The sequence below is a fragment of the Rhyacophila brunnea genome, unplaced genomic scaffold (genome assembly GCF_057557595.1).
Source record: "Rhyacophila brunnea isolate RB1 unplaced genomic scaffold, BYU_Rbru_1.0 scaffold_6, whole genome shotgun sequence".
NCBI lineage: Eukaryota > Metazoa > Arthropoda > Insecta > Trichoptera > Rhyacophilidae > Rhyacophila > Rhyacophila brunnea.
Window position 1 is genome coordinate 37,460,998 of NW_028233276.1, and position 72,089 is coordinate 37,533,086.

Here is a 72,089-nt window from a genome sequence, read left to right on the forward strand (position 1 = left end):
TTAGGTAAGGTTAGGTTTTCTTTCTTGAAAGTACATTATTGTCTGTAATGCTCCACGAACAATGCGTAATTTTTTCATCTCGGTGCTATAGAGAAGACCGTATAGTATCTTCCTGATAAGAAAGCTCACGGCGAACTGTGCTACGGTGAAATGAAATACGTATAATTTACATTTAACCGGTTTCCCCACCCTCTTTTTCTATTCAGGTATATTGAAGAGAAGCGCGCAAGGTAGCCGGTTGTCTTCCACTTTGGAAGGTTGGAGTGACACCACTTTCAAGTCTACGGTGACATGTAGATTATTGTACGCGTACAGTTTATAGTACATTGATATAAACGCCTTGCATCTGTATTACATAGAAAACACAAAATTAATGGGAACTGGCTTACCCTACTAAGTGTGATATAACAGACTAAATATCTCGCGTGTGAAAAAATATGGGATAAACTTAGACACGTGTTAAAGAATATCCTATTTTCAATAATTAATAATATGTATTTTAGTTTGTCACGTTAACATAACGTGCTTTCGATCTTTGGGAACAGTCTACGCGGTTTTTTAGTTGGGTTTTATGGCGCCTAGGCCAAAAACTACTCTGCTTCAGAACTTTGGTCCATGGCGAGGTCTATTAAATTTATATTTATTAATCTGTTTTGTGGTATTACACTACCAAGTAGTTAAAATAAAATGTTAAAATATACTGCCATTTTCTTTTTTTATTAATCCATAACGCAGAGAATATTATTTTTTCATAGTGCCAGGTTTGATTCCTAGTTCTTTAAAAATTACATGTTATTTTTTAACGTGTGTTTGAAGTTCGAGTATGGGTATAATAGGTTAAGCAAGCGGATAACATAAATTTCTCGTCAAAACAAAAAAATATAGATATGATATAGTCTCGACCTCGATAATAGGTAAATTTCAATAAAAGTTCTTTGGACTGTCTATACTCTATATAGAAATTTTGATATGTGAACATAATAAGGTAATTCTCACATATTATACGTATGTATAGTTAAATCATTCTACAGTGGCACCATGGATATGGAAAAAGCGACTTGCAGTTGTAGTGGTATTGTTTGTTAACATTAAGTCAGGCATTGCAGCAAACAATTCCAATACATACGCGAAACGCCTATGGTGCCACTGTAGAATGATTTACCTATACCTATCAGGCATTGAATAAAGTCAAAAAAATAGCAACCATTATAAAAGATTTTTTAATTAAAAATCGCTCAATGTATAATAATATTAATGTAAGGATAAAATGTGATTTAATGAATTTGAAATAAAGTGCATATGTAGGTATATTTTTGATTTTTTTATTTTGGGGCATTTGATAGAGAGTGCAATTGAGAGCTGCGCGCGCACACCGTTACGAAAGTGCGCGACAGTATGCAGTTAGCTGCGAATCAGTCAGCTGTATACAAACGCAAGTTTGATAGTGGAATTGTTCCGTTGCCTAGGCAACGAATTTATTATTGTCGGCCATTTGCAATTCCTTACGTGAAAAAACGATTAAACGTCAGAGTGACAGTTGTTACTTAAAAATAAAAACAACGAGAAATAATTATATAAGTTAAAGTGTATAGAAATAAATGAACGGCGCTCCAATAAGCGGCCCTTTTTCTTGAGTGTGTAATTTAACAAGATAATTAAAAGCTAGTCGAAGAATTTCGGTTATCACAAGCTTTGTTACGTCAAAGAAGTATAACTTCTAACGCGAGTACATATAAGTACACACATCGATTTTTTTTGCTAATTACTGAAGTTTTATTACGAATATCTTTAAACGAAAGAAGACCACAGTTAGAATTAAAAAATACTATTTACTTTATGGTATCTACGTATATACCAAACTCTTTGGTCTGATAGCATCACCGGTTATTTGCTTTAAAAGCCGCAAAGAGATTCCATTGCTTTTGACATTTTTAACATCTGAAATAAAATCTAGAGTGAAATAAAAATACGGCTAGTACCGGAAAATAGCTTTCATTCAGGTTACATAATAGTAAAATAAAAACGAGTTTTCCTCTCTATACCAAAGGAAGCCCGCATGTATGTACTTTTAACTGGTAACATCTGCTGCTTTTGACGTACCTACTTCATGCTCGAGCGTAAAGCTTTCGAAAATATGATTTCATGCCAAGATAGGGCGCCAAGAACTCAATTGATTTTAACTGCAATAGTAAATTTAGATTATTAGAAAAGTCAAGGGAAATCTTGATAATATATCGTTACATCAATACTACAACTAGATAACTTGATTTTTCACTATTTTTGAGATAGCTATTGAATATGATTCTACATTTCTTTCTCTTTAAAATGATACAACTAGGTAAGTCAGACATTAATGGGAACTGTATTAATTTTTTGTTTGAAAATATTAGATAACTTTAAAACCATAAATGCATTAAATAAATATAATAGTATATACAATATTTTTTCATATAATTGAACATTATTTAATTGTTTCCTTTTAGACATGCATAATTTTACATTTTTATTTTAAATAATAATTTTAGGCTAGATTTATGTTAATCAAGTAAAGTTTAAATTTTATCTACCCAAAAATGACCAAATCAGAGTGTTATCTAGTTGTAGTATTGAGGTGACGATATTATATTAATGTTAAGAAAAATGATATTCAACATTTTTCATTATAAAACGATTTAAACGACGTATTCCAAAGTGTTAACGATGTGAAGACAGAATACGTACTCTTTTAAAAAATATATAAAACAAAATCCACCTTTAATTACCCTCTCGCAAGTGGTATATATGAAAATCCGAAGCAATATGGTTGAGAATAGTTTAAAAAAATAGTAATAGAAATATTATTTAAAAAAAACCACTAATATTATTATGTGTCATCACTGTCGTCTTCAATATTAATTGAATAGGAAAGATATATATTGTTATTTTTACTGTGTACCAGCGGTGAAGGGTGGAGGTCGGCTGTTAAGATCTGACATAAATATTGCACAATAAACGTTGTCAGTCATACGTATTTGTGTTTATTGAGCTAAGCCTACAATTATTTACAGATGGAGTTGGTTAATTTAAAAAAAACAATTAAACCCTGCCTAAATCAAACCATAATAGTTTTAATATGCTTTGGGTGATCCAAAAATTAATTTGTGCATACTTTTTTATTCATACTTATTTGTTTTCGTTGTATTCAGAATACATATAACACATGTTGTCGGTCACTTTTTTTTTAAATTCATTCACCAAGTCATAATATATAAAAATATTATTGCATCTATAAAATATCCATTATGTATGATTTAATGTCATAATTATAGATATTTTATGGATTGACGAGTATTTTTTGAGTATTATCTATTATGGTTTGGTTTTCGCAGGGTTTAATTGCATTTTAAAAACTTACCATCACCATCTGTAAATAATAATTGTAGTCATAGTTCAATGAAACACATACGTATGACTAACAAAGTTTGCAGTCTACCTCCACCCTTCGCCACTGCTATGTACAATGCGTCACCATTCAGGCAAAAGTCACCAACCCTGAAAATGGCAGTTTTGAGTTGAGTATGTCACCTGAAGCGTAAAATTATGTTCTTTAAGATGCAAAACTCACCACGGTACATTAGTTAGTAAAATTTTGCTTAAATCCGAATTATTTGTTTTTCACTAAATGACTTTCGATAAAATCTTAACAAGAAAAAGTCATTATAGGTGAATAGACATTATTTACTATGTAAAAAAAATTAATCCTTCGTTATAAATATACAAGCAAAAGTCACTATACTATGGATGGTGAGTTTTACTGATCCTTTTTTTGGCCAACATTGTTCAGATTATTAACAAGCAAAAGTCACCAAACCATAATTGAGCTACCTTGCCTCCTTCAAAACCTTCCAGATGTTTTAATTAGCATCAAAAAGTAAAATTACTTTAAAGAAATTATTAAGAAGACATGAGAAAATAATTTAATGTAGATAAAACCTTAAAAACATTAAAATCTGATTTTTCTAGCATTTTCAAACTTTCAAATTGCGATATCTCAAAACTATGTTTTTAGGGTTGGTGACTTTTGCCTGAACGGTGACGAATAGTAGTTAGATCCTATGTTTTTTTATTGTTTATCATGGGAGGGGGGCTCAAAATCAGTTAGTGCTTCGGGTCTCAAAGTCTCAAAACCCGCCACTGCAAACATGATATAATACTGTTGACGCCAGTATTGAGATATGGATTAGAATGTCGGTGTATTAATAACGAATATCAAAATATGTTTTAATATTTGAAAAAATCTGAATGGATATTTGGAGCTAAAAATGAAGATGGAGTTTGTCGCATATATCACAACCACGAAGATGATAAAGAGCGCGGATGGCTTGGTTCATAATGCGCGAGTTATCAGCATCTCGGATTGGATGAAGATAGCAATAGTCCAAGGTCTACCCTGGCATGTTAAACTGCGGATGATGTATTTATATATTGATCTGATGAAGAACAAATATACCAAGTAGTCCAAGTACAGAATGTATATTTATAGCATGGCTGTGCACATATATGATTGAATTATGTATTGATTAAATGATGCACTCGAATCACATCAGATTAAGGCAATTTCCGGAGAGAGGTTTATACCGTGATAATGTTAATTAAGTAATTAATTGTTTACATACGATACCTACAGCTGTATCAAAGAGATAAGAAGATAACAGATTGTCATAATAATATTAGGTTACATCGCATTTTATTTTAACCTGAAAAATACTACTGAAAAAGATTTTTTAAATAGATACCTACCTACTTAATATACATAAGAAACATATTTAAATCCATTGTGTTATTAACATAATATCAATCCTATCAAGCACCGTTAGCGCGTGTCCGGAAACTTGAACGTATGCAGTTCATCGTATCACACTGCACCGTGAAATGTTGTATTGAAAATATATGACAGTATATTAAAGACCGTCCAACCTCTTCGGGTCGTATAAAATACAGTTCTTGTCGGTTTACTCTTTACAGGAAGCCAGCAGCAAACAAAATTTGAAAATAGCAGATATACTGGATTATTTGTTAGGTTAGGTTGATTAGCATCACAGAACAGATAATAAATAGAATACCGATAGGCAATATTCAATACGCCGGATGGTGAAGCAGGCTTTTGAATGTGTGAGTGTCCTACGAAAATGAAGCACGCATTATGCACGTGCAATAGTGTGTGTAATACACTAACATTAAATGAGCGTACATGCATAAGCCGAGAGCAGTTTTTAGTATTCGACGTAAAACGTATTCTTAACACGTGTGTAAGTTTAACCCGGATTTTTCCTTACTCGAGTCGGTTACCTGCTTCGCCTTACCCGTTGTGTATTTCAGTTCCCATTATTTCTGAGTTCCCTGGTTAGCATTCTTGAATTCATGGAATTCAATTGAATTAATATTCATGTTGAATCTAATACAATTGGAGACCGTATAGTATACGGTCATCGCTTTCCGATAAGAAAGCTCACGGTGAAATGTTTCACGTACAATTTACATGTAACCTCGTTAGCGAGGGGTGCAACACTAGTGAATGGGCTTCCCAAAGCATTATATATATTTAGTTTATAAACTTAAGTTTTATAAGTATGGCTGCTATATTTTGTCACCGTTCTGTTCTGTTATATCATGTTCTGTTTTTAAATTATCAAATTTCATCATGACGCTTAGAGAAATGCGGTTTTTAATGAAAATATTATTTGATAGTTTGTGTAATTATAAACTACATACAAAATTACTTGCGATTACTTTTTATGAAATAATAATCATTGAATGAATACTATGCTAATTCTATGCAACACGCCGGGTTAATGCAAATACAGATGAATATTAATGAGAGCATATTGCAGTAGCTATGCTAATACGTTTGATTGCAGATTATGCAATAGTGAGTGAACAATGTCTTTAAAAAATATTCAAAATTTTCTAATTTAAAGTAATTATTTACACAAATTTGTTCTTGTAGTTATTCACTATTTTAGCTATATTTTAATTTGGTATTACAACCAACTACTAAATTTAGTATTTTATATGGATGCATATTTGATTAATATTGATTTGGATTTGTATTTAATATTAATATTGATTGATGATTAATAACAGGACTATTTTTATGATTGATTAAACCGATAGCCAACATTATAACGCAATTTTATAAGAATTTTCTTCTTAGTTAAAATTGTTGTAATTAACTGAGATGCCCGTAGCCTAATTGGAAAAGCATACTGGCGCGAATCCAGAAGATACAGGTTCAAGTCCTGTCGGGCGTCGTATTTTTTCTACAAAATATTTTTTTCTAATGTGTATATGCTTGAGATGTTTTCAAATTATGTATATTTAATAATAGTTTGATAGATGTCTAGAGTGCTGTATTAGCATATCGCCACGTTCAATAATGTTGACAGGTGGTACTGATATCTGGTAATTCTAGTTATAAATATAGAACTGATACAGATTTGACTTTCTGTGAAAATAAATTATTCGTAAATATTGAATTACGTAGGTATTGGGAGAAGAGTGTAGGATTAAAAAAAAAATTAAATACTCGCTGTTTATAGAAGTCTATAAATGGTATATTTATTATGTGATATTGATATTAGCTTACTGAATAAATTTATCGCAATTTTATATACAGATTTTTTGTTATAAATTAGAATGTTATTTAGATATCTGTATTACACGAGAATCGATGTCAGAATAAGGGCCTTGAATTCGTGTGTCTTAATAAAAGTCACTTGACTTTGTCTCAGCGATATATCCATAGCATGCCAGAACGCATCCCTTAGTGTTTCAATTCCAGCCAAATTCGCCTAACTTTTATTCTATTTAACCGAATACTAACAATTTGTATGTATTAGAGAAGTGCTCCGCGACATGCAAGTCTGCGATTACTCATAGAAAACTCACCAAAAGCACGCATATCTTTTTACTACACTATGAATAGACCAAAACCGACGATCGACCGATGCAGGATTCGATTTATTTTTGATATCTTGACCTTTCCAACAATACATTTTTGATTAAGTGATTGTCTTATTTTAATGGTAATCGTTTCTTCGTAATTTGTAGCTATTTTAAGCAACTGAATGTAAATAATCATCTCTTTAAAAAAATCGGTGCGTGTACTTATGTACGTGCGTTAGAATTTATACATACTTCTTTGGCGCAACGAAACAAAAACAAAACTTGTGATAACCTAGATTCTTCGACTAGCTCTTAACTATCTTGTTAAATTACACACTCAAGAAAGCGCCGTTGTTTTATTTATGTACACTTTTACTTATAATACTAAATTGCACAATTATTTCTCGTTGTTTTTATTTTTAAAGTAACAACTGTCACTTTGACGTTTAATCGTTTGTTTAAGTAAGGAATTGGAAATGGCTGACAAAAATAAATTCGTTGCGTAGGCGACGGAAAAATTCTACTATCAAACTTACGTTTGTATACAGCTGACTGATTCGCAGCTAATTTCATACTGTCGCGCACTTTCGTAACGGTGTGCGCGCGCAGCTCTCAATTTCACTCTCTACTAAACGCCCCAAAAGAAGTATAACTTCAAAAATCAACCCACATCAAGAAAATAACCAAATTTTAGTTGTTTTAAAACATTCGGAGTGTTGTAACTGTCAGGGTATTAATTCAGGGCAGTTCGACCCGGTATAAGGCTGAAGTCACACACGCTGCAGGACTCGATAAAATCCATGGTCTGAATTTTACCATACTCGCAAAGTTGCGACCTTTGGAGGGTCATGGGATGCTGAATTTAAGCCCACGTTTATGAGTAACAATCTGAGTTATCAAGCGTCATTAACAAAAATATACGATATAAAGTAAGCCCTTAGGTTTTCACCCGGGGCTCTGGGATTGATTTTTGATAAGTTTAGCACTAGTGTATGTAACTACACTAATGTCATTGGATCTCATTGCCTGTTATTGTAGTATAAAAAATAATATATGCATATTACATATATATATTATTTAAATAAGTGTAGGAGTGTTTTAAAAAAGAAGTAGGAAACTAAAAAATAATGCAGGCATGAGATCACCAAAATATTATGTATACTACATAAAATTAATTCTTTACTTAAAATAAGGCAAAATATGCTATAATTATTTCACATAATTTCAGTTCTATCCACTTAGTTGCATCCACTTCAATAGTACATTTTCAGTCGATACAAAATATATAAATACATAAAAAATACAACTAGGTATATATTGATAATTTTTAAAATTAAACTTATTTATTGAAGATATTATGAACACTAGCTAAATAAATAAAATTACAAAATTCTCTGTTCAAAAATAAATCAATTACATTTATATAAAATAAATTGGTAAAATTATGATACAAAAAAGCAATAATATGTTGAATTTATAAAAATTCTCGTATAATATTCTAGAAATTTTACGTTACTGTGGTTTTGAAAGACTCTAGATTTAACTTAATACTCAAGATGCGTAATTTGCAAGCTAGATTTATATTGAAAAATTCTAGATCTGGAAAAAGCAGTAAGTTGGCAAGGCTGGTGTAAAAAATGCATTAATGGCTTGACAGTGAATAAAAACAAGAATTCTCAAAATGAGACACCTTAACTTAGGTCTGAGATTGCCAATGGTTAATTGTTATGTTCTCTTAATCCTTTTTTATGGTATATGATGTTATTTCATAAAGAATTGAGACATTTTAACATATGGCTGTATAGACGCATTCTCGAAATTTCTTGGACTGGCCGGGTTCTCAATCGAATGGGAAAGGATCGAAAACTTCTGCGTGGTATCAGAACCAGAAAACTACAGTAAGCACCTGGGCTACATTATGAAGGGCCAAAAGTAGAACATTTTCCGACGTTTCATCCAAGGAAAGATCAATGGTAAGCGTATCAACGGACGTTGTCACATTGCATGGTTTAAGAACCACTATGATCGGTACGAGTGCAGCTCTGCGTAGCAAATAATAACGCCTTGATGATGGCCAACTTCCGTTAGGGGATGGCACAATAAGTAAAAAATGGATTAGTCTTTGGTGGCGCTTTTTAGCAGTGGACTGTAATTTGAGGATGCCGGTTGGTGGATTACGGTTCTCGGGGGGAGGAGGGTTAACCAGGATGCCAGACACTGACATTTTTATGTCGATAGGACTGGCGCGCTGTAGTCGGTTCGGTGTTCATGTACTCACGCACTGGTAAATGGACGGTTTGGAATGTCACTTTCATTGATTCACTTGGTTTTTGACGATGGATGATGATGACAAGTTCAGGGTGGATGATAGACGCGACGTTCGCTCAAACCGTATCAAGTTTGACGCAACGAAGGTCAAATATATGTGCTTTGTCTGAGTCACTATGTTGTTAACAACGGCTTAGCTGTAACAAGCCTACGCGCGACAGTTGTCTTGATGTTACCACCTGTAACGTGGAAAGGGTACAAATAACCCTATATGTACAGCGGTCGACGAACAATTCATAAGTGCCAGTTAACGACGGCTAAGCTTTAACAAGCCTGCACGCGTCCGCTTTGTTGATGTCACTTGAGATAACTAAATGTTATTCGCAATCACGGTCAACTCATGACCCGTAACTGGTGGTCGCCCTAGTCTTGCGACAATAATAAATAAGAATTTGAGATAGGTGGGGAAATAAATAATGAGGGTCAATACAATTGACCCGACCAGTCTTGATATATACACAATAAAAATCCAACCCCCAATTAAGTACACATGTCTGTTTAATGTTATCAATATGCAAATCTCTTTGATGGTGTGTCAGGTTAACTCTGGTATTAGCCTTCACAGTCAGAAAAAGGACTGATCGCTGATAGGCCAAGTGAAACAGGATTGATTAAATGGCCGACTGGCCGATTAATTGGACTGACAGGCCTGTGTGAAAATCGACGGCGACCCTTCTCCGACTCTCCCAGCAACTAGATAAATTGGTTTACGTACAACTTCACCAGCGACTGAAACACTACGCTTCTGTATTAATGTTATCAATATACTTCCCTGGAATACAGCGACGTGACAGAATATTTACATACAAATAAAATGTTTTTCTTTTTAATATATACACTAGTTTGCTTGCTCAAATGGCTGCGATGTTCATTTCGAGCTGTCTTTACGTATTTTGACAAGTCTGTCATTCATTCATCGCGCTTAGAGACAGAATATTCAATCCGGGGATTAGTATTCACACGTTTAATCCTTTGAAGTAAAATTATGTGAATATTTTCACTTATAGCAACATGCTTTTATTATAATAGAGCAGCTAGGTAATAAGATGGGTTACTTAGATTCTTTCCTTCCCCACAATTCAAATAAATCCCAAATACATAATAATCCTTTTAGAAAAATAGTTATTATCATGATAGAAGCCAATATTGTATATAATATCAAAAAAATCGAGTGTATGTATGTGTGACAAACATAAATTATTATTTCCTATATACCAGCTGTAAATTGAATATATATATATATATATTTTAATACGATTGGCATTATTATTGGAAATAAAATACTATATATACTATAAAATAATATATAGATAAGGATTGGTACTTACTCGATGTTTGAAATAGCGCAATCAATAGTATACGCACTTGGTAATCGAAAGGTCTGTAGATTGATTCTGCCTGATGCCTTTGATTGTTAATTAGTTTTTAGAGTTACTCATGACGGTTTTTCACCACAGATTAGCGGGGTTTACCTACCCGGAAATTTTAGTTTACCTACTACGCGTAAAAAGTTACCTACACCGATATGTAAAATATTAAAAGATGCATATAATTTAGCCGTTAATCTGAGAAAATTGGTTATAATAATACGAGAATCTAGAACACTGGTTCTTAACCTGGGTTTAATCGAACCCCAGGGGTTCGGTAAGTCAGTCTCAGGGGTTCGGCGGAGGTCAAGACACACACCCGACTCATATGACTCGTGATGACACGCCCCGCTTGGGCGAAGTAAGCAATTGCCACGCACTTAGATGAGCTTGCAAAGTCTCTCGACGGATACTTCCCTACAAGAGAGTCATATCCAGCATGGGTGTGACAGCCGTTCACGTTTAGTGTCATTAAGCAATCCCTTTAGAGGATGCTGGACATAAAAACGAAGAAAAGGAACAGACTTTGTTGCGAAAATGACATGAGAGTGGCACTTGCCAAGGTGAAGCCGCGTATTTCTGAACTGGTCTCTGAAAGGCAACAGCAGAAGTCACACTGATTTGCAGTACATATTCATTATTATGTTTTTATTTTTGTGTGAAAATCATGTTTTAATGGTTTTGTTCATTGAACACAGTGATGTTGATGCACGGTTTATTTTGTGCACCAGTAAAATATATAGCTATGTTTTGAATTAAAAAAAAATCATATTTTATTTTCCCAATTAAGAAGGGTTCGGTGAATGCGCATATAAAACTGGTGGGGGTCAGTACCTCCAACAAAGTTAACAACCACTGATCTAGAAGGAATTCTATATTCACAAATTCTTTTCTTGTATGCGATCAGAGACTTTTAGTTTTTATTCTAATCTGTATTTACATGCAATGTCATTTATAAACCTTGTAAAATATTTATATTATTCACTGTTTTTGTGTTGGGTGAGTTTGTGTTTATCAAAAACAGAATTTGCTGTATATGGTAAAAGTATTTCGAAAAATATTTAGCATGCATTCTGAAATATTATAATATGCTTTTTTTACATTCAGAAATAAATAAATAAGTAAACTGTACCAAATACGCCGAAGCAAACTGTCAATTGTACTAATTGTAAAAAAATATGGATAATATTTTATTTTAAATTATTCCAACGTACTCCACTGCTTTTCATGCTTCCCAATATTTATGGATTGAGGAGGTGAACTGTGCGCAAATTTTCTTGTCAAAACCATAGACCAACTTAATGATAGAATGGCAATTATTATTGGATATATCAAATTGTGCAGTATTTCCAAAGTATTGATTGTGGTAATTGGTGATTCTGTACTTATATTAATGTACTTTATGCTTTTTATGATATGTAGATATTTTACTAATACATATGAGTACCTTGGTTTCAAAGTGGGACATACGCCACCTCCCACTAAATTCATGTTTTAATTGATTATGGTAGTGAAAGTGATGCTCTTTTCAAAAAATCTATTAAAAGTATCAAAAACTTTAGTTTTCATAGAGATTTTTGAGTTTAAAGTTGGTATGTTATATGAAAAACGGTCACTTTTCACACTTGTTTGTCAGTCTCCTGTAAAATTTTGTAAATGGCTTATGTCCCACTTTGATACCAAGATACTCATATACTTATTTAATATACATAATTTTGAAAAACACTTTCTGAGAAAATATATTATAACCAATAGAAAAAATCTTTTTTGAAAAAAGTAAGCCGTCCCGGCAGGGAATCGAACCCTGCATCTCCAGGGTTTACGTCCCGTCCGCGCATTACCTCTATGCTACGCAGTGACATACTAATTGCGACAAATTTTAACTATTGGCCACTTTTAATACCCACTCATCGGCGCCCTTCTAAATCAAGCTACTTTGGTAATCGGATGGGAAGAAGGATAGAATGGTACATTCATAAATCTTGTGAATTATTCGTTGAATAAAAGAAAAAGTTAATTATAAATTATTAGCAAGTTCAAGTAAGTTACATCATAAAAAAATATTGGAGAAATCCACGACGTCGATTAGTAATCGAAGTAATAGGTATCTACTTTGATTTAATAAACAAAAATCGAGTGCCAAAGGTAAGGATTAAACACATTATTATTGATAAGTACCTATCCCAAATATTTAAACATATTATATTATATGTTTACATCTCATCTTAGCGTCAACTTATAATGAAGTCCAAGGTTCGAATCCTGGGCTTGGCAAATACACATATTGTTTTTCAATTTGTGTTTGGAATCATAGTATGGACGTAATAGATTGAGCAAGTGGCTAACATCCATTTCCCGTAAAAAAAACTGGTAGTACAAACCTCCACAATGTGAAGGTCCATATTATGATCCTCTAACGATCAACCAAGAAAGGTCTATTAACTCATCAGTTATTCGTAAAAAAAGATAGTTGAGTAGTATTTTCCCCTGCCCTGTTAAATGAAAGGCCAAGTGAGTGACAAATTATTGGTCATATGTCGAAGACGTTGAAAATAGTATATACATTTGTAGATATTTGTAGCAAAATCTGACAAAATCCTCAAGAATTTCCACATTATTTTAGAATATTCACTCAGTCAATTTTAAAAATTAATAAATCTGTAGATATCGTCAATATAAAATCTAAGACATCAAATTGTGAATCGGCATTGATATAAAAATAGAAAAAAAAAGTTTTTTACTTCATAATATAGTGTTATACTATCACTTCTTGTATCTTGTATGTCGGGAAAACAACTGTGGGTTGAAAGCTTAAGAGCATACATCAGTGAAACGGCAAATAATTTTCAACAATAGGTGGGACGTAATTTCGCACTCGTTGCCAATCGGAGAGCGATAGTCGAGCTGGGAGTACGTCAATTTGTTTTGTGATGGCGTCGGAGGAATATATTCTCAAATCGTGTAAAGATGATTAAAAAGTGTTACGCATTTACACGAAAAAGAGAACATGTCAATGAATATATTATTATTACTAATATAACAATAAACATAACATTAAATGAACACATGTTGAATTTTATGACAAATTATGTTTTTTTCGTCACGCGTCGTTTGCACAATCTGCGCGTCGCGTAGTCACGATTTTTTTAGACCATGCCTCAGTTGAAGTATAGCCTTAATATTTATTTATAAAAAAGATGAATAGTCTGTATGATATAATATAATGCATTGATAATTATTATTGGCTTCAGAAGCTTCATGAAGAAAATACACACATAGCCATTCTTTACTGTTGCTACTCTATGGTAAGAATATAAATTTCTCACAGCGTCTCACTCAAACATGTACAGCTGTAATAGCTTTTGTAAATGCAATAGATCTCAATATTTCGGAATGAATAAACCGGTAAGACGTGAAATTAATTTACTCACCAATAATACATTATATTTTGGAGGGAAACAAACCAAGCACTTACGTTAGTATGCTTTAATGATCAGTATTTTCAGAATAGTATAATATAAATAATTATAATATGTACTCAAATGGTTTTCAAACTTTTCCGTAATATTATGGTCGCCTTATCCAAGAAAAATTTTCTCGAAAAAAATAAACTATCAGAAAAACATAAATGTTATACTATCGATAAATCGTCATCAGTCTGAATCTATTCACTGCTGGATGAAGGCCTCTACAAGCTGAATCCACTTCTCTCGGTCCTGTGCGTTGCGTTGCCACATACTTCCGCAGAACTTTATCATTTCATCGATCCAGTGGCCTCTAGGTCTACCTTGTGGACCTTTTGTACCTCATGGATACCACTGGATGACTAAATTTGTCCAACTATTGTTCTTTCTTCGAGCTATGTGCCCAGCCCATTTCCATTTGAGGTTTTTAGCAAACTCTATTACATAGCAAACCCTTATCTGTTCCCTTATCCACTCATTCCTCTTTTTGTCCTTTCGCGTTATGCCCAGCATGCACCTCTTCATACCACGTTGTGCTACTCTATGTTTCTGGATCTCTCTTTCACTTAGGGTCCATGTTTCACACGCATATGTGATTACGGGAAGCACACACTGGTTGAACACTTTGCACTTTAGGCACAGCGGGAGGTGACTTAAATACTAAGTATCGATAAATAATAATAGAAAATACGTGTTATCGAGTAAGCATAATTTGCCACATAATCATTAAATGAAATTGCGTCATTTGTTTATTATCTTTTTTCTTCGTCTTTCAGTGCCCTATCGACGTAGTCTGCCGCTGCTCTAAGCAAATATGGAATGCTGAGCATAAAGTTATTCTCCATGAACAAATTAGTTTTATCATAATTTATTAGAATTATAAAAGAAAAGGAGAACATCTTATTAAGTTTTGTTTTATACGTAAATCGATAATTTGGGGATGACACTTAATTTTATTATACATTGTAATTATATTGCGAAAAGAACGCTTTAATTAGGCGTTTTTTTGAAAATACATAAAATTTTTAATTACAAAACAAAATCAAAAAATACGACACCCAGCGGGATTCGAGCCCGTGCCCCCTGGAATTCGCGCCCATGTACTCTGACCGCTAAGTTACATGTGTTCTTTGTCATTATGACGACATTAATTAGCGGTTTTTACAATTTTCACTGAAGCGCTTTCTAAATTACATAATTGTTTTTTTGGCAATCGGTTTTTGTATTTCAAACCAATTGATTTCTCATCGGTGTTCAAAAAGTGCATGTTCAATAAAGAATGTTACATTCTTAAATCATGTGAACTATTCGTTTATTTTTTATAATACTAAAATATTTTGCGGGTTTCTCGATGGAGTTTAAATTTAAAAAGAGGCTGCTCTCCCTAGTTTGATAATCACTGACTTTATACTGTTGTAAAATATAATTATACCAAGTAGTCGCTATCGCAATTAATATGTTTATTCATGGACTGTAATTATGCGTAAAATAAGAAAATCATTCTTATATTGGGTGGTTTATACTGTAAAATGTGTGTTAAATACGTTTACATTGCATTAACATGTTTCTAAATAATAATAATAATAATATGAAACAATTCAAGGAATGTGGCGCTCTTCGTATAAGTATGCTGCCATCGTGAGTGATGTACATCTGCATATTGCTTTCACAGTATGGAATTTATTATTCCTTTGCCTTAGGGTAAAATAATGTGTATATATTATCAAAGTTATTATTATTTGAAAAATAACCCTTTGAGGGAGATGCTGTAATGAAAAAATGAAATGAAAATGGAAGAAAAATTGCTGACTTTCTTATTAAGTTAGCTGATTCACTGTTGAAGTTGTATATTATATAATATAGTATATTTATTATATTGTAAATGTGTTATTATAAATTACCCTCTGTAATTCCTGCGAAGTAGAAGAAATCGCTATATTATATTGTTATAAATATCAGGCATGTCTAACTTTAAGTCCCTACACCTACACTCTCCAATTATCATTCTTCAACTTGAATATCATATTTGCTTGTCGACGTTGAAAATTTAATGAAAATTCATGTCTTTCGCCCTCACAAAGAAATACTTAAGTTCCCATTCGTCGTGAGAATGCATAGTCGTCTTATTATCTTAAACTAAACTAAACATGCAAAAAGCATACTGCGTGACGGCAAGGGGAACTACGTCTCAGTGTAAAGCGTAGAGATTTACATCTTCCATGTTTCTCGGTAGGCCATGGGTGATACGAATTAAATAATACGGAGAGTCCACGCGAGTTTTTTCGTGGTTAATTTAAAAACAACTTTAACGTAAGCGTAATAATAGTTAGTACTTCTCTTTTAAAATCTCAATTAAATAATATTATATTAAAACTGAATTTACACGCTTTTCACGACACAATGCAAATGGCGCGATCGATGGGTTGAACATGACTGTTTTAATATATTATCCTATACTTATATCTCTATATATATAAAAATCTCGTGTCACGATGTTTGTGGTCGAACTCCTCCGAAACGGCTCTACCGATTTTTATGAATTTTTTTATGTATAATTGTTAGGTATGAGAATAGGTCAACAAGTATATTTCATACCGCTAGGTGATTCGGGTATCTCTATCCAGAAAAAAAATTCTTTAAGGCTCGACCGATTTTTATGATTTTTTTATGTATATTTGTTAGGTATGAGAATAGGTCAACAAGTATATTTCATACCGCTAGGTGATTCGCGTATCTCTATCCAGAAAAAAATTTCTTTTATTTTTTTGACAATTTTTTTTTTGTATTTTTTTTTTATTTGGCATCAAAAAATACTTATAACCCAAAATTTTCACCTTGCTACCTCCACTCTCCCATTTTTTCATCGCGATTTTAGTATTTTTGTATGAACACATGAACCGTCGTTCGTATTTCAAACAGAACGAAATTATTTATGTTGTTGAATGACAGATGGCGGTACGTCCGAGAAGAATTCACGAGAAGCGTCACGTTATTTTGACAATTCATTCGGCATATCACAAGGCAGTGTGTGCAAAATGTTGTACGATTTATTTTAATTTATCTATTTGTGTGTGTGTGTTGTGTTACAGTGTACAATGCCAGCAAGACGTAAGGGAGCCTATTTGAGCCGTCAAACGAATAAAGCAACAAACATGCGAAACATTAGAGCAGAAATCACAGACGAACAAATCCAACAAGATAACGAAAATGTGCGTGTGAGCATGTCGCGATTGCGTGAATCTCAATCACAAGAGGCACAAGCTGAACAAAATCAACAACAACAATTGGAACGGAGACAAGCGCGCCGGTTTGCAGTTAACACGCGCAGAGCAAGTGACCGACAACGCCAACAAGTACATCGAGCATTATCCGCTTCGTTCCTTTGTCTTGCATTCGAATACGAGCCAGATATTGAATATTCCGCTCATCCGAAAGTGCTGATTGGTGCTATGGACAAAGAATGTCCCCATTGTCATGCGCTAAAATTCAAACATGAGTCAGCCGGTATGTGTTGCGCATCAGGAAAAGTGCAACTACCAGAAATTGAGACACCACCAGAACCATTGAACGGCTTGCTCATCGGCACGGATCCAGATTCAAACCTGTTCCTGAAATCCATTCGCACATTCAATTCATGCTTCCAAATGACTTCGTTTGGAGCTACAGAAATAGTTCACAATACTGCGGCAAATGGTCAACAATTCCATTCAACGTTCAAAATCAAAGGCCAAGTGTACCACAAAGTAGGCTCATTGCTGCCAATGCCAAACGAACCACATAAATTTTTACAAATTTACTTCATGGGCGGTGAGGACATCAATCGCGTAGATGCACGTTGCGGCTACAATAGCCTCAATTCGCCTAATGCTAGGCGCATCGTCGGCGAACTGGACACCCTATTGAATGAGCACAACGAATTATTGAAATTCTTCAAATCATACATGCACGAATTGCAAAGTGACAACCACGCTATTGTCATCAATCCTGATAAAACACCAGCTGGAGAGCACGTGCGTCGATTCAATGCGCCTGTTGTTGACGAAGTTGCTGGAATCATGGTTGGCGACCGCACATTGCCGCGAGAAATCGTGATTCGAAGAAGAAACAATAATCTGGAGTTCATCGCTGACACACACCGTTCATACGACGCTCTCCAATATCCGCTAATTTTCTGGAAGGGACAAGACGGATATTGCATAAACATTAAACAACGAGATCCCGCCACAGGTAATTCATTCATTATAAACATCATTATTCATTTTGAATTAATATTTATGAATGAATTAATATTTTTGAATATGTTGTTACATGAGCCGAAACAAACAAGAAAGTGAGCTCGATGGATTTTTATGCGTATCGTATGATGATTCGACGCGGTCAGGACAACGTCATTCTGCGATGTCGTGAGCTGTGCCAACAATTCATGGTTGACATGTACGCGAAGGTAGAGAGCGAACGACTGCGATTCCTACGACACAATCAACAGAAGCTGCGTGCGGAAGAATACATTCACTTGCGAGACGCTATCATGAGCGACGCCGACACCGCCGAAATTGGTAACTCTATCATTCTACCATCATCCTACGTAGGCAGTCCACGTCATATCCAAGAATACATACAGGATGCTATGACTTTCGTGCGCGAGTACGGACGACCGTGTTTATTTATAACGTTTACATGTAATCCAAAGTGGCAGGAGATTACATCTTTGCTATTGCCAGGCCAAAATGCAATACATCGTCATGATATTACAGCACGTGTATTCAAACAAAAATTGAAGTCTTTAATGAGCTTCATTACAAAATTACACGTATTCGGTCCCACACGTTGCTGGATGTATTCGGTAGAATGGCAAAAGCGAGGATTACCTCATGCATACATTTTGATTTGGTTAGTCGACAAAATACGCCCTGAAGAAATCGATAGTGTAATTTCCGCGGAAATTATAGATCCGTCTACTGATCAACTACTGTTCGATATTGTTACCACAAACATGATTCATGGCCTATGCGGTGATCTGAATCGTTTATCGCCTTGCATGGCAGATGGAAAATGTACAAAGCGTTTTCCTAAACATTTCACCAACGACACGATCACAAATGTCAACGGATATCCAATGTATCGTCGAAGAAATACTGATAATGGCGGACAATCATTTACACTAAATATCAACAACGCAGACATTGACATTGACAATCGTTGGGTGGTACCATATTCGCCTCTGCTGAGCAAAACATTCAATGCTCATATCAATGTTGAGTTCTGCAGTTCGGTGAAGAGCATCAAATACATTTGCAAGTATGTGAATAAAGGCAGCGATATGGCTGTATTTCAAATTCAAAATACCGATGTGAATGCTCCTTGATTGAATGACAACGACGAAATAATGCGCTACCAAATTGGCCGGTACATCAGCTCCAATGAAGCTGTATGGCGTATCTTTGGTTTCCCAATTCATGAACGGGACCCAGCAGTTATACATTTAGCCGTCCATCTTGAAAACGGCCAGCGCGTATTTTTCACCAACGAGACAGCAATTGAGCGTGCCATAAATCCACCAAAAACTACACTCACCGAATTTTTCGAATTGTGTAATCGTGCGGATACTTTCGGTGCCTTTGCACGAACATTACTCTATTCCGAAGTACCTCGCTATTTCACATGGAATCAAACAAAAAAATGGATGCCCCGCAAGCAAGGCACACCAATTGTTGCGTGCCCCGGCCTATTCAAATCAAACACTTTGGGCCGAGTATATACAGTCAATCCAAGGCAGATTGAGTGTTTCTATCTGCGACTGTTGTTGGTTAATGTCACCGGCTCATTATCATTTCAAGATATACGCAAAGTGAATGGGCAACAGTATCCAACATATAAAGATGCATGCCTTGCACTTGGCTTGCTCGAAGACGACAATCACTGGGACGATATGCTTGCTGAAGCAGCATTGGGCTGTACAGCAACACAAATTCGTCTACTATTCGCTATAGTGTTGACTACATGTTTCCCGGGACGAGCAGACACGTTGTGGGATAAGCACAAAGATTCAATGACTGACGATATATTGCATCGAATTCGTACACGGTGCAACGATCTAACGATTACATTCAGTGACGCTATGTACAATGAAGCATTGATTACTATCGAGGATCTTTGCGTTGTCATTGCCAATTTACCACTCAGTCATTTCGGTATGAGTTTGCCAAATCGAAGTACTTCTGATTTAATGGACACCGAAATGAATCGTGAACTGCAGTACGATACTGCAGAAATGGCAGCGATTGTTACTCGCAATGTCCCACTACTGACTCATGAACAAAAAATCATTTACGACCGCATTATGCTGGCAGTTTTGGCGGGACAAGGTGGATTCTTTTTTTTGGATGCACCAGGTGGAACTGGCAAAACATTTCTCATTTCGCTAATTCTCGCCAAAATATGATCAAATAATGGCATTGCATTGGCTGTTGCATCATCTGGCATTGCAGCAACTTTATTGGATGGAGGCAGAACAGCTCATTCAGCATTTAAGCTGCCACTGAATATTCATAATAACCCAGACGCAATGTGCAATATAAAAAAACAATCGTCCATGGCCACAGTGCTGAAACAATGCAAAATTATCATCTGGGATGAATGCACTATGGCACACAAACATTCTCTTGAGGCGTTGAACAGAACACTTAAAGATGTAAAAAACAACGACAAACTATTCGGCGGCACTCTATTATTCCTTTCAGGTGATTTCAGACAAACACTTCCCATCATTCCACGTTCAACGTACGCTGATGAGATCAACGCTTGCTTGAAATCATCGCCACTGTGGCGTAATGTTGAAAAGGTCCAGCTAAAAATAAACATGCGCGTGCAAATGTTACAAGATCCATCTGCTGACACATTCTCGAACCAATTGTTAGATATCGGCGATGGAAAAGTTGCTGTCTATGAAAATACTGGATGCATAAAATTGCCCACTAATTTCTGCAGAATCGTTGATTCGCAAAATGCTCTCATTGACCGCATATTTCCCGATGTACGCACACAATACATAAATCATGCGTGGCTAGCAGAAAAAGCCATTTTGGCAGCAAAAAATGTGGACGTTGACGATTTAAACTTCAAGATACAGCATTCATTGCCAGGCGATTTGGTATCATACAAATCGATCGATACAGTTTGCGATGTCAACGAAGCTGTAAATTATCCAACAGAGTTTTTGAACTCACTGGATTTACCAGGCATGTCAACACACCTTCTACGACTGAAAGTTGGATCTCCGGTTATTTTACTTTGGAATTCGAACCCACCACGGCTGTGCAATGGCACGCGATTGGTCATTAAAAAATTGATGAAAAACATTATCGAAGCCACCATTTTGAATGGCAAATTCCAAGCCGAAAATGTTTTGCTGCCACGAATTCCAATGATTCTTACAGACGTGCCAATTGAATTCAAACGCGTTCAATTTCCTATTAGATTGGCATTCACAATGACAATCAATAAGTCGCAAGGCCAAACTATGTCTGTTTGCGGCTTAGATCTGGGCACACCATGTTTTTCACACGGACAATTGTACGTGGCATGTTCTCGCGTGGGCAAACCATCGAGCTTATTCGTGTTAGCTAAAGACGGACTGACAAAAAATATTGTACACTCAATTGCTCTTCAAAATTAATATTGATTTTCTTTATTTCATTTTCCTACTTTAGGATAAAAAAATTATAATTTTTTTTCACTTTACATTTAACTTTTAAGAGATCAAACAATGAATATGTTATCGGCGGTCATCGTCTACAGTGCTCCATTCCTCTTTCTGTCATAGATATCATCCCCACACACTTACAATACATTCGTTATTTTTTATTTAACAACCAAAATATTTACTAGAAATAATTTAGATGGCAGAACAACGTTTGCCGGGTCAGCTAGTAAATTTATAAAATATGGTCGCCAAAATGTATAGTTCTCATGAAATTTTTGCGTAAATAATAAATACTTATGGAATAATTTGCACAGTTCAATATAACTTTTTATGAGTCTTATTCGGTTCATTTTTTCTGATTAATAAGTACCTATGTTATGCCAAATTATGCACGGATGACGTGTTCATTTATAGGCATCTTTGATTTTAAGACTGTATGTTGCACAAAAATATGTTGTTTTTTATCGCCGAAAATCTAATAATCTAATATAAATTGAAATTTGGAACGTTCAGTGATAAATAGCATTTAATTTTGGAATGTATTTATTCGTCGTAGCCTAATTTGAAATCGGAACATTGATTTCCTGCTGATATTACGACGTAGCCCATTGCGAAATCAGTATACTGGTGAACTGGTTGTAGTGAACACCGCCAATTAACACCGAGCGCTGGTGAATGTTGTAAATGGAGACGGATGGCGTGACATGAACTGGCGTCGGGACACGTCGGTACTCGTTGGTTAGCCGACAATGGCAAAATGGCGATTGCCAACTAACTGATGTTCTTGTCACAAGTTATACACTACACGACGTCGCGTACATATACGCCAATTTGAAAACAGAGAAAATACTACGAGAAAAGGGTATTTTCATTATAAATATATAAGAAAATGCATATAAATTAAATAATATAATTAATATGATGATTAGTTTTAAGATATTTTTTTGTTGTGTCCGTACGAGAGATATGCATAGCTAAACTTTTCCCAATCATGCCTTCAAAATGTATTGAATACACGAAATAAAATATATACTATGTCCAAAAAATATAAAAAAAGTTATAGGTACGAGTAGGTATATGTGGAAAATTTCTATTTGCCATTGGTAAAAATGGAATATTTATACTTATTAAAAAATATTTCAAGCTACTATTCGATCTCAAATATGAAATTAATCATAATGATATGTGACATGCATTTTGTTAAAATGGGGATCAAGTACCAAATGTCAGTTGTATGAAAATGGTTGAGATTAGTGCTTAAAACAACTGGCAACATAGTCCTTCTACAGAGGAATTTGGATGACACTTAGTGCTCGGCCGTAGTGGTTTGGCGGGCGCGGCGCGGCGGCGTCTTGCGAAACTCAAATGTATAACCATGTGTATTATGCCCCAAAAAAGACACCGTCTACGAACATTTCACACACGATTATACGTTTGAGTTTCGCAAGACGCCGCCGCGCCGCGCCCGCCAAGCCACTACGACTGGGCACTTAGTGGCACTTTTAAGTGACATTGAAAATGTCATAGTGGTTTTCTCACATCGCCATGAATATTTAAAGTAATTACTATAATGGTGGACAATAATCGCTATCATTTTTTAATTTTACAGGTTTACGTTTTTGTTCTAAACTAAAATTTTATGATTAAAATATTCATAAAATACAATTTACTAGTAAAAACCTGACTACCAAAAATTACACATTTCATATAGTTTTTAAAGTATATTTTTTACTTTAGAAAATATTAAAATCACATTAATCTCTTTAGATACCGACGTATTGATTATTTGAAATAAAAACCAACAATAAAATATGTTTAATTAAAGTTTTTAATTTCATTAGCAGACGCATTGCGAATACCCTTAATAGTCGATTAAGGGTAATCGCCTAGAATTTAAACTCTGTATCTGAGACACAATAAATTAAAGGAAGTGAATCTAATTACTCGCCATAATTAAAACATCATAACCATCGCCATTGGCTCTACAATTCATTGGTTTATTATGCACGTGCTCTGGAGTCTGGATCACAATATATTGAAATCTATTACCGCACGTGGAATTCGAGTTACTGTAGGCGCAGCAATAACTGAAATGATAATATCACAAATAAAACGTTTGAAGAATTTCTGTGATATATTTGATTTATAAAATTTGTACAAAATACTTGCTCATTGTATCGCTAACATATTTAAAAAAATAACAAGGAATAAATACGTCAAAAGAAATTCCAAAATTATGTGGAGCGTGTGCACTCTGTGAATAAAATGTTTCAAAATACGATCAAAAGCCCAGAAACAACCCTTCACATTCAAGCTACACTGTAAAAGCCTAAATACCTCCATAGAGTAAAGTTTTCCCCCTCTGTTTTAAAATCTAATCATGGCAAAAACGCCGACAACAGACCCACCGTATTTAATTTTGTCGCCGCGTTTTTAGCTTGTAGTACAAGCGAATAACAATGCAGAAACAATTTATTGTGAGGTATTTTTCCGGAACGTTTCATTACTTGACGCGCGGTATATAATATAATAAAGGGATAGGCTTATCCCGCCTGATAAACGAGCGACCTCCTCTGAGCTCCACCTGTCCTGGAACAATTAATATGGACGCCATTATTCATGAGCGGGACGTTTAACGGCGACGCGTTATCGGGTCACTCTTTTAAAACATAATATATAATGCTTATACGATCAGATTGTGATATTATAATCATTTACCTCGCATAACACACACAAGGTCACAAAAAGTTTGAGCGGTATCAAACTAATTGTTTTTAACAGTGTATTTTTTAAACATACATAATTTTGAAAAACACTTTCTGATAGAATATAATATAATTACCAATAGAAAAAATCTTTTTTGAAAAAAGTAAGCCACCCCGGCAGGGAATCGGACCTTGCATCTTCCGGGTTTACGCCATATCCGCGCATTACCTCTATGCTACGCAGTGACATATTAATTGCGACAAATTTTAACTATTGGCCAATTTTAATACCCACTCATCAGCCCTCTTCGAGTGTTTTTCAAAATTTTGTAAGTATGTTCAATAATTAGAATGATAGATTCTTAAATCTTGTGAATTATTCATTGAATAAAAGAAATAGTTAAGTCTATTTTTTAGGTTTGCCAAAAGTTTTTTTGACTCATTGGATTTCGTTGGCTCGTAGTTGAACCTCCTACTTTATTGCTACAAGTACGATTTACATTCTGCAAGAATAATGTGCCACTGCACTGAGGGATTTGGTACGTTACAGTGATTGCTTTATTCTCCGATGTTAGAACGTGACATGGTGTGGAGTAAATAGTTACATATAAGTATTTAATGTAATTATTTCTCTTTTATAAAGAATGCTCTTCAAGGTATATATTTTTGAAATTGATTTTAAAAAGTAAAACATAATTAAATATGAAGTCAAGATTATAAAAGTTTATACATTGAAAAACGAATTTTTAAGATAAGCTTATTTAAGCGAGTATTATCTGATTGATCTTCACGAAGTTGAAAATCATCACTTGGGTGAAAACCTCCTTATATCGTCTAAAATTCTGGTTTTGTAGAACCTAAATTATTATATTGTTTATAAAGATTGATGTTTTTTTTAAAATAAATATAAGAAACATTAAAATTATGAATTACCAAAAAATATTTTTGGTGCATAAAAAAATCTTAATAAAATGAAATTTAATGATAAAAATATCCATAAAATAATATGAAGAAATAAGATGGGATCCATTAATTCACATTATGTATATCATTGACTTATTTTTATTTGAAATTATACTTCTTTGGGCGCGTTTGGAAAATCAGATCAGAGTGTATTTTTGGCGTGTGACATGTAACACATAATTTATCTTTTCACACAAAAATAAACGCACTCGATAAGATTTGAACTACCGTTTGTTCGGTTAACAGCCGTTCGCACTACAATTACGCCACAGTATGATACTCCAATCGTGACGATTATACAGTATAATATTATAGTTTAGAATTGTTCCGTTGCCTAGGCAGTGAATTTATTATTGTCGGCCATTTGCAATTCCTTACATAAACAAACTATTAAACGTTATAGTGGCAGTTGTTACGTTAAAAATAAAAACAACGATACATAATTATATAATTTAGTAATATAAGTATATAGAAATAAACCAATGGCGTTCCAATAAGCGGTCTTCTTAAGTATGTAATTTAACAAGATAATTAAGAGCTAGTCGAAGAATCTAGGTTATCACAAGTTTTGTTTTTGTTTTGTTAACCCAAAGAAGTATAACTTCTAACGCATGTACAAAGTACACACACCGATTTTTTTTAGATACGTAATGATTTATTAAAATAATTAAAAATGTAAATTATTAAGATAATGTATGAAATTGCATGCATAATAGCTTCACCCTTGGGGTCTCTGGTAGCCTATGAAATCACCGTTCTAATAGAACGACTTTAAACATATTCATTCATCCATAGCTTCTGCAAAATTCTTATATGTAAATGTTTGAATATAAAATCACTTTGGTATTTTCATTTAATGGTGACATACATTAGTATTATATATAACGTATATTAAATATATACGACAGTGAAATACTGCAGTCGTGCATGATTTAAAATCAATGACATTAATATGGACGAATCATCTGGGAAAAAAAATGACACTCACTTTATTATCGGGTCTGCCGAATGGCATAATCTGTTCTAATGCCATTACAATAAAGGTGATATTGCTATAAATTCCTGATGCTTTTTGTTGGGTCTGCCGGATGGTTCGGTTTGAACGGGTTCGCTCAAATGAACATTGACATTAGAAACACTGCTCTAACGCCATTGCAATAAAGGTCATATTGCTATAAATTCCCGATGCGTGATATCGCATAATGGAATTGCGTGACGTCTACCTATACATGCGAATGCGCGAATTTACTTGCTAGCTACTGTATTGAGTGCGTCGTCCATTAATAATGTCATTGTTTAAAATTGAGTTAATAACCATTGAAAACACAAATTATCTAGAAAATTTCATGTTAATTGATAAAAAATTACCAAAATAAAGACAAGGTTTGGGATTTGTGTATAAAATATAATATCAAACGTATGCCCTTTTAGGTTCCTCTGAAATAATAAAATTATTTTAGCAAAGTTTTTCACTATATATGTATATATATACGAGTATGTAAGTATATAAGATTATTATGATTGTATATTTTATTTGATAATTAATTGGATGTTATTTTTTATGTCGTCTTGAATCATTTGTAAATAATTGTTAGCGTATATTAAATTTTATTTTTCGTAACCGCAATGAAAAAATCCAGAGTTTAGTCAAATTGATTTTTTCTTCTAATTAGAAAACATAGTTCGAGTTGAACACTGTTTTTATGAAAATATATAACAGCCCCAATTTGATATCATTACACAAAATACTTGTTTCATACAATTCTCTGAACTATGATTGAATTATATTGCGTTTGTGAACAGAAAACTCAATTGGAAAATGATGCCAGCCAACTCTACATACAGAGTTTCCTGGAATGAAACATTTTGCAATCTACATGCACTGCTTGACATAACATGGCTGCCGCGTTTGAATTGAAACGAATGCACTACATGCAATATATCATTATAACTGATATATATTCTTTAAAGAATACGTTTTGCCTTTCTTAGTTGATATTTCAATAGATTGGTGTTTATTCATAATATGTAATAGAAACTTCCGTGAGAAAATCAATTTTAGGGGTTTTTAATATTATCGAATTATAAAAGTACGAAATAGAATTCTTATTTATTTTTACAATGTTTTTATTAGCTCGTATTCTTGTTTTTTTGTCCAGTACAAACCTTGCAATCGATGTTTAACTAACTTCCCGACTAGCTATACATTTGAAAATTTTAGAATATATCAGAACACGATGCCAATGCATTATTTTAATACTTTTAGCTATCTTTAGGCAGAATTGAATTCATTTTCAGTTAATTCTGTTTTATGTGGAAAGTTATTTCAGAAAAATCCGTAAAAAGTAAAAGACTATTATTGGTTGCTAAGGGGGTGATCCTAGCAACTAAATTATTAATATATACGTGCGTTACTATGAAAATCAAAACGAAATGTCAAAATGACATTTCGGTATTCTATATTTGTTTGTTTGTTTTTTATTTACTTCATATCAAGTACGAGCATATTAAGCATAATAATTTAACAGAAAATTTTAAAACGTTCTATATAAAAAGTTCTTTTTATCTTGTAATTATAAGCTTTAGATTTAAGTGTCTAATCTGAAGAAGAGAAAATGTTACTAGAACAATTTATTATTAGTAGGTAAAGTGTGAACTGTTATAGAAACGTTATCGATTGTAGATATTTATTAAATATTAAATAAAGTAAGTAGTTAGTTATTTTTACTTTTATCTTTTGAATTATTGAGTTACTAGTTGCATATAACTCTGACGATTCTGTTTATGAAATTTTCGGTCGTCTTATAATAAATTATTCTTTCATAAACAGATGAATGTGGTTGAACATCGGTTCTACCTATATAGCAATATGGGTGTATATTGCAAATGCACATTAATTTCCTTATTTCATTATTATCATATTCTGTTGAGGCGACCGCTTATCAAAGACGTGCCACATTTAGATAAATTGCTGCTTATACCTGTGAATAATGAATTGTATAATACGTATTCGTGTCTTTAATTTGTGAAGTTTAATATTGAAATTTTGAATCTCATACAGTATTGATTAGTAAATCAATGTTTGCTATATTCATTAATTTGTTGAACTGAAAACATTTAGATAGGTACAAGCAGACATAAATAAAATATGAATACATTACGTTATCAATAATGGGCGATATTTGGGTTAAATTGTAGCTTGTTGTCATTAGGCTTCATATTTGTATGTTTTTTTTTCTTTTTCCTAAAAAGGTATTTTATATTGTCAACTATCTCAAGACATCCGACTCAATCAGAAATAACTGATTGCATAAGTTGACGATACAAGTTTTAACATATAACAGAAATTCATTTACATAATATTATACGTAATGTAATCATATTTGAAAGGCATGTGAAATTACGTCATTTTTCTCAACACGTTTTCAATTTTAATCACATAAACAGTAATGTAAAAGTTTTTATCCTGAAGTGTCTTTTTTACTGTGTCATTTCTGCGAAATATAAACCTGTAGGTATGTTTTATTATAGTATTTATTAGAAACCAAATTTAAGTGCAATAAAAAAATAATAATGTTTGAATGACTCATTTATTTTCAAATATATTTTCAACGAGCTTTTACTCTATATAAAAGTTTCTGTGGAAATTACGTGGCATTCAACCAGTTGACAAATTATTTCCATTGCTACACCTGGTTACATCTAAAATCACGTTTCAGTAAGCACTGTGCAACAATTTCAGTAGTCTCTCTACGACTGCTAGTGAAAATTGTTACATCACTCTACATGTTACTATAAAATCTACCAAAAAGCTACCAGTTAACTCTATTTTTGATAGTGCACTAGGTAAACAGTAAAAAGTATATTATACTTCACCATAAAGCCAGCATTATGTCCGTTTAGCATTTATGCAATGTTGTGTATACTTTCGCTACACAGGTGAACGTAGAATCATTTTTTTGGAAAGTCAACGCGTGTTGTTATAAAATTAAATGTAGTTTGGAAAGTTCACACCGTTGAAATTTCCATTTTTTAATCAGGAATGGGACGACTGGACTCCGGACAATTGGACGCCGCACTGTCGTAGACACGTATACAGAACGTAGACGAGGTATTTTAATCAGTTTCTATCTACTACTTAGTAGTTTTAATTCATTTTACTCATAATATAATGTATTCTTTATTGTGGATTAAGAATTACCATGCCTAAGACTTTATATGAAATAAAAAAACTCTTTTTTCGTTGGAACTTAAACATATGCACGATTAAATCATTGTTTACGTCTGCATATTTACATTCTCACTAACTATTAAATCATAATATAGTCATTTAAATATTTATTTATAAAATATTTTTTTTTAAAGTAATAAGTACCTAACGTCTATTTATTTTCGAATTCCGTGGCGTCCAGTTGTCCCGGTGCCAAATCGTCCTAGACCCTTTTAATCATTACACTTTAAATATGGCCACACTTGCTTGTTTGTTAAAAGATGGTTATTTGTATAAAAATATTTAAATGTATCAAAAATATTTGTAAATCATTAATTTTAAATAGTTTTTATGCAAAATTTATTTAGGGACACATGTATATTGTTGTAGACAAAGCCTAGGATTTTTGAGCTCTCCGCAAAAATATAGAGATTTAATTTATGCCAAAAATTTTTTTTTTCAAGATACTTAATTTATAATGAAAACAAAAAGAACGTTTTGAACGTAAAACAATGATTAACGCATCTTTAATAATATGTCATTATCATACATGATAACATTTATTTAACCATTGAATCAGTGGCAAACGGCAGTATTTATATCCAATTTTGAATTTATAAAAATTCCAAGTTAATTTATTTGGAATATAGGAATACTTAATAGTACTCCTATGATATTATAGCCGTATTGGTACTTGTGTACAGAATATACACCAAAAATAGACTATAAAGCCGGCCATAGTTAAAATATAGATATGTGTGATATATAATATATATACAGCCTAAGTTTATATAAACTAAGTAAAATGGATCTTTCAACTGCCTTCGCAACTCATACAACAGAAAACAGCTTTGGGTTTACTGTTATACACTTACTTCAGAGTGTATGAAGACATGTACTACAAATGATAAGTAACCATGTTTGCTTAACGTATTGTATTAATTATTAGAATCTTTAATCTATAGCTAATCAGAAGTATACCTGAGTTTATTCTATTTCAATCTGGTTTAAATTGATAGATAATCAGATTGATAGTTATATTGTTTCATTGAGTAAATTACTCTGCTTACAAACTTTTAACTCTTGTCATGTTATAAACATGCCCACACTGTGACAATTCGTGGATCCTAGGCTGGCAACACGGAAAAATGATCTATGGGCAAGATGGCGGCGAGCGAAAGGAAGTGACGGGTTGTTTTTTGATTGGCGAATCCGTGGAAGTTAATTAAAAAAAGTATCAAGAAGAGCACAGTTTTTGTACAGAGCTTACGTGATCAGTAAGCTGTGTCGTTCCTTTTATTCTGTTATTTATTCAAACCTTTCCGCAAGATTGCAAGAGCCGCATGCTTTATCAGTTAGCTGTTTGATCCACTCTTAAATTCATGCCATGTCACGTCTGTGCGAGGCGATCGTAAATCAGCTGTCAAACTTTAGAATTGTCATAATATAACCTCATTTGTTAAACGATAACCTCTCTTTTATTTGCTCCTGTTCCATATTTATTATTACTCCAGATTTGGAGTTGGCGCCCACCTGATCATCTATATCTTCTGTTCATGGTTATTGAACACACACGGTATGTATGCCGCCGGAGGAATGGGGATTTCTAGGTGTAGTGGTACTCGAGAATCCTCATGGGACGAGATAAGAGTCCTTAATATTAGCTAGTCGGCACCTATTTATTGTCCATTACCATTATGTTCTACTCTGTATTTATCTAGCTCACGTTTATATGTGACACTCTCTGATTTATTAATTCTCACAATGTTAACTGTTAAATCATGTTATTTAAATAGAGGAATATGCATACTACTAGAAAATATTTGGCATTGGTTTTGATGACATGAAACGCTGCCACGAGAATAAATAAAGGTACATACAAAACAAGAGCAAAATATTCCGTTCACGACACTAAAGAAACTTTATTCGTTCGCTGAAAACGCGACTTAACGTACAGAAGAGACAAATTGCTCTTTTAAGTTAGCCATAGAAAGAGGAGGTTGCGATATTTGGCAGTTTTCCAAATCCCTGGTGAGTGCCGACAGCGAACACGGCACAAGGTGTGGACCAGGGCGGAGCGAGTTTCGCGAGGTTTGCCAACCTACCCTTGTTTACGTGATTTAATGTCAAAGTGATGTAATTTTGGTAGGTAATAGATAATGCAAAATATAATATGAAATATTAATACTAATTTATTCTCTCAGGAAATTACGTGTTTTCAAATGTTTCGGTCTGCTTTTGGAGACTTATTTATATTAACCTATTAGCCTTTCCGTTTTTATATTTATGGTTACTTAAGTTCATGAAAAAGTTTTTTCTGGCACTTACAAAGAAAGCACAAAATGCCAATATATTACAATTGCTGTGGTTAAAATATAAATACATTCGTATTATGGTGTTAACTTTTACAATTAATATTTATTTATTAAAAATATATAGTTTTAAAAACAGTCAGAAACCTATTACAATAATCCTTGTTTTAAACTTAAGAAATATATTTTCGAATTTTACTTAGCCCACATTTTTTATAATGAAATGATTTTTCTAAAACGTCGAGTAAATAACGTAAAAGAGCACCATATGGTGGAGCCTAAATATTAAGAAAAAGAAAAATATTTCATTATCCTCCTTTTACAAATAAATATTTTATTTTAAAGATTTTGTTCTCCACCCTAGTGCATACAATGTACTGCATACACAAGAACGTTTGTAGTAAACGTTCTAATGTAATGCAACCAACTTTTACTCTCTCGCAAAATATATTATAGTGAATCCCAAACCATTTTGCGTTGAGAGCATTTTGAACGTTAAATTATATCGTAATGATTTTCCTATACAATAAGACTAGCAAATCAGGAATACTTGTGGTGCTGACAATTTAATGAGTACAAGTTACACATAACCAAAAAATGAATTACCTCTGTTTCATGTATTATAGCTAATGCTTGGGCCATTTATATTTGCATACATTCCTTTCTTCCCACCTACTTCCAAATCCCTTATTTATTATTGTCATAATACCCCAGAAAACGAGAAAATACGGGTCATCAGGTGACCATGATTGAATAACATTCAGTTAGCTCAAATGATATCCAGAAATCGCACGTCTTGCAAGCTTGTCAAAAGGTTGGCCTTCGTTAACTACCGAGTGACTCAAAACGTATCTGTTCGGCCTTCGTTGTACTAAATCTGTTACGGTTTGAGTAAACGTCGCGTCTATGTCATCCATTCTAAGCCTATCATCATCATTCATCAACCTCATATATCATCCATCAAAAGTGTACCGTCCGTTTACCGGTGCGTGAGTGCGTGAACACCGAACCGGCCCCAGTGCGCGCCAGCCCTCTCAACATAAAGGTCAGTGTCTGGCATCCTATGTTAACCCCCTCCCATAGAGCCATAATCCACACGCATCACTGCTAAAAGCGCCACCAGCTAATATTATCGCGCGATCATCTTCTGACGCGGAACCCCGCTTCATACGCAGCAAATGTTATCGAGCGTTAATAAGACACGACGTGACCATTTTCCATCAAACAGTTGCAGTGGAGCATGGAACTGTATAGAAACTCTCACATTACATTGATACGATTTATTTCCATCGTGGAAATATGGCTTTCGGTCCGAGTGGCCACTTCGGTCGCTATGCCATCGTCACTATGGTCTCCGTATACGTGACCCGATGTGCGCTTTCACACCCAGCGAATATTGTCGTAGTTGTTTGTATGTTACCATGTCAATACTGGTAAAATCCGCTTAAGGGGGGACATGCTCGTCGAAGGTCAAAATTGAGTTTTTATTGTATTTTCAAACCATGATCCTGGACACTCCTTAAACGTTGTAGATAATCTATTTATATAATTTTGAAGCCTTATTATCCTTTATAGTTATTTTAAACATTTGATGACTGCATGAAGTATTTTTGTTACATAAAATAGTATTCTTTTAAACCTCTCGCTCTAATGTTTTAGAATATAGTCATATTTCGGTACAGAACTGTGCAGTGGTGTTAAGATTTTTTACATTTATTAATTTTTAAACGCATTTATAAAACCATTAATATAATTTATTACGAGATAATTTTTGTAAAATATTCACGATAAAAAATTATTTTGATAATCTCTGTGATCCCAAATTTGACAAGAATTAGGCATTTTATTATTCAAAAAATCGGCAAGATTAACACATTTGAAGATGATTCTAAAGATATTTATTATAAGCTATGTCTTTGACCATTCAAGTGTGATAAAAATCTTATGAATAATGATTGCTTTATAATAATTATTGACCTAAGAATAAGGTAGTGTTTTTTTGAAATACGCCATTTCTTTTGTCATTCCCTAGTAGTTAAGCTACAACATACGGCCGTAGCCATAAAATGACAAACTATAATTAAAGTAGGGAGTAAAATTATGTTAACGCGCGTGTTTGAACATGTACCTAACCGAATTTTTTTTTATTTTTTTTTAAACGGTACATGTTCAAACACGCGCGTCAATATCATTTTACTCTTTACTTCAATTATAGTTTGTTAATTTATGGCTACGGCCGTATGTTGTAGCTTAACCACTGGGGAATGACAAAAGAAATGGCGTATTTCAAAAAAACACTACCTTATTCTTAGGCCAATAATTATTATAAAGCAATCAATATTCATAAGATGTTTATCACACTTGAATGGTCAAAGACATAGCTTATAATAAATATCTTTAGAATCATCTTGAAATGTGTTAATATTGCCGATTTTTTGAATAATAAAATGCCTAATTCTTGTCAAATTTGGGATCACAGAGATTATCAATATAATTTTTTATCGTGAATATTTTACAAAAATTATCTCGTAATAAATTATGCTAATGGTTTTATAAATGCGTTTAAAAATTAATAAATGTAAAAAATCTTAACACCACTGCACAGTTATGTACCGAAATATGACTATATTCTAAAACATTAGAGCGAGAGGTTTAAAAGAATACTATTTTATGTAACAAAAATACTTCATGCAGTCATCAAATGTTTAAAATAACTATAAAGGATAATAAGGCTTCAAAAGTATATAAATAGATCATCTACAACGTTTAAGGAGTGTCCAGGATCATGGTTTGAATATACAATAAAAACTCAATTTTGACCTTCGACGAGCATGTCCCCCCTTAATATGAAACAGCTCGATGTAAATTTTTGTCAGTGAACAATTTATAATCGCGCCACAATATTCGCCGCAGACGATTCGGGGGATAGGCGTAGTTTTCACGTCACCTAGTTATGCGTGAAATATGATTGAAACATGTAAGTGCTACGCTTGAAATCCTATGAGAATTTTGTTACTAAACATTGGATTATATCACATGGAAATGGTGCATACAATGTCGTAATTATTTTCATATAAATAATATTAAAGTGATTGTTTTAGTCTAACGCCAAAACATTATTGAGCTCACAGATTTTTTAAAAAATGTGTATTATACTACAATCTAACGTCTATCGATATAAAATAGAAGTAATGATATCAGACGATAATAAATTAATTAATCGTAATTCGAACTTATTACATTATATTGTATTGGATATACTGACCAGTAGGTACCAAACCTTTCAATCAAGCAGTTGACAATTACTCTCTCAATTAAATAATCGTTCCACGCATACTGTGTCTTTCCGAGAATGATGTTTAACTATTAAATACTAAATTCATTAATCAATCAAATTAATTTATTATCCATATAAAATAAACTTAGTAATTGGACATTTTACAAAATTAAAATACCAAACAACTGCAAAATGGCTCGACGGAAAGTCATCACCATTTTCAGATATTAAATAATTATTGTTTTTTTTAAATCTAAAATAAAATATATTCAAAAATCTCTTTCACATCTTTAATGATAGACAAAAGTGTTCCACTATTGCATATTTTTTAACATTTCAAGCATTAAAACATGCTATTTTTTTGTTATTACACAGTACCTATCTATTATTATGTCGTTAGATACCTAGACTCCAGTAAATCTACAGTAGCCTGCACTTTGCTCCAAGTTCCAATTCTTCTAACACGTCAACGGTAATTAATTGATGCTAAATATTTGATGATTAAAATACATAATATAATTCTTATACATGTGATATTTTCAACATGTAATTTTACCAGTATTTTATTGTTGTTTCGATTGATTAGCGAATAATTTGTTAATGTTTAATTGTTTCTCTTGTATCATAACATATTCATTTAAATTCGTTTTTACGTAATCGTGTATTTTTATTCCAAATATATAATACTTAACAAAGAATAATGTCATTATTTTTTAAAATATGTGAATCTAATTTTTTTTTCATAAAACATTATTTGCCTAAAAATGGAATGTAAATTGCCTATTAAATTTTCAAACAATCATAATTTTGTGATGCCATCTGTTAAAATTAACCCAATTCAGTACTTTTAAAATCGATCATAATATTATAATATTTGTTTGCGTTTAAAATAATAGTTTATTCTATATCGATGAAGGAGAATCATATAAATAAAACTGTCACTCACACAATAGCATGAATAGCGTAATCGGCAACGTACGCGCAACCCCGCTCACCATGTTTGCTTTTTTATTTTGTTTGTCGAGTAAATCATGATGGTTTTTCCACAGATCAGTTGGATTCACGCTCAGTCAGATTTTTCGTTTACTATGCGAAAAAAGTATCTAATTCAAAACTAAAAAAAAAAATACTCCAACGTAGCGCTGAATTTTTAAACTACTCTATGACAACATCTTCTTGGCTGAGTGTTAAAACTTTGAACTAACATGCTCCTCCAATTTTAACCGCACTTCCATTATAAACTAACAAGCACCTCCCATTTATTCGACAACAGCGCCTTCCTTCACGTAGCCAAGAAGATGTTGTCGTACTATACATGACATACCATTCCGATGTTTTGAAGAGTAAAACAAAATGGCGGGCAGATAATTTAACGATAGTACTGCCGTGTAATTTGCATAATTTATCAAATTGCCCATAAGTATATCATATTAAGATATTTATTACATATGTTGTGAATTACTGATTTCATATGGATGCTTTAAAAGAATTGCATAGCAGCTTTACTAAATGTAAAACATATATTGGTATATGCTAACTCATGTTATAAAAATACGAGAGAGATACCATTTAAAGAATCATAATAATTCTATTGTATAAGGGAACTGTTCCACGAAAGAATGGCGTTCGGTAAAAAAAGCATTGGTGTTATTGTAGCAGCCCTTTTATACTGAAAAAATATTTTAAAATGAAAAATAAAATTTACTGCAAGTAACAAAAGAATGTTTGAGTAAGCTCGCTGCTGTGATTCGTTTGTTTGTCGCACCCGTAGAGAGATTAAATTCACTGTTCAAAGTAAAAAAAAAGATAAAAAAATATCTGTGAAAAATGTTGATAATTATATAAAACTATGGTGTGAATAAAAATGCTTGTATATTTTTTATAAAAAAGGTTATTAAATTATTGTTAACATTGTATTTTTACTTTTCAAGAGATTCAGCATTTTTGTAATGAGTGTAATTTGGATTTTTTAGCTGACTCTTTCTAACGTTAAATGAGGTTTTTTCTTCACATTACATCAGCATTGCAATAATTATAATATAATTACAACTCAAACGTAAAATTTCGGTACTTATTATTTTATTTTCAAAACTGCACTAATATTATTGTTAGCCCATAATTTGATGATGATCTTGGCTACCTCCTGAAGAGGTTACTTGACATATTTTATTTTAAAACGATTAGGTTAATCGTATTGATACAAACATATAGGTACTGAAAAACAAAATTTTTGTGACTATTCGTCTATCATCGGCGCATTCAATAATTTCGAATATGTAACATGTATATTATATTTATTTTAAAATACAATAGCTCTGGAACAAACTGAATTTTATTCAACAAAACTTTATTTTACCATCATTGAAACTATCTGATGTTGTGGAAGGGTAACAATCGGTATATAATAATAATGTGTATATATTTTTAAATTTCATACAGTGCTATTATTAATCTTTTGTAAAAAGGAATTCTACTAAATATGTGTCGCAAGATTTCAAAATCAGCCAAGTCCGTAATGGATGAATAGGAGAAAAACAGGTTTTTTGTTTTCTCAAGTACATAGTCACGAAGGTGAAAGTTTATATTATTTCGATTACAGAATATTTGAAATGAATAAGTTCCACATTTTGACAATGCAGAAAGGTTAGAATGCAGTAATTCTTCAGCAGTTCACAAAAAAGTCAAAAATACCTAAAGGTGGACTTGGCTGATTTTGAAATCTAGCGACACATATTACTTATTTTGTTATCTAAAGTATGTACCTTTCGATAAATTAAGCGGTAAATTAAAAGCTTTTTAATTCTATTATAAGCAATAAGTACTATTTTTAATTATCAAAACTTTATTTTAATTATAATCAACGAATATTTAATTCACAAGTTACTGGATAGAAAGTTACTGACTTCACGGAAATTGAATTTAAATGATATATTTTTATTATTTCATAGATACCTATATACATACAGCCTAAGCAAAAATCAACTAGACCTTAATTTAAAGATTTAAATGTAAAATTACGATAAAACCTTCGTATATATTATATATTTTCCCCCTTTATTACCATAATTGTTTCTTTGCTAATTGAATCGTTTACAAAAATAATGTGTTGGCATTGGATTAGAGTGAAAATTTCGTTACATTTTTGCTGGAGAAAAGCCGCTGGTAGTTGAATAAAGAGATTCCTCACTATATGTAATATAGCGATATATGTGTTACAGGAATCACAAGGTAAGGGCATAGTACTAAATTCAAGGAAATAACGCATCTTTATGCTCACTATATGATCAAGAGATAGAGTGTTACAGGGTGAAGAAAATAATAAATTTAAAATTGGAACATAATGGGGAAATTTTGAAAATGGAACATCAAATTTTCGGTATGGGTGAATTAGCATTCTCAGCAGGACAGCACGGTCCGTTCTCTCGCATCTGGCAGCGAGGGAACTTGGACGCGGTTTGCGACACGTAATGGCCGGTGGGAACTTTGCCAAAAACGTTTCCACGCTTCGTCTATATTGAAACTGAATCCTATTCAATTACTAGTGCAGTTTACAAAGTCCACACAGGAGATTACAACTGGAGCGCTGCTGTTTTATTGTTTTATACGAGTATATCGCCGGGGGAGCAAAAACGTTTGTTGTATGTGATTCGTGTGCAAAGTTACAATACAATGTAAAAAAGGTATCAGTGCACTCCTAAATAATGAACAATGTATCAGCTACCAAGTTTCTATAGAAATAATGGTTATAATTAGGTAGTCATTGTTCATAGATAATTTGAAAAAACCTGTGAAAAAAAATCTTCTTGAAAAAGATACGACACACCTACATACCTACTAATCAGTGGTTTTTACAATTCACGCTTTCTCAATTTCATATTATTATTAGGTTTATTTGTATATTTAATTAATAAAGAATGTTACATTTAAAAATCTTTTGAATTATTCGTTGAATAAAAAATAGTTTGTTTAGTTATTATTTGATTATAATATTTCTGAGTAGATACATACACACACGAAACTCCAAATAAAACGACTTTAAAATGTGATATTATAAAAGTATAACATTATGCGACGTGCCATGGAAAAGTTCATGTAAGGCATAACGCGAAAAGACTACAAAATAAATCAATGGGTAAGGAGGCAGACAAGAGTACGCGATGTGATAGAGATCTCAGGGTAGATGAAACCGCAATAGGTTGAAAATATCACTCGGCGAGTATACAACCGCTGAACAAATTTTATCATATAAGGTACTCAAAGGTATTAAACGTCCATATGGATGCTCTAAAACTGGTTGAATTGACGAACTTATAAATTTCGGCAGATGTACGTGGCAGCTAAAAACTAAGGACTGAGAAAACTGGAAGGAGCTAGAGGAGGCTTTCACCTGGCCTGGGATCAACCCTTGCTGATGATGGTGATGTAACATAGAAACACGTCAGAACCGTACATATTATGAAAATACTTTGAGTCGGATTCGAACACATGTATTTCGCTTGCCAGATGAGGTCTTTGAGGACTAAACTATCATTAGTTGCTCACAAGACACCGGAGTTAGGTCAGGCTCGAAGAAAAGGTAGACCTGGTTGACATTCTTTTGAGGTATCCATAGAATCTGGATGAGTTTAAGCGAACGTCACACCTTAGCTCCAATAACTGCTGTCTTCGTAAGTTGCAATGAATCGATGTTATTTTTAAAATCTAACCAAGTTTTAATTTAAGTATGTAAACTTGGTCACTTATTATTATTATTAATAAGTGTGATCACGTGTACTATACAAGCCGCCCGAGAGTGCAATATTTAGCGTTCTTATGTCAGAGCAGTATGTCATGGCTGACCCTCCCTTGTCCTACATCGATTTATGCGCTACAAATCAGACAGACGGAACGTGTCGTTAGATCGAATTGAGTGACAAGAGTTTGTGCATGCACTATTATATACGCCGATAATGGAATATAACAGGGTGGAGTACCTAAGTAAAGTTTTAATTCTTGTGTAGCCAAATAAAAATCTTATAAAATGTGTTGATATTTATAAATTGTAAGTACACACAAAGTAACGACATTATGTAATTTGTCTCGTTGTATGAGGCTTTTCCAGTGTTTTTACTGCGTTACTGAATAACTAATTTTACCATAAAACAACTACTTTCTGTGCAAGAAATTTTACTATCAAAGTATTTTATTCGTTAAACGTACTTTGTGTTTGTACAAAAACTTTTAAAACAATTTTCTTAGTATATTATCTTGAAAGCATCACTCGTTAAACAAATTACTTTAACTAAAAAGTCAGATTTATGGTTTTGATAACAATAAATGAAAGTGGTGAAAATCATTCGACACTTTTGTTTACCTTCTCAAAGTGTTTTTTATCGTTTTAATTATTTTTATGGTTGTTGAAGTGTGAATCGACTAAAATGTTTTCAATCAAACAGCTCATGAGAATCTATTATTCTTACGGTACATTATGTATTCACTGGATGAATAAATTATATGTTAATACATAGATATTATAAATTAATTGTATTACGTATAAATTGAAACAATGTGCCAAAACGGACCTCATACAACGATGCCGTATTGACAATGGGTTAATAATTGGTTTACATTTTAAACATCTTAATATAAATTATCCCACATCACAAATACGACTGTGGAAAGGTAAAAGGGCGTAATCAACACAAATTAAATTTTTCAGGAGGCACAACAACGTTTTTGTTATGGTTTTCGGGCAAAGATGAAATAGAAAATAGACACAACCTTGAAGTGCATGATAATGAATAATTTGGTTTTTATATATTTAATTTGATATTAATAATTATTGAGTTAATTAAAAAAAAACCAAAACCTCATCGTTCATATCTCAGACGCACATATGCAGCTGAGCGAGAATCAAATAGATTTATCTAGCAATTATTGCCGTATTTTCGATTGAGTTCGATATTCGATATATCGACCAACCATGCTGCCAGAAACAAAGGCAATAGATGTAAAGTTTCGGCGACGTAGACTACTGTTGTCGTGTTTTGGGGAACTATTAACGGCGACACAATTGCCGTAAATAGTGGCTCGTTTACGGGCCCCTTTATGGTATTATTACTAATCGTCAATTCACACTACACACAATGAATAAATGGATAAACAACAGTGTATTGAAGCTTTTATGTCCGGAGCTATGGAACGTCGAAGCCAAACTATATAATGATCATAATGTTATGGATCTGTAACTCCCCTATGTCTCCCCAATGACAATAAATTGTCTTTTGTTTAATTCATCGACACCCTAAGTTACTAATAATGTACTATTGTTAAGAATATTCAATCGGTGTGATTTCGACTATTACGATGTACCTACTCAATATTATATTATTGATCAACCCCAATTTATCCACCCTATCTAGCTGTATTACTACACACATATAAACCCTTATACATGAACTAATCATCACTAATATTACTTACTTACTATTTCATATTAATACTATTGTAAATGATCCTTGGATTCATTCAACTCGGACCATTCAACTTGTTCAAACATAATTTAGCTCTGCTCTGAGTTGTCTCACTGCGGATCGAACTCTATTGAGTTCTTTCCCTTTTATTTACACACCATGTAATTGTAAATTGAGTATTGACGAATAAACGTCTCTGAAGATTAACATCCATCGAGTCTTATTACTGACATGAACCACTGGATCACGAGAAGGATCGGAGCCCGTTGGTAAGGATTTCCGTTGCCGAAAACATAACAATAATATGAAAACGCCAATTACCAAACCTGCACAAACGTCAAATTTCACTAGACTTTCTTTTAAAGTTTTTATTAAATAAATAATTATCAATAACTAATTACTGGTTTATATAACGTCTTATTGTTTCACGTTTGTTTAAGTAGGACCTGATCCGAATCCTTCTTTCATTTTCGATTTGTTTAAGTGTGATTATTGATATGGTGCAGAAATTATTTCATTGTCGGCCGTTGTTTCTTTATCCCAAGTCACATGTACGCACAAAATACATCGGCCTCACTTTCCCGACATTGATGACGGGGCCCCTTATGTTCAACGAAAATAAATAAATATGATCAACAAAGTGTGCACTATTTATGTCGGATCTCCTAAGCCTGCCTCCACTTTTCGCGTCTTTAGTGGAGTCAAGATAAGTGTAGTAATAATAATGAAATACTAACGTGCCACCAGTTTTATCCCCAGCTCTAATAATGATGGTGATAACTGCAATATTTTATATTTGATAAATGTTCGTACAGACTGGCGGGTTGAGTCCGTAACGTATAAAACGTTGAGATAGAGAGAGAAAACTGTGCTAACAAATCGCGCGCCCTTTTTTATCGCGGCGACATAACCGTTCCGACATCCATCACGCATCCGGCCCGCGAGGAAGAAAATTGTAAGGCCTCGAAACAAAATGGTGGTGGGAGGGGGGAGCTATTTGCATGTGAAATCTTCCCCTGCGTCGCCGTGGACGTAAAGGGCTTGTGAGGGATATATCGCTCGCACCGAGAAAATCTTTTTCCCCTTTCAAAAGAAAATCTTCGCAATGAATGAGCTGATATGTTATGGTTATATTTGGATGTTGTCAGCAATGTATACAATCTGGAAGTTTGTGAAATATCCAAATAAGATTTTAATTAGGCGATGGCTGCGTGGCGTACAGCGTTGTGGGTTCCAGGTTCGAATCCTGGGTCTGGAAAGTAAACATATTGTTTTTCAATTTGTGTATGAGTCAGAGTATGGACCTAATACGTTGAGCCAGTGGCTGACATCCATTTCTCGTAAAAACATAATCTGTTAATATAAACATCTATTCTGTGGACGCCCACATGAACCTTTTAGGGTCGAACATGGTCGGAATGAATGGATTAAGTAGATATATTAACAAGGAACACAGAGTGAATGGGAAATGAAATACCTAACGGGTGTGGAGTAACATGCAACCGATCTCGTGTGTGGAAGAATATGGAATAAACTTAAACACATGTCAAGAATACGTCATTCTAAATTTGTCCTTCGTTCTGACAATTGCTCTCGGTTTATGCACTGACGCTCATTCATTATTGGTGTACCTATTTGATAGTTGCGTTGTGTTTCATTATCTTTGGACATTCACCCATTCAAAACCCTGCTTCAAAATGTAGTGTATTTGAATATAGCCCATCTGAATTCTATGTATTAATCTGTTCTGTGTATATTCTATATATTCATATGGAGACAGCGGGTTTAAAACGATTTGGTGCAACATGCGTCCATTTAATGTTATGTTTATTGTTCTATTAGTAATAATAATAATATATTCATTGACATGTTTTCTTTTTCAAGTAAATGGGTAACGTTTTTAGTCATCTTTACACGATTTAAGAATTAATTCCTCCGACGCCATCACAAAACAAATTGACGTGTTCACAGCTCGACTATTACTCTCCGATTGGGAGCGATTCCGAAATTTCGTCGCACCTATAGTTGAAAATTATTTACCGTTTCACTGAAGTATGCTCTTAAAACAAATCTCTTCGTAAGGGGGCCAAGACCTCCATTGGATTGTGGAACCAATAAAAAAAGAAACAACGCTGTTTACTAAAAAGAAACATTTTTAAAGATAATGGAATCATTATTTGCGTTATTTTTATAAAACCTTTTAAAAATTTAATGATAATTATGTGAAATATTATTTAGTGAGTACACATTCCCAACCTTTTTCGAGTCGTGACCCCAATATATAAAAGCCAAGTGACCCGCGACCCCGATAAATTGTAAAAAGCCCCTTTAATAGGGTAAAGAAAACGCATCGAAAATATATTTTTCAGTATAATGTTATAATTCAATGCAATTTTAACTTAAGACGTATTTAATGCGATTCTTGACGTTGTAATTCGTTAACCAGCTTTAAAATTCGTGATTGAGTTTTCGTTAATGCTAACCTCCGTTCTTAACATTTAATCTGTTTATTGTTTTGGTTTTTAAATGAATACGCATTGAAAATCCACTCGCTGAGATACGTAGAAGCAAATGATAGTAAACCTCGACAGGCAAGCTTTTACATAGCACACCAGAATTGATTCAGGGTCTTTTCATGAAATACGTTACGTGCTAAGGAATCCTTTTGCAGTTCCAAGAATTCATAGTGTATCATCGGGAATGCTAGCTACATCAAGCGAAGTCGAAAATGGACTCCAGTGTAGCTTCTTCTTCTGTCAGTTCAGGGACGTGGCGTTGGACCTTGTCATACTACTAAATCAATTTATTTTATGTCTACTGTTTCATCCAGCAACCTCATAGTATAGCGACAAGAAATGTTGAAAATTATCTCAGATTTCTCTGAAGTTATAAGTCACGGGTTGGTCACGTAACAGGCAATGATGCATTTTGTTTTATTATAATATGTGTTCATTGGATTTGGTAAATATCCGACAACCATTTCTCGTAAAACAGTAAATACATTTTATAAACCACAATCCTTGGAGGCCTATATATTTTACTTAGAATCGAAGCTGTAATTTATTTATTTATTATTAATTATTTAACTAGGAATTTTATGAAATGATATATTTACGTTCATTAACGTTAACATAATAAATATATATATCCGTGGAAATGCACGGTAGGCTCTTTTCGACTATTAAACAGCAAAAGAGATGTAAGAATTTCCGAAACCTTTTATCAAAAAGCTTTCGATATTACAGCTGTAAGCATTTTGTTTATTTCTTGTAGATATATCAATAGTTAAATCATAGAAATTAAGTTTCTATCCGTTCCCAAAAGTTAGATAAGTACAGTGTTAAATTGTTTACAGAATGTTTTGGGTTCGTAATCCATAAGTCAAGTTTGTGTTAGAAAGTAGTTTGGATTGTATTAACCATTTTGCATTATTAGTACACAAATAATGCCTTATGGTACGGGTCAAATGAAATATGAGAATAAAATGTCGGAATTATTCATTAAGGTAGAGAGATGATACTCGTATATTAAATCATGACCAAAGTGTTGTTATTTTGAATTAAATATATATTTCATTGATTATAATATTATTTGCAGATGTGACATGTATTGAGTTTCAAAATAGCAAAAGTTTACAGACACTAATTGAACAATGTATTTTTAAAAAGATGTTTAAGTATATTTCCGTACTAGGCTTAATTTATTTTATAATATTATTAAAACAACGCATCTTACAAAAACAACTTTTCCCAATTGAAATCGAAAGAAACACAATGACAATGGAAATAATCATATATATTATTACCTACAAGATAAGTATGTCAGTGTAATAGATATTTTTTCATATATGAAGCAGGCACATTCTCAGAGTGAGCACTATAAAATTCGTACGAGACTGCTATGCTTAGAAGTTAAACCAGATTACTATCTCTAATTCAAACTGGTCGTCAATCTTTTACCAGAATATTTTAGCTTTAATTTTCAAATATAAAAATTAATACATATAATATAAAAATATATAATATTAAATATCACCTCATATTAAATGAACTAAAACCTGATGTTAATTGTGAACCCAGGTCAAAATTACGTATTTTTTAAAACTGATTAAATGTTTAGTGTACATTTTGAAGCAGCCGTTGCAATTTATAATTATATTATTCTTTGGAAATATGATATAACGATGTTACATGGTAAATGAGCTGTGTTATATAATATAAAAATATTTTTAAAGGTTTAATAATTATTGTTAATTCCGAATTATTATATCTATATATATATAAAACAAAGTCGGGTTAGTTACACCATTTATAACTCGAGAACGGCTGGACCAATTTGTATGATCTTTAATTTGTTGGATTTGTCTCCACCCCGAATAGCAGAATAACTATTAAAACATTGGATAAATCACGGAAAAAATAAATTATGAAGAAAAATAATTTTCTCATATGTTTTGTATGGAAAGGCTTTTGACTGACATCGATGAATTTGAAAGATGAAAACCTCGCGCATTCGAAAATAAAAGAAAATCACAAAAAATTTAAATCCGTATACAACGCCATCTCTGATACATGACAGAAACAATAAAGAAGAAACAAACAAATAAAAGAAAGAATGATAGTCGAAATGTCTAACTGTCAATGGTGTAGTGCAGTGTGCCCAATATTTCGTGCTTCATGTCAACAGCTCAATTTGCTTGAAAACGATACTCATTGGGATATGACAATTGCTGAAGCAATTGTTTCTGCATCTCCAAGTCAGATACGCACATTATTTGATATCATTATTTCGACATGCTTCCCATCGAATCCACCTGAACTATGGAACAAGTGAAAGGATGACATGTCAGAAGACATTTTACATTGAATTTGTGTCAGTTCAGGGAATCCCGATCTCGAGGTGAATGATGAGATACATAACCAGGCTTTGTTTTTGATCGAATACATGTGTTACCTCATGTGCGGCAGTTTTTTAGTCAAGTTAGGAATGCCAACGCCACATCGTGGAATGAACGACGCTTTCAATCGAGAATTGGAACGTGATCGTGAATATGATCGAGATGCATTGAACCAATCAGTTCGAACGAATGTACCACTGTTGAACCCTCAACAGAAGGAAGTGTACGATACGTTAATGAAGGCAATTGATGATGGAAATGGTGGCTTATTTTTCCTCAACGCGCCCGATGGAACTGGAAAGACATTCCTCATGTCATTGATTTTGGCTACTGTTCGTGCGAGATCCGAAAATGCTGTAGCAGTTGCTTCTTCTGGGATAGCGGCCACGTTGTTAGAAGGATGCCGAACGCCTCATTCAACGTTGAAATTGTTGCCGACTGAAAAACCGACATGCAACATTGCGAAATACTCAGCAATGGCCAAAGTTTTGTTAGCAAGTAAAATCATCACCTGGGATGGATGCAAAATGGCGCACAAACGCGCATTGAAAGCACTCAATCGAACTATGAAAGATCTGCGCAATGACTCGAGAAGTTTTGGAGGCGCAATGATTCTACTATCTGGCGATTTTCGCCAAACACTACCAGTCATTCCAAGATCGACCGCTGCTGATAAAATAAATGCTTGCCTCAAATTATCGACTCTGTGGTACTATGTGAAGACACTTTAGCTGACGACAAACTGCATCTGCCGAAGATTTCTCCAAGCAATTGCTGACTATCAGTAACAGCCGTGTTCCTGTCGATGAATCGAGCGGATGGATTTCGTTTCCGCTGAATTTTTCCAATTTCGTCTCAACTAAGGACGAACTCATCAACAAAGTGTTACCAAACATCATTGCTAATCACAAACATGACAATTGGTTGAGTGAACGAGCATTCTTGCGGTAAAGAACAAAGATGTGGATCACTTAAACTTCACAATTCAAAATCAAATCGTTGGTCCACTGCATTCCTTTAAATATATCGACTGTGTAACAAACGAAGACGAAGCAACCAACTATCCAACTGAATTTTTAAACTCATTGGATCTGCCTGGCTTGCCACCGCATAATTTATGACTGAAGGTTGGCTCGGTAGTCATCATTGAATTGAAATTGAATTACAATATGTGAACTTACCAGACCCAGGATTCGAACATGGGACCCTCGACACTATAGACCGGCGTTTAATCCACGCCGTCATCGTGTGTGTACAGTGTGTACAGTTCAATATAATTAAAATACTTTTCATTTTGATTTGATTTTTGCACATTTATTGAACTTATTCATTTTGAGTATTCATTTTAACTTAATAAAAAACTGAATTTAATTCAGCTAATAAGTTAACACAAGATTATTGATTCTGATGCGGTACGAAGTTTGCCGGGTCAGCTAGTAATATCATATACTAAACTGTCGAATAATCACTTATGTAATGTAGAACTGCTTTAATAATTATTCTCCAGATGGTGTCTTAGGTATACATAACAAAATGTATTATCAATTATCGTTAGATGAAATATAGAAAAAAAGTAAACTAAAATGTTCGGTCCTGCTAAGCGGAGCATCATAATATGATCTCTAAACATACGAGATAAACCCATAATATGTATAGATGTCGCTGTTATCGCGATAATTTTAATGGAAATATAATAATGATAAAATAGTACCACTAATATCGAACCTACTTTGTTTTTGCATTAAATTGTTGAAAATAGAATTGGTATTTTGAGGTAAACTCTAAATAGTCGTGGTAACTTGTCTTCGTTTCAGGCCAATACAAACTTAACGCGAATTTTAACGAAAAATTGTATATTATAATATTGTCTATGCTCAATAATCTTTTAATATATTAACAGGTAGCTATCAATTAGATCCTTAATTACTAACCGACGTCACGGATCACTCCATTCTTTAGTTTTTATAACGTACTTATACTTGCTAAGTACGTTATAAAAACTAAGTAAGTTTAAGAACGTTGTAAAAATGTTAGTAGGCATTTTATTGTAATACTTTTAATTATTTATCATTATGCCGACTTAAGGGGGAGGGTTGTACCTATCAGAGGCACCTAGCGGAAAAATACGAAGTTTTTTTGATAATTTACAATTTTAACTGTATTAATTTTAATAAATTATGTGTCTGAAAACATTAAAAAGATTTTATTTAAGTCAAACTTACAATTGTAAAAAAAAATGTGAAATTGTTACATATTTACGTACAAAGCTACGTTATTATTACATTATATTTTATGGTCATATTTATTATTAAGATTTAGTTTATTAAGTTTTATATATTTTGATATAGAGATTTTTGACTAATTCATAGTTTTATTATTTTTTATATTTATTTAAAAAAATATCGATTTTTATAAAAATATAAATATGTAATATATGTGTTTATAAAATGTATATATTTCTAATATTTCACAGTATACATATATGCAAGTAACGTTGTTATGTAAAAATATACATTACAAGAAATTATTGGTCTTTTATAGATACTAGAGTTGCCGATGTCTGAATCATACGAGACAAAAACTCGTGATATTCGTAATGCAGAATGCGGAAAATTGGTTTGGAATCGGGAAAACTTTAGCCAAAGCGATGCTAAGAGAATGAGGGTCGAAAAATAACCAACCCTCTGACGACGGACGGGTTAAATGAAAATGCTTTACGGTTTCCTCAAGGGTATAGAGCCTTTTCGGAAAGGAGTTGTTAATATTGACTTACTATAAATCAAGCAGTGAAGCCTTCAGAAAGGAAATTGTAATAAATGAAACGGTCTGTTTTGTTTTCATATATTCTCATAAGATATCAATGATGAATTTTTATACACCATCGTCATCAAGCGCCATCAATACACTTCCAGATAAAGACTTCCTTAAGCTCTTTCCGCTTTTATCTCTTCCTTATTCCACGAAGAGTGAGGTTTTTTATTAAAATTATTAAAAAAAATTGGATGAGAAATTTGTAATATGAATCGATTTTATTGCCGTGTCATTTTATCGGAGTATTTAAGTAATGTAACACATATTAGAGACACATACTTACTCATTATTTATATTATTAATTAGACTAATAGATGATTGTGAGAATGACATTATTCATAAAATATAAAGGGGGTCATTGGAAATTTTGAAAATTAAATTACTTACGGTGAATTAATTCAAAAAATAAAAACAAACAATTGTATATTCAGCAAATATTTTTGCTTTTTAAAACTTCTTAGTGAAAATGTCTGTATTATTGTATATTCTTTACCAGTTTACAATATCCATTTGAAGCGTGTAAAACCGGTACTGACTAATATTAAAAATATAATGCATCTCCACCAAGAATTGACAGATAACACCATAAAAGAAATTACAAAATCAGTATTTTAAATTGTCGTCAAATGACATTATTTTTATTATGAGAAACTATTAATATTGAAGTTATAAGTGTTGAACATTTTTAGAACATTGGGTAGTAGTGAGTTTCCTATTAGTTTAGTTATTTTATATGATACGAAAATTGCAACTAAATTGATAGTATTATACCCCGTTTACACGTGCATGGATTTACTGCTGACAGTACGTATCATCGTGGCCACAACAAGAAAATTCATATGTAAACACGTATTATCATGCAAGTTGCAAGATTGCATGCATACATCAAAAGAGTTCAGCAGCTTCTGATTTTTCACGCAATAATTATTGGTACTTGCATGGCGGTGCGCATGCGCAGTAGAACGATAGTGGTGAACCTAGCGAACCTAGTAGAAGAAATACGAACTACACCGCTCAGATTATTTTGACGTTTACCAATTATCTACGAAACTTATCCGAACCTGTACGAACCTATCTGAATCTGTCAAAATAGCACCATATAATGACAACATCGCGTCTTGCTTACATTTGAAGAATGAGATTAGAAAGATAGTCAGCACGTTTACGTGTAAACAGTTATTATTGTGATTGTTTAAAATACAAGCGCTATTATAATAAAATCAATACAAACAAAATGATACTTTGGTAATGTTTATAACTTAAAAATAAAGATTTGATCAATTGGTATTATCTGATAACTATAATTATTATTTAATTGATATGATACAATAAAACACACAAGTATTGATTTGACATTCTTAAAATATAATTTTATAATAATATCTTCAAAGAAAGAAAAGTATGAGCTTTGGAAACATTTTGCAAACTTTGGAAACTTCCAAATGGTGGTATAACCTATGCTGTGTATCCTTTGGCTAGGAATAATTATTCTTCTATGACCTATGTCATTGTGAGTATTGATTGAACCGGAAAAGGGTCAGATAAACTATTTCAATAAAAACATGGTAACGGTATTGATACATTTAACTACCCATAGCTAACGTAAGCAAATAAAAGTTTAAGGTAATCAAATGAAAGGCATATACTAACATAGTTGTAAAGTAAAATATTTAATTCAGAAAGCTTAATGCAAAAACTAAGTTTTAGTTTAATGTAGTCATTGGCTTGAATAATCGTGTATTTAAAACAAAACTGTATAATTAAACATTGTCACACGTAAAAATTATGTATTTATAAATTATATCTGCTGTGTATTGTAATTCTCTGCAAAAATTGAATTAAATAGTTATCAAAAAGATTTATATAATATATGACGTATACATATACGTCAGTGGTGAAAGTTGAAGATAAGCTGTGGAAATACGATATAAATAGTGCACACTAAACTTTGTCAATCATAATTATTTGTTTTCATTGAACTAACAATACAAATTGTAGATAGTGTCGGTTAGGTTTTAAGATTAAATTAAACCCTGCCCAAGCTTAATCATAATAAATATTAGATAAAAAATATTCTCCTATCCATAAAATATCTAATATTATGCCATTAAATCATACATAATTTTAAATAGTTTATAGATTGAAGAGGTTTTGTAAAAACTAGCGAAAACGATCTGCAATTTTTATTCTTAGTTCAATGAAAACAGATAAGTATGACAGAAAAAGTGTGCAAAATTTTGACGGATTTCCAAAGCATACCTCAAATATGTTTTGGTTTAATAAGAATCTAATTGAATGTTAAAAACTTACCAAAGTCATCTGCAATTTATATTACTATTAGTTCAATGAATATAAATAAGTATGCATGACAGAGTTTAGTATGCATTTTTTCTGTCGGATCTCCATAACTCACCTCCACCCATCGCCACAGATAGAAATGGAGTTAATATAAAGCTAATATATGGCGGTCCGCAAAGAATCAACGCGACCTCAACTTAATCTGAACTCAGAAAAGTCAACAAAATTGCTTTCACGATCTCGCACAGAGATGCGATTTATTCCACAGGGTTAAATTGTCAACAGAGAAATCCTCACACATGCTTAACATAATTAAATGAAAAAATAAATTATTATTTTACTAAATTTAATATAAAGTATGTGGATATATTGGGTGATTTTGTCAATTAGAGATAAATATATTGACACATGGTGAAACTATTGTTGCAAGAGTATTTATAGTAAGCTATTGAATGAAAAAAAAGCTTTTTAAATCATTCGCTATAAGCTCAACTGAGAGATGAAACTGGCAGGGTAATTTTAACAGAAAGCGACAAGTATACCGCGTCTCTATAAATTTAGTTGCACATGTAAACTATTCTTTTCATAACCAATAATATTGGCCTGATATTCGGACTTGAAAAACTTTTAATGACAGCTAGTCAGGAGGGAGACTGACGTACGAACAAATATATATATATTGTTTTACATAAGGATCCGCACAACATCTGAAGCATCAAGGAAATATCTTGTCACGGATGATAGGGCCATATATAAAAAAAATGAAGTATCACGCATGGTAAAATACCTGCTTTGTCAGATATCAGACGGCAGAAGAAGTATTAGACACAAGATGAATGACGTATGATATTGAACGCAATTTGAAAACACTGGAAGTAGAACGCTGGATAGTAGCCACTCAGGATAAGGATTCTTGGAGGCCGATTCTTGAAGAATGCCAAGGCCTACGTTTGTCTTAGTATTAGAAGAATAAGACAACAGTATAATGTATGCAATTCTTTTAAGAATTGTAACAAAGGAATTGGTGTTAAAAATAATTCCAAATTATATCTGAAAACTAAATTAATCGAATGAGACTTGTACTTTATCGATACTGTTCATATCCATACAGAAAATTTCTCATCTATGTTATATATATATATATATATATATATATATATATATATAATATTATATCACGTATAAAGAGGAAAATAAAAGTTGAATATGAAAAGAAGAAGAACGAAAAATCTCACTAACAAACTAAACACTTGATATACGAGCGAGTGTGAAATCATTATTAATGTTTTGATTCCGACGTTTCATGTGCTTTTCATGAAAAATCAAAAGCCTTTATAGCGGAAGGCTCATAGTTTCCACATCATGAAGCATATCGATCGGAAACTTGCCAGTAATATTTTTACTGCCGGGTCGTTTCTCCTTTGCAATTCTGAATATATGGGACTACGTTTTATTACGGGCCGTATTGCATTACTACAATGTCACTTTGTATCCATGCGGTTTTTAATATTTTATTTTGTGTTTGGTGAACTCATATTCAATATTTGGTTTTCTTAGCTTTAGTTTCACAAAACACATAGCCTCTGAAAACTGATGAGAGAAATCTAAATTATGGGGTTTAAATGAAATAATTACAAGATAAAAAGAACTTTTAAAATACCACGTTTTTAAATTATCTGTTGAATCATATAAACTTGACAATTCTATGTATTAATAATTAAGGACAAATAAGGCAATTGTCAACAAATCATTTTTTTGCTATTTTGCAACAAACAAACAAATATAGAATACTGAAATGTCATTTTGATTTCCATAGTAATGCACGTATATATTAATACTATAGTTGCTAGGATCACCCCCTTAGCAACCAATATTAGTGGATTGGATTACGGATTTCTTCCTAAATAACTTTTCATACAAAATAGAATTAACTGAAAATGAATTCAATTCTACTTAAAGATGGCTAAAAGTATTAAAAGAATGCATTGGCATCGTGTTCTAATATATTCTAAAACTTTAAAATGTCTAGTTCGTCGGAAAGTTAGTTTGAAATCGATTGCAAGATTTGTACTGGACAAACAACCACCGGACAAACAAGAATACGAGCTAATAAAAACGTTGTAAAATGAATACTAGTAACCCTAGTCAGTACTCTCAAGACTAGGTGTAAACATTATGCGCGTTTATGTTGTATCGAAAATCGATGGTCGTATAGTATTGAGGTAAAATTCACGTCTAAATAAAACACTTAAAATATGTTTCAAAAATCACTGGAATAAAAAGGAAAGACAGAAGAAAATAGTTTTGTAAGTAAATTTTAAATATAATCACAACTGTGGAAATGCATTTTATTATAAATTTAAATAAAACACAATTTTATCAAGCTAATTTCACTTTTAACAAATATAACTTGACCGATTTCGTCCGCCTCATAAGGATATTTTCAACTGTATTTTCAATTAGTATCGAAGACAAAATTGCGTTTTATTTAAATTAATAATACAATCATACCGTATCTATGTATATACAATTATGAATGGTTTAAAAGTACGTGCTGATAAATATCAAGTCGTAAAAAATATTTGATAATAATGACAAGCGTTATTATCAAACATTTGATATAAATCAACATGAAATTAATGTTTTTATTAAATCTAATATAATTGGAACATTATACTATCTGCAATGATCCACGGCTAACGTTTTTAATGTTTGATTTCGGGATCAGTAGTAGTTTTTTTTTTTAAATTAAAAAGGGTTATTTTCGTAAAAAATATATTGATAAAAAAGTTAAAAAAATATAGAAATTGCCTCTTATGTGTTCGACTGTATAGTAAATACGTGAGAGCAATCTCTTACTTAAGGGTTTCCAAGGTTATCAGGTCACTGAGTAAAAAGTGCGTACTTCACCTATATTTTCTATAATGAGAAATACTCCAAACTCATAATGACGGTGAAAGGTAGAAGTAAGCAAAAAATCCCTTGGCTACGCAACCTTCGTAAGTGGCTTAATGTTCAAGGCGTTTGTGATCTGAAACGACTGGTCCATGCTTGAGAGATGTACTGAATTTTTGACTACGTCTTTGTATTTGAAATGGTGGGTCGTCAACTGCTCAAAAATGTTGTACAATAAAACCACTTAAAACTTTTGAATTAATAAACGTAGTTAAACAAAAACATTACCACCCTTGACGGTAAACATTGGAGCCTTAAGTTTGATGATACTATTGAGAGGAAACTGGTCTCGATAACTGTGTTCCGGTTGCCATTTTATGCATTTAAGTCAGTGAGATCTCAACCGATCCAGTGGTTTGTACTTTATATATATATATATATATCATTCATTCATGCAATTAAATAAACAAAACAAAAGTTTTCCCAGAAATGCTTCTGCTAATAAACATAATTCTGCGTCCATTTCGGTAATGAGTCATTGAAAGTTTTTTCGTTAATATTTGGTATAAAATGGCACACAGTATCATTACAATAAAATAATACTTTATGCGATCCCGCGATGGCCGCGCGGCTGAAGAGTCGGCCTATATCGTTGTGGGTCTCAGGTTCGAATCATGGGTCTGGCAAGTAAGTACACATATTGTTTTATAATATGTGTATGAGTCAGAGTATGTCATACAAGGAAAGATCAACAGTAAGCGTAGCAGAAAACGGCGCCGCATTTCGTGGCTTGATAATTTACGTGATTGGTACGAGTGCAGCTCCGCTGAATTGGGTATCAGAAGATTAACATCAGGCTTAGATCGCCCTGATGGTAATTGACTTCTAATAGAGGATGGCATGATAAGAATAAGAATGCTTTTATTATTGTGTTGAAAAATATTTTTATTATCAGTAGTAGGTATTATTAATCCCCCCACGATGGCCGCGCGGGCTTAAGCGTCGGCCAATAACGTCGTGGGTCCCAGGTTCGAATCCTGGGCTTGGATAGTACACATATTGTTTAATTGTAATTTGTGTATGAGTCAGAGTATGGACCTAATAAGTTGAGCAAGTCGCTGACATCCATTTATCGTAAAAACAAAATCTGTTAAAACAAACCTCTACTCTGTGAAGGCCCATATGATCTTATTAGGATCGGATACGGTAAAAAAAAATACGTTGCCATCTTTGACTGCATTGTTTGTGAAGAAAGTACAAAATACAAATTAACATCATGTTTTGTTCAATATATCGTTTAGTATAATATAGTTTTTAATATGTAATATAATAATAATAAACTTTAACTTGACTATGACTTAATAAAATACAAACAATTTTGATATCTTCTTTCTTAAATGGGATGTGCTTATATGGTTTTAAATATAAATGAAAAATGTAACGAATATAAAACAGAAGAAAATTGATGACGTATTATAAATGGTCGGAGAGGCGTCTCAAGGCAATTTAGTAAAACCAACATTATCTTTGGATGAAAAACTGAATACATCCAACAACGAAAGAAAGGGATTGCTTTAAATTTCTTTCAGACGTAATCCATGAAGTGTAGAATTTTAGGGCATCATATATTTCGGTTTATAACGCTTAGGGGGACTTTTAGAGCCTCATGAATAAAAGCAAATATTAAAGAAACTTATTGTATTCTCACATATAGGTACGATAAAGATGTCTTGGAAAAACCGTACTTTAACATTAAATAAACATTTTCGATGGTCTATCTTCTTTTTAGGTATTTTCTAATATTTTTTTTATATATTTCCGAGCTATCATTTTATGATGATTATGATTTGAGATGTTTTAATACATTCTTTGTTATGAAAAAGTATGTAAATATAATAACTGGCGCCGAATTAACATAAAACTTAATAGTGTATGATTGAAACCAAATAAATTAGTTGAAAAAAAACCTAATTATAATATATGAAAATAATATTGAAAAGAAAGATGTAATGTCAATAATTAATTAAAGCAACTGCATGTCATTCCTAAATGCATTTATATTTGTAGCAATAATCACACTCAGTGAAGGAGATTTATTTTCTACGATTGAAAAAAACGTATTTTTATACAGTGGACCATAATTATTAAAAAAAATGTAAATAACAGTGCCTGAGTAAGTAAACAAACCAAAACGTTACCACGTATTGATATTGTATCTAAAAATACTGCCAACGTAAAAAAAAATATTTTTCTGCAGTTGTTTATTTTTAACCATTCTAATATTTATATCATATGTTGTAAAACAAACGTTTAAAAATTATGATTAATATGTTCAAAACCAATACACGTTTTGTTATTAACAGCAAACCGATCAAATGTGTGACCCAATATACCTACATATTATTTAAGAATATTGGTTAATTAGAAATAGGACCGGTCTCAGGAAATTAAAACTAGAATTGAGATCGCAAGGAATCCTATATGATTTCTCTCATACTTATATATTTTTAATATATATATATATATTTATATATATTTATAATATATATTTATTTTTCAATAATATATATTTTTCAAATATATAGGTATTATTAATAACCATGTCCTTGGTTTTTTGTACAAAGTGGTTGTGACTAGAGATTCCAATCCCGGGATCCCGAGCTATTTTCGATACCTAAGAATCCCGGGATTGATAAACATAATCCAGAAACTTTCGGGATTGATTTTTTTATCAATTTTTATGGAAAATAAAATAAAAACGAAAATATAACAGAAAAAATACTTTTAATAACAAATAACTACATTAGAAATAAACTGAGTTTGAATGAAGTTTAATTTATACACATGTGTAAGTTGCCGATTCATTTTTTTTCACATAAATTAATAAAAATGAGAAAGATTGAAAAAAAACAATGCTTTGCACTATTAACAAAGTAATTCGACCATGCTCTCATACGTTTTACGGCAGTTTCATATTTGGCTGACTAATTAGATTTATGAAGCGGAAAGGCCATAAGTACACCATGATTTGCTTTACTATTTTAAATCTCGCTAACCTATTCATTAAGTCTTTATTATTATAAGAAACAGCAATCTCATATGAAATTCACATTATTATTTATATTACAATATTATTTACTTCATTAAACTTATGTATTTCCAAGATTGAACGTATACAAAATTAACAATAAATGTCTTAAACAGTATAAATTATACTAGATTTATTTTTGACCGATTTTATCAATGTCATTTGTAAATATATAATTTTTATATTAACAATGAAAAAAAATGCCAATCCCGGGACCAGTCCCGGGATCCCGGGATTTTCAAATTGTAATCCCGAAATCCCGGGATCAGAATTTTGGCTCGGGATTGGATTCCGTAGTTGTGACTATAAGATATACATACTCTGCAGCTGATTCCTTTTTCATAGCAGAAATTTAGACATTTAGATTATCTGTCCGTTAAACATAAAGAAAACAATGTAACTTGGGTCTCTTTAGTAAAGTAAAATATTTGAATACCTAATGATTTTTTTTTTGTTTTCGACCATGTCCGATTCTAATAGGATCATATGGGCCTCCACAGAGTAGAGATTAGAATTAACAGATTTTTGTTTTTTACGAGAAATGGATGTCAGCGACTTGCTCAACTTATTAGGTCCATACCCTGACTCACACACAAATTGAAAAATAATATGTGTACTTGCCAGACCCAGGATTCGAACCTGAGACCCACGGCGTGATAGTCCAACGCTTAGAATGTGTGAAGTTGTATGTGTCAATAAAAATGTTATACCTACGTATTGTGTTGAAAACTGTAAATAAAAATTTCTGTCAGAACAAAATTTATCTTGTATATGTTATATTATGAATTATTGTTTGAAAAAGTATGATAAATAAAATATAATCGTTATTAAAGTGTTTTTTTATTTTTAAATCACTGCTTAGTTAAAAAAATAACATTGTATAAAATGATTTGATTAATGCAAATGAATTCTGTCTTTCCATGACAAAGTATGATTTTAAAAAGCGTCATTAAAGTAAATTGCACTTTTATTACAGTGACTAAGCAAAATGATGAGCGCTGGGTGTAATAGCCTCCCATTATGAACTCAACTCGGCTGCATTTAATTCGTTACTCTGCAAAATAAAACGATTTTCTTCATTTTAGGTTGCTTCTGTTACACGATGTTTGGAAAATTGTGTTTTTTTATAATAACATCATTATAAAAATTATGTAAACAGTAATTATCGTTTGGAAGAGAGGATAAAAAAGATCTATAGAAAACTGAGTTGAGTAAATTTACTTCAATGTTAATGCTTTCTATATACTTTTTTATATATCAGTTGTTATTTATATCACAAGAGATTTTTGTTATATAATGTATAATCTGCAATAGTGAGGGCTGTGCACTCCCTAGATATGCAGACATTTTTAGCAATGCATTGTGTATTTTGTTTTTAAAATTCTATTTTATTGTTAAATTAGTTTTTTTTTGAATTATTGTTGTTTTTTATTTTATTTCTTTTCTATAAAATTATTTTTTGCTTTATTTTTTTTCTCTACTAAGTTGATTTACATGTACTTTTTACAACGTTTTTATTAGGTCGTATTCTTATTTGTTCGGTGGTTGTTTATCCAGTACAAATCTTGCAATCGATTTTTAACTAACTTCCCGACTAGCTAGACATTTGAAACTTTTAGATTATATCAGAACACGATGCACATAGATTTTTTTAATAATTTTAGCCATCTTTAAGTAGAATTGAATTCATTTTCAGTTAATTCTGTTTTGTATGAAAAATTGTTTTGACACCATTATTGGTTGCTAGGGGTCTGGAGTCCTAGCAACTAAATTATTAATATATACGTGCGTTACTATGGAAATCAAGCTAGTTAAGTCAAGTTTATATGATTCAACAGAAAATTTAAAAACGTTGTACATAAAAAGTTCTTTTTATCTTGTAATTAGTATTCTAAAAGTCATGTTGTGTACGGCTTGAATTAATAATTTGTTATGTGCTCAATGTGTCTTTTTTAAGTAAATAAATATTTTAGCTATACGACAAACAGATTTTTTTACCGAAAATGTTGCACCCGTGCTATGTGCGCGTGATATGTGTTTTGTGAATGACAACAAAATCAAATCAATAAATTCGACGTATTGCCGTCGAGGTAAGTTTGTATGTGTGATCGAGCCTTTGTAAAAGATTTTTTAAACGAGAAGTGGATGCAAGTCGATCGTTCGACGTATTAGGACCTTAGGACATTATGACCATGTCTTGGAACATTTGTAAATTTTCCAGACCGATAATCAATCCCGAGACCTTCGATTTTAAAAACGGGCATATTACCACTCATCATAAATGATTAGGTATTTTGTTATTCAATACATAATAATATACAAGATTTAAAAGTGCAGCGTTCGTTATTGAAAATTACAGTTAAATTAAAAAAGTCTTTTGGACTCAGTGGGCTTTGAACATACTTTCGTTCTTTATTCGAAACTCTCAATCAATAATTAAGTTGCCGATTCAACTATAATTCTTACGAATAATTTCAAATAACTACGCTATCTGAGATTTTTCAAACAGGAAATACTTCCTAAAATCTACATTATCTAGTAAATAATAATAACAAGAATAGTGGCAATATTATTTGAGGTGCTTATTCGTTATAATGACAGTTGAATTTTTAGCTCAAAAGGTTGAGTACACTCACCAATTTTGTAAGAGGTAAGTATATTTTAATGTTTTACAGAAAAAAACATCTAAGGTTTTTCAAAATTATGTGTTTTGTAGTGTTCTTAAATCTCGTGTATATTCAGTATTGATTACGAACCGTGTTTATCAGGCCGAGTAACGAGAAACGAGAAATGGAGCTTTTGTTTAGGAACAAACGTTAGATCTACCATTTCGACTGCAAGTAATTTAATGAGTCTGAAAAGCTTCGCGTGTTCATCGCAAAAGTTCGCCTGCAAATCTTTATCAATTTATTACCAATGAACCTTCCCTTCGAACTGTTTTAAAATAAACGATTTTGTCAGACGCTGTTTCAAAATTTACCATTACATTATGTAATATAAATGAAGACTTACATTGTTTTATTTTTTATTTAATTGAATTTGATTATTTAAAAAATAAAATATATAATTAGACCAACTTACTTAAGGTTATAAAGAGGTTAATATGTCAGAAAATAGAACGACGTTGAATGAACTGTAAGATGTATATACTTTTAGATTATGGGTATAAACATATTCCGCATGCATATGTTAGTATTAGTAGCATACATTTTAATTAAACTCTTTATGATTTAGATTGCAGCTTACTAGTTGTTTGTTAATTATGTTAAACGTCAGTATGAGATTTGTACTAAATCGAATAAGTAGTTTTGAATGTCGTTCGAATTTTGTAAAGTATATGATCTCTATTTGATATTAATCAAGTAACCTGCTAAACAAGTCGAAGAGAATACATTAGAAAAATAATCATATATTTTTAAATCTTTTTATATTATGTTGTTTTTCCATTTTCACTGTTTTATATCGTGTGGATTATTAATTATTACATTTTTATATACTTTACTAGTTTATTTACTGTAGGATATTTAATTTTATTCTGATGTTCGCGGAACTTTTATTAATTTTATATTGAAACTGTTCCTCCACCGAACAGATTAATAAAATGTAAGTGCAAAAGCCAGTTGCCATAGGCAAATACTTCGGCGGCTGTTTTGGTTTATGACTTAATGATAAGTAAGCCATTAAACGAAATACAAAGCAGCATGTATGTAATCAAATATTACTAATATTGAACAAACTTTACAGCATATGAAGCGCCTAGTTTCAAAAGCCCCTAAAACGGTTTTTGAAAATTTTTGAGTTAGATATGTATTTAGATGGATATTTTTGTTACCTATATGATGGCCAAAGATTGAACTTAAAAAAACGCCAAAAACCGTCAAACGTATGATAAAAAATTACGGTAAATTTCAAAAACCGCTAAAATTGTTGGCTGTGCTTTTCAAATACCCCTAAAATGGAAAGCCAAATTACTCTTTATAATAAAACGAATTAAAAAATAAATACATAAAGTTTACAGATTTAATAAATATTTTTTTTTTCATTTTTCTCAAAACTACCTAAAATAGTTTTTCTCGTTTTTCTCAGAACTACTTAAAATCGTTTTAGGGGCTTTTGAAACTAGGCGCTTCATATTATAATACTGTCGTAAATATTGAAAATAACATATTCATCAACATAATATTATGTTTAAGTTTATCCTATATTTCTGCACAATCAAGAATCGTACTTTGTTTCAATTACACTGAGAAAGTAACACAATTACTATTATTTTTATGTCCCCTGGTTCCTCCTTTAATAGGTCGTTAATAATCTGATTTTCGCTTCACAACGTCCGAAAAAGGTTCATATTTGACAGCCTTTTATTTAAAAATCGACCCACCGTTTCAAAATTAATTTTGTTTTAAGTTTTGACTTGAAGTCCATATTTCGTCAGTTTACTGTTTTGTTCTTGGCAATCCCATAGAAAATACCGTAAGGCCACACTCGGAGATCGCAATCTATGGGTTTAGAAACCTGTGATTTAAACTGATGTCAGTGATTATAATAACATATTTTTTAATTGAACTGGCATTTATGTGATATGGCTATAAGCCCGAAATGGATATCAACGTGAATGACGCAATTAAAATATAATTAATAAAGATAACATGGTTTTAAAACCATCATATAATAAATGAATGAAATCGTGATAATACTACTTATGTATATTAATTAAAATGAAACACAATACATAATAGGACTTATTTCACTTAATGACAATTAGGATCGACTTCGTATTAGCAGTAAATAGCAAAAGAATTTGGTTCTGATTGGCAATAAACTATATTGTGTAATAAGCATTACATTAAAAAAATATATTTCATTATTTTAACATCGTTAAAGAAGTATGTTTATTATGTTTTTGAATTACATATTGTGCTTTTGTGTATTTTTAAAATTTCAAGGTTATGATAATGTATTCACAGATAGCATTATTTGTCGAAAAGTTTGGTACAAAATCGCGGAAGTTGAACCGATTTGATTGTTACCTTAAACAATCTTTTATTTAGGAAACGAGGTTTTTAGTGGCCTAATAAAAGGTAAACTTTGCGGGCTCGGGTAGGCTGCACACAAAATGTCAAGGTTCGCACGCCAAACTTTCAAGTTTATTTATCTTTTTTCGCAAAATGTCATTCGTGACCTTTATTAAATAATTGTTAAGCTGCGGCCAAATTATTTCAACAAAGTTTCGCATTGAACAAAATAAAATCGAATTAAACTTAAATTCGGAAAGTCCACGGACGCGCTACTGTGGCATGATGCACGCAATGTTGAACTTCGTGTCATTTTTGTATAACGATGATGTCATTTCGTTTGTCGACATTATTTTTTTTTTACTGAATTTTGTTTGTCTATTATTTTATTTGTTGTAATATATTATTAATATTTATAGACTACAATAACGCGCTCTTGCTTTATTATGGTCATAATTCAAATATCGAAGTTGGTTATCGTCGATTATTACATTGGTGGCAAATTCTCACGACGATCATCTGCCACGAACAGGAAACGTCACTTTACATTTACTTTGTCTTAATTTATATTTAAGGTGTAGTTTTAACAATGTATGACCCTTCAAAACTAAGTATTATAAGTAAGGGTTATTAATACTTGATTTATTGTTGTTAATTGTTTTTGTAATTCTTTGAATTTAATTAATAATACCTATTACTAAATAACTGATAATCAAAATATTTTTCAACACCATAATAACAGCATTCTTATACTTATCATGCCATCCCCTAGCGGAGGTCAGTTACGATCAGGATGATCTTAGCCTGATGATAATCATCTGCTACCCGAAACTGTTTCATGGAGCCACACTCGTACCAATCACGGAGGTTCTCAAGCCACAAAATGCGGCGTCGTCGTGTGCTACGCTTAATGTTGATCTTTTATTGTATGACAAATCGGGGAATGCTGTACTTTTGTCCTCTCTCCGAGGTACTGTAGACCTTAACATAGGTCTCAGACTGCGTACGGTTTGGTGTTGTGTTCTCTCAATTCTTTTCTATGGTATAAAAGTATGGATGCTAAGCCCTGGGATTGAAAAATAAATCAATTAATTTACACACATTGGTAAAATTATGATACAAAGAGCCAATATGTTGAATTTTTAAAAATCCCGGTATAATTTTCTAGAATTTTTGGAGAAATGTTACGTTATTGCTGTTTTGAAAGACAATAGATTTAACTCAATACTCAAGATTCGTAATTTTGCAAGCTAGCTGTATATTGAAAAATTCTAGATCTGGAAAAAGCGTTAAGTTGCCAAGGCGGGCGAAAAAAATGCATTAATAGTTTGACAGTGAATAAAAACTAGAATTCTCAAAATTACACACCTTAACTCTTGTCTGAGATTGCCTATGGTTAGTTTTTATGTTCTCTCAATAATTTTCTATGGTATATATAGAGGTATGGACGTTATGTGATGGAGAGTTGAAGCTTTCGAGATGTGTCTGTACAGACACATCCTCAAATTTCCTTGGACTGACCGGGTGATAAATGTTGAAATTTTCAATACAATGGGAAATATTGTAGTTGGGCCTAGTAACATGTTATAATTTTAAATTAAACACCACTTTACATCAAATGATAATATATATAAACGCTCATATCACTTTTTTAGTCATATTCCAATCTCTTGATAAATTTTGTTATTTTTATAAAGTCATTGAGTAGTGCAAATAAAGTTAATACGTATCAGGATAGCATAAAATGCAAAACATTGTTAGTATATAAAACGTCAAAAAGGTTGTGTGGAATCATAAATTAAATCGCTCGCAGACGGAAGGGAAAGTGTGAAGAGTGAGGTTTGATTAAGTCCGCACACAAGTGCTTCGCGAAGATAAGCTCTAAGTCGGAGTGGTAGTGGAATAAAAGTTGTAGCAGTGTCACGCTTGTGGTGGGATTGTAACAACAAATCATATTCATTTCTCTATATTCTTATTTATATGTGTCGTGGAGTGCACACTTTATGGTGGTTATACTATACATGAACTCAATAATTTCATACACTTATAGAGTGAATTAAAAATCGATAATGTTGCAAAAATGGACGGAAAGTGCATCAGTATCATAATGTAATTCTATTATGTACTCGAATCCATTAACCAATCGACCTCGATTAAACTAATGAATTTATTGCGCGTGTTCCTAAGCAATGGGTGTTAACGATGTATTAATTTACTAACGATCAAATGCACAAAGAACTACTTAACTAATTATAAACCATATAGGTACATGTTGAGTGTTTATAAAAATAATAAATAATATAGCAACGTCGCTTTTGGTGAGTTATTATTGAATACAAAATATTTTATGTATCTGGTAAAGTAGACATAATTGGAGCACAGAGTGGGAGAAAGCGATGTAATGTTTTGATGTATATACATTATCATTGGTTTTGTTGATTCGCCAAACCCACTCCAAAGGGTGGGTTTCCATTGTCCATCAAGCATTAAGCGAAACCAAGCTTTGTAGCATGTCAGTCGTAGTGATTCTAATTTCACACGAATATGTCTTTCTCCACAGTTGATACAGTCAATAATTCACCTACTTCATTTAAACGCGCCATTACCAAAATTTTATTGAATTGAAACTAATCGAATTTCAAATGTACTCATGTCTTTTCTATTTCCTATTTTCTCTTTTTCTGTTCTATCTTAGATTACTCATATACCTACTTATATAAATTTCAACAATTCTTAACACACATAATAATATATAGATATTGTAAAAAAAAATCGTTTTAGTCTATAATGATTAATCAATATTTTTTAAATATTTTTCCTATATTTTTTTCTATTTTATGTTATTCTTACTTTCTATCTTGTTAGACTTTACTATATTATTTAAATTTTTACATGGAAACTTTGCTGGTTGCAATATCTTTACTATAATCTATTTATCTACATATTTATAAGCAATGTAGTTACTGTTTGTTTTCATTAATAAATACAATAAATAAAAATTAATAAAATAAAATATTGTATATATAAATACAGTCCCCAACAACTGTAGTAATAATTACATTTTTCCTGCCTAAGTATTACTACACACCAGAAAAAATCGCACCTGCCAACTGTATGTTCAAGATTATATTATTTTATTATATCAGCTGATATCCGTCGAGTGGTTTATCCCATGTTTCATTTTCCACAGTTTACATCCTATTTGTTGCAGTTGTACAACACGTTCCAATTCACCATTCCAGTAATTTCAATGGCGCCCTTTGGATACTTTTGGGTAGAACTTTTGGTTTTAATCATTATTTAAAATATAGTGCATAGTAAAGTGGAGTTGAAATGAATATTGTAACTCTTGCATTGTAAGTTTTTATTTATTATTGGTGGTGTAGTAGAAAAAAAAACAGAAATAGAAATCAGACTGAATATTTTGATTTTAGTAGATTATTTGTTGAATGTAATACAAGTATTGTAAAATGTAGATACAGTGTACACCCTACCGTAAAAAAAGCAAGCACACCAATGATAAAATCAGTACGTGTGATTTCCATAGTCAACGCTACGCGGCCTTCGCCCACCACAAAGCTTTAAGCTTTAAAACTCGGATAAGCTATACAACTTTCCGACCACTAGCTATTTATTATGGTCCGGGTTTTGCATTTTTGCGACTCAAACCATTTCATTGTATCTAGCTAAAGAACTAATCATCATTATTTTAGTAATATTTACCGGGTACGTTCAACTTCAAGTAGGTTGTGATCTAATTTCTAGTATCAAAGTGGGCAGTGATCTACTACTTACACTCTACTTTTGTCATTTTTTAACTTGAATACATGTATTATCATATTTTTGGAAAAAAATATCAAATTTCCATCCCATTCGTCAAAAAACAAAAACTTTTGGTCGTCTTTTAAACACTAATTGCACTCATCGTCAAATCTTTCTTCTGCTGTGCAAAGAACCTACTGCGTGACGGTAAGGAAAAACTAAATTAGCCACTCATCTAGGGGCTTAGCTTCCAATTCCTGGTGAAGTCACAATATGTTGATGTAATATTTAAAAAATTTGAGTGTATGATTACTTACTTTAACAACTTATTAAGGTTTCGCTACACTACTGTCATTGGACGTCATGGTCTGTTGTAGTGCTAATTTTTTTATTTTTTGTTTAATAAATGAATTAATTTATTGAATAGGTAATAGTTTGTAATACGAATCGAGTGTCACACGAGCCTCTTCATGGTAAATTTGATAACGGCTTTCACGTAAGCTGGTTAGGGAAATAGAAATAGTAATTTATCAATTGAATCTTTTATCATACATTTTCACGACTCAGTTGCTGTGGCCACATAGTGCGATCGACGCGTTGGGCATACCTGATCTATACCATGATTATTGGTCCTGTGTTCAGAGTATTCATTTATGGAACCTAGGCCAGGTTTCGAATCTCGCGCTTATTTTATTGTTTCTATGTGCATTCGTGCCGTCTTAATAAGTTGATCGAATGTTGAATGTCGGAAAAATTTGATGCTTTGAATCGTGTTAGGTTGTATCGTAACCGAAAGAAGAAGACAACAATAATTATTAATGTGAAGTACAATAAAAAATATGTGAAAAAAAAACTTTATATGAAGACAATGACAATTTACACCAGTCCCGGGTTCGAATCCTGGGTCTGGTGTAAAAAAGTTGTTTTAAAATGTGTGTTTGGACTCAGATTATGGATTCAATAGGTAGAGAAAGTGGCTTACATCCATTTTTCGTTAAGACAAAAAATCTGTTATTACAACCTTCACCATGTGGAGGCCTACATATTGATCTTTTTAGAATCACCTCATGGTAAAAAGAACGTTAAAAAAGTTAAATGATTTTGTGAAAATGTTTACTCATTGAATCGATAGGTTTATGGATAGGGGGTTACAAGATTGTGATATCAAAATTAGTTAAATCAACATTTCTAAACTACATCAATGACAAACATACCGTAAATACGCCATTGTCATAGATTTAGCTATTCAATCAATGACGGTTATAATATATGACATACAGTTTTATAAATTCAAAATGAGATACCCGAGTACGGGAAATTTTGACTAAATACTTACTTTACAAGTAGGTATAAAATATATTCAGATCATTTTTATATTCATTAAAAATTATTTTTAAAGTTATCATGATCATTGATTTTTGTATTGTTTTTAAATGCTATGAATATCTTGTAATGTGTATAAATTCTGTTAACTCATTTACATAGTTTTCGGTGTTCTTAATTCAAAATGTTATATTATATCACATTACATAAGTTCCGTTTAGCGATATGATTAAAATATTATATTTATGGCCACCATATTAGTATTTTATAAGCTTGAAATAGCAAAGTGTCAAAGTTAACTTGAAATTATTATTCAGGAAAATTCTTAAAAATGACCCAAAGTTCATGCTTTTATACTCATGTACCTACACATTTTTAAGCTATTCCGCCGGACTTTTATTGACTTCTCATATAATTCTAAATTGGTATAAAATTTGACGCGGCTTTCAAAAATAGTTTGAGTGAATTTTATTTATATTATTTAATTAGTTTTTTTTAAAACATTATAAGCGGTTAAATTGCTCAATTTACCTTTCTATATAAGTGGTTTATTCATTAAATTGATTTCGTTAATGGTCTTTAAAATATGTTATCCGATTCTAATAAATTAACTGAAAAACCACAATGCCTACAAGTTTATTTTTAAATTTAGATTTTTACAATGATACGAATAAAAACCATTGAATTACATACAGGTCGTACGTGTCTTTTCGTCGTAAAATTTGAAATAAGAATAAGATGTATATTTAAATGGCTACGAAGTTTAGCAAAGAAATATGTATACGTGACATATTATTGAAATATGCGAAAAACTCCTTTGAAGCGAACAAGTCTCGGATGGTTACACATATCTCATAACAGTCAACCGCTTGCAAAGCAAAGATCCTGTTCTACTTTTCTCTCGCGGAGACATTTTGCTTCCGTCTCAGCCATAAATCGCTTTTGGCATGCACATCTGGGACTCTCGCTAAAACAAATGGCGGGAAAATGGCTCGCCGAGAAAATACGGCAGTCGTTTAGAATCGATGAAGATTTCAACGGCCCCGGGGGGCGCGCGTAATGGCCGCCGCCTGTTCCCGCCGAAATGACATCTGCTACGTGAGTGTCGCGGTTTTACTCATTAAGCTGACCGGTTTGTATTGAAAATTATTATAATAAGCCGACATTCAATTTTTGAATCTGATAAATTTTAAATTACCTAACGTTCCAAATTTAAATGTTCTCTTTTATTTGTCCTCGGATTAAATGAACTATAAAAATCTGTACCTGAAATTTACATCAATAGCAACACTAAATAATGACGTGTAAGGGCGTTTTTCCACAGTCCGATCTGGACACCAGAATCTATGAACTTAGATAATGGTCCGATGTCACATGTTTCATATTTATATCGTAGTTTTGTCGACAGAATGTCAATCATCTGAGGTCCGTCATTATGGCGTCCGAAAATTTAGATTTATCAAAACAACAGCTTGATCGGTCCGAATGTTTTTTTGACCGGCGTCGAATACACATAGACGACAGGCATGTCCAGCCCGTCGATTGCGCCATGTTTTTTGCTACCCGCTTGAACTATATAACCTTATTCATAACGAGGTATATTTTTTTTATCATTGACTCTACAATCCGATTGACCGCATTCTTAAGAGGTTTCGAGTTTTTTTGGGAATTTTAAATACATTTTTATCATTAGTAAGGGTGCATGTAAATGTGTGCGTGGGACAGAGTTGGAAAACCCTGCAGTAAAAACCTTACAGGTTTGACTATATTCAAATAAACTTTTTGCATCACGACACTTGGTTGAATTAGCAATTGGATTAAAATTATTATTGTGTTAGTTGTCGTATTTAAAAATGGCGGGATTATTTATTAAAAAAAGACTCATTGAGCATATAACAAATTATTAATTCAAGTCGTTCACAACATGACATTTAGAATAAAAAGTACAATTAAATCAAATAGAGAAAAAAACAGCAAAAAATATTTTTTCAGAAAAGAAATAAAATAAAAAAACAACAATTATTAAAAAAAAAAATACAAATTAAACAATAAAATATAATTTTAAAGACATAACGTATAACACACTGTTTTTGTGTTTTGAGACAATGGTTCTCTGTTATTATTATCTGAGACGTTTTTGGTCTGTGTACGTCCTGCGAACAAGCAGAAAATAGATACATTAGCCTTATAAGTTGGTGGATTACCGGTAGGTATATAAAATATACTGGTACCAGGTTAATAGAACTATTTCGTCGATCGAAACAAATTCGAGCCAGTCATTTTAAAACAAAATGATATTTCCGCGCTTCCGTTTCACCGATTCCTGCGTGGAATCTGTATTTTTATACGCCCGCTGACATATCGCCAAGACGCAGAATGCCTCCGAAACGGCAAACCGCAGTCATTTAGAATCGATGAGTATTATATTGTTCCCACGGGAACGTCACAAATGATCCTACCCGCCAAATGTCATTACGCGGTAGCTTCCTGCATTACCGACCGACGACCGTTCTTCCGCGCTTTCCAAATTCACGCGCGAAACGGCGGTGACGTCACTTCCGGCCGGCGGGAAAGCGATTAGCTGTCATCTCGGATGTTGTTCGAGTTTCGAGTGGTACGATTTGAAACTATTTTTTTTATTAATTTCTACTAAATTTTAGATAGTTGCGAGTAATAAATTACATGGATACCGTAGCAACGATATGATTATCAGTAACGTAGCCTTTAAATTATACTGCCCAAATAAAAACATACTTTAATATTACATTAATTATAATAAATAATATCTGTTTTTCACTTAGTCAGTCATCCATTGACGCAAACGCTAGACAATAGCTGACTCGATTATTTCAATAAAAAGAATATTATTTTGATTGTATAAATAGCGAATAATAAGTCAACGGAAATGTTACTCAAATATAAGTTCCCGGTCTGTTAGAATCTCAGTCTCTATATCGCTTCGCACAACATCTCATTGTACCGAGATTTGGACCTCGGAACATTATCATAAGTATTGTAACATAACTACTGTAACATACTATTGTACCGACTGTTACGCTGCAAATAAAGCTCGCTCCTGCATCCGTCTTCGACTTCTTTATGATCATCTTCAACACCATGACCTACGATATGTCGACGACTCCCACATTGATGACCCACGTCGAACTCCACAGTTCTTATGGCCAAAATCTTATTTTTAAGATTATCACTTTGTATGTATAGGGTTGAGGATGCCCTACACGAAAATACTATTGAAAGGATAATAAATATTGATGCATGGTTATAACAATAAAAATCAAATTTGTATGATCTTTCAAAAACATATTTCTTCAAGACAGCTCTAAATTCATTGTAGATTATCGGTAGACATCGTTTTCAATTTCTATGATAACTAAGTCATAATTAACTATTTCTTTTATTCAACGAATAATTCACAAGATTTAAGAATATATCATTCTGATTATTGAACATATATAATTTTGAAAAACACTTTCTGAGAGAATATATAATAACCAATAGGAAAAAATCCTTTTGCTTGGTTTGGAAAAGCACTGATGAGTAGGTATTAAAATTGACCAATAGTTAAAATTTGTCGCAATTAGTATGTTACCTCGTAGCATAGTGGTAATGCACGGATCAGGGCTTAAGCCTGGGAGATACGGGGTTCGATTCCCCGTCGGGTTGGCTTACTTTTTTTCAAAAATGATTTTTTCTATTGGTTATAATAATTCAGAAAGTGTTTTTCAAAATTATATATGTTCAATAACTAAATCATTCAAATGTTATTGTCGATTTGCGCTCATTTTTGTATTTTTTTAGATAACTGACTTTGGACTAATGCACCAATTAATAATTATTGACCGGACACGGTAGCTTCTATTGTGGACTCTATGAGCTTGGTTTTGTTATCCGTTTTACATGTCAATGTGGCGGATAAATAGAAGTATATGTACGGAAAAGGAAAAGTTGTTCAAGTTGATTTAACTAGCTGTTGGGCTCATCAAACCATCCAAAGTGGTTGCCACAAAGGCAAATTTTATTGCATTTAGACATTTTTTACGTCGTTATACTGTCAACGTAAAGATCTTTTTACTTACTGTAACTGAGTGTTCGGCAGTTTTGCATTAGCCTTTTTTATTTACAACAACTTTTAATTTTGTTTCTGTGTGTTTCACTCTCTCATGGGTACAACCTAAAGTGATGTAAATTCAGTTAAAGCGCACTTACGTGCTTAGCAATATTATTTTTAGGTAACTACATCTGCGACATTTTCAGTCATGGAAAAATACTGGTGTT